The sequence below is a fragment of the Schistocerca nitens genome, chromosome 2 (genome assembly GCF_023898315.1).
Source record: "Schistocerca nitens isolate TAMUIC-IGC-003100 chromosome 2, iqSchNite1.1, whole genome shotgun sequence".
In the NCBI taxonomy this organism is placed as follows: Eukaryota; Metazoa; Arthropoda; class Insecta; order Orthoptera; family Acrididae; genus Schistocerca; species Schistocerca nitens.
The window spans coordinates 703778891-703850979 of record NC_064615.1 but is presented as its reverse complement, the minus strand read 5'-3'; the positions used below and the strand labels follow the sequence as shown (position 1 = coordinate 703850979).

At 43.7% G+C, this 72089-nt stretch overlaps 2 protein-coding genes and 1 pseudogene across 2 annotated transcripts; 1 reads left to right on the top strand and 2 right to left on the bottom strand.

Annotated features, from left to right (window-relative positions):
• Positions 1-8935: 8935 nt before the first annotated feature.
• On the bottom strand, positions 8936-18766 carry LOC126234573 (uncharacterized). Its single transcript, XM_049943277.1, has 3 exons — positions 18725-18766; positions 13354-13449; positions 8936-9329 (listed from the first exon to the last, which is right to left on the bottom strand). Exons 2-3 carry the CDS (start codon positions 13426-13428, stop codon positions 9120-9122), a joined length of 285 nt encoding a protein of 94 aa, XP_049799234.1. The 5' UTR covers positions 13429-13449; positions 18725-18766; the 3' UTR covers positions 8936-9119.
• A 21643-nt stretch (positions 18767-40409) lies between these two features.
• On the top strand, positions 40410-47044 carry LOC126234569 (uncharacterized). Its single transcript, XM_049943275.1, has 3 exons — positions 40410-40493; positions 42568-42680; positions 46591-47044. Exons 2-3 carry the CDS (start codon positions 42612-42614, stop codon positions 46867-46869), a joined length of 348 nt encoding a protein of 115 aa, XP_049799232.1. The 5' UTR covers positions 40410-40493; positions 42568-42611; the 3' UTR covers positions 46870-47044.
• A 307-nt stretch (positions 47045-47351) lies between these two features.
• On the bottom strand, positions 47352-47469 carry LOC126238665 (5S ribosomal RNA; annotated as a pseudogene).
• Positions 47470-72089: the final 24620 nt, after the last annotated feature.

Sequence of the window (72089 nt, the reverse complement as noted above, 5' to 3'; positions counted from 1 at the left end):
CTCACATGTTAAGTCCCATAGTGCATAGAGCCATTTGAACCATTTGTACTCGTCATAGTGGAGAGAAGAAATAAAGCTTGTTGCATTCCATTGCACGATTGTCGAGTTCGGACGAGAGAGGGTTGGACGAGTGGGGACTGAACATCATTCGTCACAAGACCAGTGCTAAATGCTATTTATTTCAAAATACAGATTCACTTAAAACCCACAAAGACATTAAATCAACATAATACTTTCCTTTTTGAGTAAAACAACAGCAAGTAAATTTATTAATACGCAAAAAGATTATAGGAGCTGCTAGTTAAATTTAAAATGAATAGTAAATCTCAAGAGTAGCAAAGGCTGAATAATAATTAGTTAATCTCGGGAAGAAGCAAAACTCATTATACAGGAATTAATAATAAAAACTTTGGAAAAGACATGATATTTCAAAAACAGTAAACGTCTTAAAACCGGGCGTTAAATTCCAAGAGCAACTCTTTAAGTGGCCGCAATTAACATCTGAGATCACAGCGAAGCGGAACGCGTAGTGATAGTCCACGCGAGCAACTCAGACTAATTGCCTCTAGAACACACATAAAATAGAATATTAATAAAGAGAGAAAATGTACACACAACCAAGCAACAGCGTAAGCCAATTCCAGTTCCCCGCGGGTTAAGAAAGAAGTGTCTCTTCCTACGATAATTCAAGCAATGGAAACAATATGTACACTAAATAACAACCACAAGTAGAAAGTTTCCGTACGTGAGACAAGTAGCGGCTCTTGGCAGTTACACAGTAAACATTACCCGCGCGGGCGGTCACAGGCAAGTAGTAAAACCCGAAAGCTAAGCACAAGGCCGTCAATAACGCTCATTTAGTTTATAAACCACCAAATACATTAATGAATACGTGTATCAAGATGAAGGCATTACATAAACAATAGTAAACACACCCGAAGGGCCTTCCTTATCCAAAACTGGACGACAGTTACAGTACCAATAGTGACAATTTCGCGCCGGCTGCGGTGGTCTAGCGGTTCTAGGCGCTCAGTCAGGAACTGCGCGACTGCTACGGTCACAGATTCGAATCCTGCCTCGGGCATGGATGTGTGTGATGTCCTTAGGTTAGTTAGGTTTAAGTAGTTCTAACTTCTAGGGGACTTATGACCACAGATGTTGAGTCCCATAGTGCTCAGAGCCATTTTTGAGTGACAATTTCGATCCAGAAAGTTCATTTGGCAAGTAACAGTTACTGGTAGCTACTCAGTAAACACTCCCCGCATAGGCGGTCACGAGAAAGTAGTCACATCCAAAAGCTAGGCGCAAGGGCCGCTAATAAGACTCATTCAATTTATAAAGCACCAAATGCATTAGTTCAAATGGCTCTGAGCACTATGGGACTCAACTGCTGTGGTCATAAGTCCCCCAGAAATTAGAACTACTTAAACCTAACTAAACTAAGGACATCACACACATCCATGCCCGATGCAGGATTCGAACCTGCGACCGTAGCGGTCGGGCGGTTCCAGACTGTAGCGCCTTTAACCGCTCGGCCACTCCGGCCGGCAAATGCATTAGTAAGTACATATATCAGTAAACAGTACGTATGTCAATAAACAACAACAAACACATCAGAAGCACTTTCCTCACGGGAGACAGGAGTTAACCGAAACGAGACGAAAGGTTACTGTCGAAATAGTTTGGCGTCACTTGGCAAACGTGATAAGCTAGCAAGCACGCTCTAGGCAAGCACACAGCCGGGACGCAGAGGCGGAATTGCATGACGTGCAAACAGCACTATGGAAGACACCGCAGAACAGCAGAGTTCTAGTAAAGCGTTCCGGAAAATGCTCACCCGATATCTGTAACGGAGACTTGTTAGGAGAATACTTCCGACCCCAAGACGGCAAGGTGCTGTGGCTCTGTGTTGTGTACATAGTTCCGCGTAGTCAGCGCGTACACAACTTTCCCAATAGAGCGCGCCCCGCTAAGCACAACAGCGCAGGCGCAGCGCTCGTCCGTCTCCGCACTACGAGATGGCGCTGTCTTAGAGACGGACCAAATTCTGCTTCCGCCGATCCGCATATTAATATGTAACGCAGCCAATGAGATTGATGCTAACGTAGAACCTTTTCTCCTCGCGGGTCACACTCGCGCAGTGATACATGAACGCGCGAGGAATTATAACGAGTGTACAGACCTCCGATTAGTCAGTCTGCACTTGTCTGCATTAGTCTGTACCAGTATATAGTCAAGTTTCAGTCTGCACCTAATAAGATTATCACATTCCTGTACATAGCCATGAAGATAAATGTATAGACACTTTGTCAAGTATCAGAGATGTGTGAGAATAAGATTAACGTACCAAGACCAAAGGAACTTCAGATTGTCAATTGTAAATAGCATCCAGAATCAAGTTAAGTAAGGTTTATGATTGTTATTATTTTAATAAATGTGTGTGAAAATTAATCAAGTTCTGTTTAAAGTTGGTCACCGTCAATCTGCTACTCTAAGCGTGCAAGTGGCATTTCTATCGTTTTACCTAATGGCAGAAGATAAACACGCCACGATATGACCACGAGACATATTGCTGACACCCGCCTACTTCGCTAGAGCGACAAGTCAAATAATCTGATGGTGTGTGTACTGAAGGTCTTACAGTACGCACACCACACGCTGAAACTGGAGGCCCACTGCAGAAACAACGGTCGTCTCCCGAGTCCGCGCGGTCACGCCGAACTGACCCTTCAACTCGCTTTCCTCCAACTCCCGCCAAAACACTACCTGCGTGCCCGACAGACCAGCATAGCAACGAACTCAGAATTCCGAGAACACGACCCCGCGCCACGTAGCAGCCACAGGGCACACCGAGCTGCTTGCTTCATGCTACCACCATATCACTCCTTGCAGTTCGACTTCCAGAGAGACAGAGAGAGAGAGAGAGAGAGAGAGAGAGAGAGAGGGCGAGAGAGTTCACCAGAGCCTCAGTTCAACCCTCCCGCGCATCCTCGCAAAAGATATGCCCACTCACAAGCCAGACGCGACGTATCGACTCGCGATACGGCTCAAAGCTTAAATAATTTTGATGTCGTTTGTACCACTTTGTTTACAATACTGTATATCTTAACCAAGTCAATGGACGTGCTTCACTGCTTTAATCTATTTAATTATGTTGAGTGGGAGAGCCAAAATTGAGCAAACGTGTATTTCAAGCTACATATTTTGGATTTTGGCTTCTTTGTATAAAGTGTTACCCAGGCCCAGCTTTCTAGACGGATGTTTGGAAAAGAACTGAAACAAAACGGTCGTCGTCTCCCGCGTATAAAACGCTTTTGTGCAGCCATGCCAAGTGGACGCAATGGACTTGCGGAGTTGTTACTCTATGACTGCACGTTACGCTGTGGTGCATCCCCTATAGATCAGGGATAACGGCGTAACGGCGTTTACGAAGCAGTGGTGGAGGAAAGTTTGGCTGCTCTGTTCCTGCAATCTGTAAAGGTTAGGATTCAAAACTTGAGTACAAGACTACGCCGAAACCGTCTCCGTGGGCTAGGAGAAAATACGTAATTTCCCGTCAAGAGTGTAACAACAAAACACACCCGAGTTACGAAGCGAGTGCTGATGCCACACTATTTACTGTCGTGGCAGTGCTAAATCTGTGGTTTGGCAGAAGATCTATGAAGATCTATCGTTTCCACAAAAACGTAATGAATTAGAAGTGTATACACAAGAGTTCTGGAAGAGGAGAGGGCCCAGTCCCCCCCCCCCCCCTCCTATGACGTCTCTTACGTCAAACACATCCAATAACATGTTTTAAACATTATAATCTTTATAAGCCCCTACAGTCTTCCCTCCGACTACTCTGTCTTGTGCCAAGTTAACTGTTCAAGTATTACATAGCACACGTTTCCTTATTCTGTGTAGAGTTCTTGGCAAACGCTTGTCCTCAGCTTCCATGATCGTTTACTAGGTATACTAAGTTTTGTTTAAGGACTTGTTTTAGACAGAAAGATTACATTCAACAGCTACTTTACTAACATCTGAAACTGATAACAACCTGCAAGCACTCAGGAATTTTTGAAATGTTATCATCCTCCACTAACGGTAATGTTGTGATGTCCACACAGTCATCGGCCAGAGAACGCAATATGCACATCGGCAGGCATCGGCAGGCAGAATGGCATTAGGTGACCCCATGAGCTTGAACCGTTTCTCTAAAATCGACTTACTTAATAAGCTAAGTAATATATCACGATAATGATAGGCGTAGGTATGAATTATCACTTAAACCAAAAACGATAATTGGGGGACGCCAACGGAGTGGGCAAAAATTTAATTCTTTTTCCCAAGAACCGTCTTATTCTTTAGCATGTATATCTTTGAGCAACTTTCTAAAATACAATAGTCATATTTGGGAGTGGGAATGGTAAAGAAAACAACTGGTGACTTGAGCGGTTGTTATATTTAGCGCTTCTGTTCCCACCCCTCCGCCTAAGAAGAACGGTGTTTTATGCAAAAGCAAAAGCTGAAGTCCGTAAAAAGTTATCAGAAAAGTGTAAACTGGTATTGTGAGACTCATTCGAAATACTGTTCTTCCATTATCATTTTCTTTTACGTAATTAAAATATTTTTCATGTGAAAAAGTGTGATAAATCAGGCATCAATGAATATCCTACAAAGTTGTTCGCACGCAAATGTAGAATTAGTGCCGCAGAGACTCGCTAGGATCTTTCTGGGATGCATGCATAGGTTACTTTATTTACTTTGATTTGAAATAGTTTCTTGTTACTGTCATTAGTCTCAATATATCTCACTATAAGTGTTACAGCGAAGTTACACAATTTTCTTGCAGTTTTTCTGTTTCAAAAGAAATGATAAATAAACGAATGTAAACAATGACGTTTAATTTCAAGGAAATCTCATCTTACTTCCTTGGATACTGCTGTGATTTATCACCGTTAATGGAGGTCGTAAATCATGTTAACTGGATGCTGCGTATGTTATTCTGTGATAGGTGGTTCCAACGCTGGTGATGGACGAAAATTTCGTTAAGAGAATTACAGCGTCAAATAGAGTGAGAATGGTAATGATGCATACTTATTGATAAACAGACTGTGTGTTATAGAGATAGTGTGTTAATTACGAATCTCGAATATATCACCGCCGGACTTCCACGTATTCGCCGTTCTCGTTCTTTTATATGTATTTTACCTTGTAACAACAGGAACACAATTCAACCCCGTGCAAGTGCTCGCGTTGGGTAGTGGACAGGAAATTTTGGGAATTTGTGGTTAAGTTCTATGGGACCATACTGCTGAGGTCATCGGTCCCTAGGCTTACACACTACTTAATCTAACTTAAACTAACTTACGATAAGGACAGCACTCACACCCATGCCCAAGGGAGGACTCGAACGTCCTACGGAGGGAGCCGCGCGAACCGTGGCAAGGCGTCCAAGACCGCACTTCTACCCCGCGGCTGTGGACAGGGAGTGGTGGCCCATTTACGTAACCTTTAACAGAGGGTTCTGCATGTCACTATGTAACAGGACGGTTTCCGCATTGTCATTATTGTGCAGGAACCACCTTAACTTCGTTCCTCCTAACAGGCACTCTGACGCCTGCACATACTTTTTGTACTAACAAGTAGATCTGCTTCCTCATGACGGTTCGCTGACAAAACACACGAAGTTCACAATCGCCATTAACAGCTGCTACAGTGATGAGAGCTCTCACGGCGAGCGAAAATAAAAACAGCGAACTACTGTAGATAAAATTCATGGTATGTCCTTTAGTTTGTCTCGGACCTTTCAGAAATGCTTCTTGCTCTAGGTATACCGGTAATATATAACTGTTAAATAATAACTCAGAGTGACATAATATCTGAACACGTGTCTGTGGTAACTAAATAAATTTTATTTATAAATAAATAATTCTCTTTTTGTGGCAGCCGAACGAAATGCAGACTAAGAGAGAATATAACACGGAAATAGACACACCAAGGTGTTGCTTGTGGATATTTCGAAACCGAACTAGACTATACAGGATGTCCCCGGTGAAATGGAAGAATCATTCGAAGCAAAAAAGTCAAATAAATAAGAGTTCCAATGTAAACCTCCGATCTATGAGAAACTTGTCCATTATAAATCTGAAGAGATGGGTGCCTCCGTTCACTGTATTCCCACAATTATTGGTTTAACGCTGCCAACGTAAGAGTATCCTGGATTTCGCATTCCCAACCCGACTCAGCGGACCCGGCAAAAGGAGCTTCTCAATCATTGCAGTTTCACTAATAAGGAGAGGTGCTTAAGTTCCCTCAGTTATTCGACCCTCATTCAGCATACATAGAGTTCATGACTGGGACTCAAGGTAAGCAAAAGAGTAATGCGCAATTCTGAGCCACTGTCGAGAAAATCGCATTCGAAATATGACTGTATAGCTCTTATACACTCGATAGTATGTCCTCGACACTGGAGCAGTAGAGGCTCAGCCGTAAACGCTTACACTCGTGCGGGCAAAGTCGGTGTCCTGAGTTCACATACTTGTATAGGCAGTTTTTTTTTTCAGTGTGCACTAATTTGAGCTAGAAAATTGTATGTATTGTCGTATTCCATTTTCCAGTCGTCTAGGGTTGAATCGATATGGTCACGAGCCCAGAGAGGCGCTGCTGACGACGTCGAGCTGTTAGCAAAGGCACTCGCGTCGGCTGTCTGCTGCCGTAAGTGAGGAACATCGGCCACTGCGTTGTCCGTGGTGAGAGGTAATGCCTGAAGTTTGGTACTCTCGGCACACTCTTTTTACTGTAGAGCTCGGAATATTGACTCCTCAGACAGTTTTCTAAATGGAATGTATCATGGGTCTAGCTCCAACTAACATTCAGCATTCAGTATCTGTTAATTCCCGTCTTGCGATCATCGGACACATTTTCACATGAATCGCCTGGTACAAATGACCTTTTACGTGCGATACAACCGGCTTCTTATATGTGAAAGTCGCTATCCAATACTTTTGCCATCACAGTGTATTATGTCTTATATTGCGATGTGAGAGTTTGTTGGTTGCTAGTTATCCCCTACATTATGTATTTTTTGTGACGTGACACCATTTATTGTTTCTTCAATAAAATTATGTGGATTTTTTGATGCTCACCTACTGTAGATTTGATTTAACAATCCCTCTCTGTTACTCAAATTTTGTGTATTAGTTTTTAACGTAATTTTTATATAATTTTTTACTACTTCGTTGTAGGACGCCTTTATCGTCTGATCCTTATTTGACGTCGGTTTGTCTATAATTTAAACCTATACAAACTTCTGAAGATGACAGAGTAATCAGTCTAGATCGGGAAGTTAATTTAATAAAATTTTTGTGCATCTGATGACTGAGTTTTATATTTGTTAAAATAGTAAGCACAACAGCTGCTGAACAACAGCTATTAACTAAATCACAGCTAGTTTATATTTGTTCTAAATTTACACTAATATTTTAGTTGCAACGTGAGTATAAACTGTTAAAACTAGTGGAGGGGACAATTATAATTAAGTATTAATTAAACAAAAAACCACCAAAGACGCGCCGCGTCACAGAGTTCTCGCCCTTTTAGCATTTGACAGCCGGTCAGCGGAAACCGTTACACATCCGGTCTGAACATCGTGATCCGCGATTCGTTGCAAAGCGTGTAAAACAGGATCCCTTTTCTCTTTCCCGTCAACGAATAACCGTTGTTACTGTGGCTCTAGCAAATGTGCCGGTGTAGCGCCCTTTAAACGTTTGTCGACTCAATCTGCCTGGTGAAGGTTACTTTAACTAATGACTGCTGCCGATAATTTACTTCCCGTTATCTAATTTCCAGATTTCATATGATGTAAGTACTTTTTGCATTATAATGTGTCAAAAATGTGTGAGTAATGCGTCTGAACCGCAGCATCTCAGTTCTTATTGTTGTCTTCGTTCACTCAAATTGTTATAAAAGGAATGAAGAAAAGAATGTGTCAATCAGGATGAGTTCAAAGCGCTGACAGATAAATAATTTGCGAAGCAGTCTGAAAATCCATTTTCGAGGTCGTAGATTACAGTGTTCCTCCTACCTTTTGTTTTGGATAATATCCAATAGGTAACCATGAGATTGGCCGTATGTTGTTAGCACTGTGTCTTGTCCCCTTATTCTGTGTACCAGATGAGAGAGGTTTGCATTTTATCGTAACGAACAGGTGATGCCAGATGCGAATTCTGTCAGTGATAAGACATGAGACGAGGCCGTTTTTTATGTTTATATTTATTTATTTATTTTTTTGCAAGGTCTTATTGGTCGTGAAATGGAAACCACAGAGAAAAACAGAAATGTAAGGTTCTTTTAAATTTAGCAACATCTTCCAGTTCCTTCTCTAGTCGCCGCTCTGACTTAGATTTTTGTTGCAGGGTTTACCACTTTTCAAGCACCTTCATCATAGAAGGCAGCAGCTTTCCGCGAATTCTGTACGCTGGTCTCCAGCTTGTTTTTTCGACCAAAATGCTGTCCTCACAGGTAACGGTTCATGCGAGCAAAGAGAGAAAAATCAGAGGAAACCACGTGTAGGTTGTAACGTGGGTGATCAAACACTTCCCGTCGAAAACGTAGCAGTGGGTTCCTGCTCCACTGCTGCACTTTGCTATCATGCGTGGCAGGTACGACATGTGGCCTGCATGAAGTCAGGCGGACACCCTCGGCAAGTGGCAGCACGCTCTTCACTCTCGGTGGGAGACTCTTTTGTTCTAGGCATCTTTACGTGCTCACTGCCCACTCAGAACTGAAAAGAGCCACATGACGCGATGACGGGCATACTAGACACACATCTGTGCAAAACTTCACCGAATTTTCACTGTGGTTTTAATATCGTGAAACATTAGAACATATAACAATTTAGTTTGGTGACACCCAGCACTGGGTGGAGCGTTACATAAAGAAAGGAAACAAAAAAGTTTTTATAATGTGTTATTTATTACCAATTAAAGATGTTGGTAACTAAATGTTGATGGTAAATAGTACAGGTACGAAAGTGGCACTCGTTTCTGAAGAAACGTTGCATGGCGAAGTACAGCAATTCCGGCGACAAGGTACTCTCCCTGAGGCTGTAGCGACAGGCAGGTAGTACAGGTCGGTTACCGCCACCTGTGGGAGAAGCGGATGCCGCCGGAGTAGTTGGGTTTGCCGGCACCAGGCCCGTGGTACACCCTCTGCCAGGAGCCTTCGGCGTCCACCCGGGTGTTGCCGTCGTCGCTCTTCCAGACGTTTCCGTGGCCCTGGGCGCCCACCACCGTGCCCACGCCCTTCTCTCTGTGCACGTCCACGTCCACTCCGCCACGGTCCTCCTGAGGAGCATTTGGAATATTGTTAAAATTACATCAAATGCAAAGTCACGTGATTTCTGCTGACCATAGTGTCCACTCCTGACTATGGCTATATTTGGGGGGGAGAGGGAGGGGGGCATGAGGTCAACACATCACTATTTGTCACCAAAAGTGAGACACTACATTTCGTTTAGTTAGTTCTTTTCAGGAGAGTAAGTAAACGACGATGGAATTGGAAGATATGACGACGGTCTCGCTGTGGTTGTTTCAAATACAAGAAAAAAGAGAACAAAACAGTGGTATATCAGACAAAGTTTAACAATAGGGATCATTAAACAAGCATTTGTAGCAAATAAAACTATGAAAGTTACTTACACGGAAATATACAGTAAGACAAAAGAATTACGCAACTCAAAGGAATTACACGAATGGGACGGAAATATGCATATGTGATGGATGTGTAGAGACAAACAAACGATTACTATTGCAGAAAAAAATGGATGACTTCTTCAAGAGAAACCGCTTCACAAATTGAGTACGTCAATAACGCGTTGGTCAATCTTTGGCCCTCATACTACCAGTTATTCGCCTTGGCATTGATTGATTTGATGGATGTCCTCGTGCCAATTTTTGTCCCACTGGCCCGTTAAATCGTCAAAATCCCGAGTTGGTTGGAGGACCCTGATCATAATGTTCCAGACGTACTCAACTGGGGAAAGATAGGTCTTGCTGGACAAGGCTGGGTTTGGCAAGCACGAAGACGGCCAGTAGAAACTCCCGACGTGCGTCAGCGAGCTCCATCTTGCTGGAATGTAAGCTCAAGATGGCTTGCCATGAAGGGCTAGATGTGGACCAACGCGTTACTGACCTGCTCTCGAATAAACCATCCAGTTTTTATGAAATTGTAGTGATTTATTTGTCGATACATGTTCATCACATCTACCAAGTTCCGTCCTATTCAGATAGTTCCATTTTAGTGTGTCGTTTTATTTCTTTTGTATATTCAAAAATCAGTAACATGAAATGTACTCTTGTCACAAATATAAGCTCCATTCACTAACGTAGCAAGCGTAACTATACAATAGCGATCACAGATATAGTACAAAAGAAGCCTCGTGACTTGTGGTAACTCAAACGTTTATGTAATACTGATAGCACGCGATCCCACGTAGCTATACAGGATATAAACGGTATAAAGTGCCAAAAAGCTCCTGTTAGCCGAACACAAGTAATTGATTTAAAACGTCTAGTAACATGTTGGTCCATTTCCTACGGCTGTCCCAGGAAGAAAGGTTCATCTCGCGATAATGTTTTCGGAAAGGACTCTGGACAGCACACACGGATTAGGCGTGACTTGTGGAAACATTATGCACAATAAACTGGGAGAATTCATTAAACAGGCTCAATACACTACGTGTTGCCTCGTCCACCCTCCCCTAACACAGGTACACTTTTATTAACGGACGGTTCGTGTTATTTACTAGACTAAGTAGTGTGTAAGCCTAGGGGACGATGACTTTAGCAGTTTGGTCCCATAGGAACTTACTTACTACAAATTTCTAACAATGCCCTGCTTGGTTGTGTCACTGTAATATGTCGATCGTCGGCAGTCGTCGAGTTATCTGTGCAGACGTTGCAACTCCGTTAAATGTTAGGAAGGAAGGGAGATTTACTATCACTGAACTAGGCGATATTAATTTAATTTATGGCGAGGCAAATGGTATTGCGATGGCAGCTCTGCGAATTTATCCAGAACACTTCCCACAACGAAGACTTCCTGCACGATCGACACTTTTCATTACTACCACGACCTTCGTTCTGGTAACGTAAAAGAGAAAACGTCTGGTTGTACTTAATTCATTGTTCACGTAAAACGAATTACACGTTCTTGACACCCCAATGACTGTTTAAATCTCTTGTTTCGGTAGTACCTAGCCGCCGCGCTGCGCTGTTGTACACGTCCAGTTTACATTGCTCTGATTCGCCCGTTACCTTTCTCCGACTGCCACGTCGCTGTCGATAATACACGAACAAAGTCGTGTGGCGACAGTTGACAAAGTAAACAGAGATGTGTCTACTATCAAAAATACAAATATCTGTGTTTTAGGAATACGAAAATAAAGAACGTGATACAATGGTATACCAACGGCCTTGCCGCAGTGGCGACATTTGTTCTCGTCAGATCACCGAAGTTAAGCGCTGTCGGACTTGGCTTGAATAGGTGACCATCCGGTCTACCGAGGATGCACTCAGCTCTCGTGAGGCAAATGGAAGAGCTACTCGATTGAGAAGTAGCGGCTGCCGTTACGAAAAGTTTCAATAGTCGCGACAGCGGCGTGATGGCCTCACGCCCCTCCATATCCGCATCCGGTGACACATATAGGCTGAGGGGTCTTCCGAGACCTACTCGGATGGTGTCTAGTTTTAGATCAATGATATTTCGTTAGACTTTTTTCGTCAAGCACACCGAGATGTACCTTTCCCTATAATATTAGCAGTTTATTCTGTTTACACCTTGTGTGGTATTACTGATGATGATATTTGCCAGGCGACTGCGGTAACGATATCACTTTATTTACGATTATTTCCTCTTTTTATCTTATTAATAAAGCTAACGTATTGTAATTTTACTATTTACGTAATTTGGTTTTGTATTAAATTGTTTCAAACTGCAGAGGTATAAGCTTAATAGATCATATGAATGGAAAATATGGAGAGCCTCTCCCAGTATACCTGTATAATTTTAAGTCTCTGTATGTCCATCTTTTCAAAGATGGTTCCGGGACTCGGCTGTTCGTTACAGGGTGTTAAATCAAACACCTTCCAGTCGTCTAATTTCTAAACTTATTTTATTTGGCGAATGTAGTCGAATTAAGTCGGGTGATGCTGAGGGAATTAGATTAGGAAATGAGACACTTAAAGTAGTAAAGGAGTTTTGCTATTTGGGGAGCAAAATAACTGATGATAGTCGAAGTAGAGAGGATATAAAATGTAGACTGGCAATGGCGAGGAAAGCGTTTCTGAAGAAGAGAAATTTGTTAACATCGAGTATAGATTTAAGTGTCAAGAAGTCATTTCTGAAAATATTTGTATGGAGTGTAGCAATGTATGGAAGTGAAACATGGACGATAAATAGTTTGGACAAGAAGAGAATAGAAGCTTTCGAAATGTGGTGCTACAGAAGAATGCTGAAGATTAGATGGGTAGATCACATAACTGGCTCAAAAATGGCTCAAAATGGTTCAAAATGGTTCAAATGGCTCTGAGCACTATGGGACTCAACTGCTGAGGTCATTAGTCCCCTAGAACTTAGAACTAGTTAAACCTAACTAACCTAAGGACATCACACACATCCATGCCCGAGGCAGGATTCGAACCTGCGACCGTAGCGGTCTCGCGGTTCCAGATTGCAGCGCCAGAACCGCGCGGCCACTTCGGCCGGGTCACATAACTAATGAGGAAGTATTGAACAGGATTGGGGAGAAGAGAAGTTTGTGGCATAACTTGACCAGAAGAAGGGATCGGTTGGTAGGACATGTTCTGAGGCATCAAGGGATCACCAATTTAGTATTGGAGGGCAGCGTGGAGGGTAAAAATCGTAGAGGGAGACCAAGGGATGAATACACTAAGCAGATTCAGAAGGATGTAGGTTGCAGTAGGTACTGGGAGATGGATAAGCTTGCACAGGATAGAGTAGCATGGAGAACTGCATCAAACCAGTCTCAGGACTGAAGACCACAACAGCAACACCAGTTTCGGCGATTATACGCCATCTTGAGGCCCCTGACCGACGTGTAGGAAGACTCCACCTCCTTTCTGGTCAAAACAGTACTTGTCTCTGTCGATTTCTGCTTGTTGCATCGATCACTTCAACCGTCAGCTGCTGACTGATGATAGATCGATTTCAGTGCCAGAAATTAGTCATTAACTCTTGTCTGATTTAATTATGAACCAATTCGCTTTCACGCCACATACTAAATCTCTGTGTTATTTGAGGACATAAAAAGTTTTTTTTTTACACTGCAAATAAATCAACATGCATTACCTTGTCCTCCGGAGACGGGAAGGCACAGCTGAGAACCACGGCGCTCAGGACGAGGAACAGCACGGCTGTCTTCATAGTGGTTGACTCTGCGTGACTCTGGAACAGAACAGTTGGTGGCTGTTACCTCCAAATGAAACGAACGACAATGATTAGGGAGTACCATAGGTTATGATCTTTGTATTAGCAGGAAAGCGAGTATCCAGCGGCTCCAAAGTACGAGATTGCGTACTGTAATTTAATGATTGGGGAAAGTATTTCACACTCTGAGTTCTTTTAACTGGCGATATTAGTGTGTGTCACAGCAAAGTAGTTTAACTGTAATTATACAAGACGGAATAACTACATGATAAACGTGTGGGGTGAGAAGAATTTTGTAAGTTCTGGTATGACCGACACATCTGGCAAACTAGTTCTACTCGGAAGCGATTCAGCTCGGGTTCGACTCTGAACTACGTACGGTTCTTCTGTGGCTACTGAAAGACCAGGTCCACAGCTACGAGGCAGATCTTGCCTGAAAATTCAATGCAGACTTTACACGCCTCTAGCATGTCCTATTTTGTCATCGCCCTGTTACCCACAATTTTATTTTACACTTCAACGCAGGAGATGTCCTCTCCACAGGATCTGTCCTATCTCTCCCAAGAGCTTCTCTTGTGTTTCGGCCGATATTTCTAATTTAGTTTTTGTAACTTTTAACTGGAGTCGGTACAAACAAATACTGCTACAACGTCTTTCATGCGACGACAAGCGTTGACAGGAAGCGTCAGTTTGTTTCTCGTTACTCAGAAAGTGATTTTTAGATCGGAATTTCAAGTGTTTAATGCGACAGTCGGTTTTAACGATATGTATTAACTGGGACAGTGAAACACGAAGAGTAACCAGTACTCCAGCATTCACTGCTGGAGTGTTGTGTTTCTTCCTGTTTTAATGTCCCTGTTAAAAAACATCGATAAAAACGACCATCGCACTAGACTAATTTATGACCGCTTTATCGAATGGGAGTGTACAACTACAGTTGTCATTATGTTTGTAATGAGAAACAAACCGACAATTGCTGTAGACACTCGGCGTCGCAAGAAAGACATGATAAGGAGTATTTCTTTGCGCTGACTTCAGATATCCAATGGGAAAAAACGAGCTTTCAAGTATCTGGCGAAACATCAGAGAAATGAAGATTCTTAGGAAAGATTAAATAATTCTCCCCGTCTTCTGATACATGCCATTGCCATGAATTACACAAGAGCGGCGTCTTACTAGAAAGAAAGTTATTTTTTGTACGAACGCCCATAGCTGAGGGTAGCTCACCGTTCTTCCCTGTGGTAGCCCGTAAAGCAAACTAACTGATCATTACCAGCACCTCACCAGATCGCACGAGATTCGAATATTGATGAAGAGATCTGTCACCGACGTACACACTTTATTCCAGTGTTAAGTATAGCAATCTTTACCATTCTTAACGAAAATGGAAATTCATTTCTTCGGAACGTATTGTTGACTCATCAGACATGCTTAAGAATTGGAAACAAAAGATTTCTTAAAATAACTGATAGTAAAGATACATTGTCTACACGTATTGTAGAAACATGAGAGGCAATGTGGAGATCAAACCGATTATTGTACACAAATAAACGTCAGTGGCGTCTTCTCTATTAAAAAATTATGTTACAATATAATTATGCAGTAAGTAATTCCGTATATCTTGCAGCTTGCACGATATAATTCAAACTAATTTCTCCTTCCTGAGATAACGTTCCTGTCACGGAGAGAACTTCTAACAATTAGATAATTGAAGAAATCTAGAAAACTAACTGTTTTAAAACATAGTTATGGCTTTGTTCCTTGATGGTGAATGGTTAGGCTGTTTTATAAAATGGTATGTATTGATCATTAATTTGGACCGATGATAACTATAATGTAATGTACATTACTGTCGAACGATATATACTAGTCATCCTGTATACGACTGGGGTCTAGAAACATGCGCATTGTTTTAAAATGAGGCCGAGTTCATTGTCAATACGTCCCAGAGATGGCAGCACCGTACGGCAGATGGAATTTTACCACCAGCGGCGAGAATGAGAACTGTTTTAAATACTTAAAATGGCGACGTTTTCCTTACTTGAACAGCGTGCAATCATTCGTTTTCTGAATTTGCATGGTGTGAAACCAATTGAAATTCATCGACAGTTGAAGGAGACACGTGGTGATGGAGTTATGGATGTGTCGAAAGTGCGTTCTTGGGTGCGACAGTTTAATGAAGGCAGAACATCGTGTGACAACAAACCGAAACAACCTCGGGCTCGCACAAGCCGGTCTGACGACATGATCGAGAAAGTGGAGAGAATTGTTTTGGGGGATCGCCGAATGACTGTTGAACAGATCGCCTCCAGAGTTGGCATTTCTGTGGGTTCTGTGCACACAATCCTGCATGACGACCTGAAAATGCGAGAAGTGTAATCCAGGTGGGTGCCACGAATGCTGACGGATGACCACATGGCTGCCCATGTGGCATGTTGCCAAGTAATGTTGACGCGCAACGACAGCATGAATGGGACTTTCTTTTCGTCGGTTGTGACAATGGATGAGACGTGGATGCCATTTTTCAATCCAGAAACAAAGCGCCAGTCAGCTCAATGGAAGCACACAGGTTCACTGCCACCAAAAAAATTTCGGGTAACCGCCAGTGCTGAAAAAAATGATGGTGTCCATGTTCTGGGACAGCGAAGGCGTAATCCTTACCCATTGCGTTCCAAAGGGCACTACGGTAACAGGTGCATCCTACGAAAATGTTTTGAAGAACAAATTCCTTCCTGCACTGCAACAAAAACGTCCGGGAAGGGCTGCGCGTGTGCTGTTTCACCAAGACAACGCACCCGCACATCGAGCTAACGTTACGCAACAGTTTCTTCGTGATAACAACTTCGAAGTGATTCCTCATGCTCCCTACTCACCTGACCTGGCTCCTAGTGACTTTTGGCTTTTTCCAACAATGAAAGACACTCTCCGTGGCCGCACATTCACCAGCCATGCTGCTGTTGCCTCAGCGATTTTCCATTGGTCAAACAGACTCCTAAAGAAGCCTTCGCCGCTGCCATGGAATCATGGCGTCAACGTTGTGAAAAATGTGTACGTCTGCAGGGCGATTACGTCGAGAAGTAACTCCAGTTTCATCGATTTCGGGTGAGTAGTTAATTAGAAAAAAAATCGGAGGCCTTAGAGCTTGAATGCACCTCGTATAAATAGTTCATAGTGGTCGTTGTCCATTCAAATGGTTCAAATGGCTCTGAGCACTATGGGACTTAACATCTGAGGTCATCAGCCCCCTAGAACTTAGAACTACTTAAAGCTAACTAACCTATGGACATCACACACATCGATGCCAGAGGCAGGATTCGAACCTGCGACTGTAGCGGTCGCGCGGTTCAGACTGAAGCGCCTAGAACCGCTCGGCCACCCCGGCCGGCTTGTTGTCCATATGTAGTCGTCATTCTGCACAAATTCTGAAAAAACACAAATATTTTCTTAGCAGCTGTTAGCTTTGTATTACCAGTAGCCCGCTCAAGATGAAACTTTATTTGCCGGCCGGGGTGGTCTAACGTTTCTAGGCGCTACAGTCTGGAACCGCGCGACCGCTACTGTCGCAGGTTCGAATCCTGTCTCGCGCATTGGCGTGTGTGATGTCCTTAGGTTAGTTAGGTTTAAGTAGTTCTAAGCTCTAGGGGACTGATGACCTCAGAAGTTAAGTCCCATAGTGCTCAGAGCCATTCCTTGAAACTTTATTTGAAATTAGTGATAATCATACAGACTATAGACCCTATTGTTAACGGATTAACGTGATGTGATGACAATGTCAAAATCTACTGTAATTTCTAATTTCGCCACAGTATGTTACTTATTGTGCTGCAGGTGAGGTTCAAGTGCACTAAACACGTAAAATGCGCCCTCTGACATAAATTCTGTACCCACGCAGAAAAGGAGAAAGAAGATCGTTAGTAACTGCGAACGTCAAGGCTCTCAGTAGCTTTGTGCGGTGTTAAACTAAATGTGCACCTCCTGTTGACTGCGTCTCGAACTGGTCAAGGGCAGTAAAGCATTTGTAGACTTAGAGAAAGCTTTTGACAATGTTGACTGGAATACTCTCTTTCAAATTCTAAAGGTGGCAGGGGTAAAATACAGGGAGCGAAAGGCCATTTACAATTTGTACAGAAACCAGATGGCAGTTATAAGAGTCGAGGGACATGAAAGGGAAGCAGTGGTTGGGAAGGGAGTAAGACAGGGTTGTAGCCTCTCCCCGATGTTATTCAATCTGTATATTGAGCAAGCAGTAAAGGAAACAAAAGAAAAATTCGGAGTAGGTATTAAAATCCATGGAGAAGAAATAAAAACTTTGAGGTTCGCCGATGACATTGTAATTCTGTCAGAGACAGCAAAGGACTTGGAAGAGCAGTTGAACGGATTGGATGGTGTCTTGAAGGGAGGACATAAGATGAACATCAACAAAAGCAAAACGAGGATAATGGAATGTAGTCGAATTAAGTCGGGTGATGTTGAGGGTATTAGATTAGGAAATGAGACACTTAAAGTAGTAAAGGAGTTTTGCTATTTGGGGAGCAAAATAACTGACGATGGTCGAAGTAGAGAGGATATTAAATGTAGACTGGCAATGGCAAGGAAAGCGTTTCTGAAGAAGAGAAATTTGTTAACATCGAGTATGGATTTAAGTGTCAGGAAGTCTTTTCTGAAAGTATTTGTATGGAGTGTAGCCATGTATGGAAGTGAAACATGGACGATAAATAGTTTGGACAAGAAGAGAATAGAAGCTTTCGAAATGTGGTGCTACAGAAGAATGCTGAAGATTAGATGGGTAGATCACATAACTAATGAGGAGGTACTGAATAGGATTGGGGAGAAGAGGAGTTTGTGGTACAACTTGACGAGAAGAGGGGTTCGGTTGGTAGGACATGTTCTGAGGCATCAAGGGATCACCAATTTTGTATTGGTGGGCAGCGTGGAGGGTAAAAATCGTAGAGGGAGACCAAGAGATGCATACACTAAGCAGATTCAGAAGGATGTAGGTTGCAGTAGGCACTGGGAGATGAAGAAGCTTGCACAGGATAGAGTAGCATGGAGAGCTGCATCAAACCAGTCTCAGGACTGAAGACCACAACAACAACACAACCAATTGACAAGACTAACAGTGAAAGTGCGAGTAAACTTGCCAATAACGGAAACAAAATTTAAATATTTTATGTGTCACTCTCACCTATCAGTAATCCAAATCAGAGTCTAACTTTACTAGAATCACATCCGTATTTCCTATGAAAGTTCGCAGCATCACATCAAAGACCAGTATGTTTGCCGGAAGACTTACTTGCTCTTTCGCGGCGGTCGGGTTGATGCTGCTGTTTCTCTGCCAGCCAGTGGATGCATCGAGCTCCCAGCTGGCAGTAGCCTTTATACCCCGGCGTCTGGGGTCGGTCTTCCCGTCGGTGCATCCCCACACTGCGCGCAGGCATTGTTTGCTCCCGGTTAGACCGCGAGGCGCGCCTGCGGAGGCCGTGACGTCAGCGCCTTCCTGGCAGAGTGCAGTAACCGCCGTGGACTCAAAGAACGGCCTCGGCCTTTCCTTAACGATGAATGGCGGTGGCAAGTGCTACAACTTCTCATTACAGTCTATTCGTCACGGTTAATGGATATTTCCAAGAACAATTTCATCTCAAGTAACTCTACTGCACGTTTCCTTTGAGCGAGCTTTTACATTAGTCTGCGTAGTTATAGCTATAGTCATCTTATTTCCCTTACTCACAAAAAGAGCCCTAGAAATAACACTGTCAGGTACAGTGACGGGAGCCGCTCCACGGTAAGAGGCTCCTGATTTATGCAGAACACGCAAACTTTTTCGAAATCATATATAGTACTATGATATGTTACTTAATGAAATTATAAAACCCAATGGCCTAAGAATATACTTTCGTCGATTCTTTTATATTTTTTCCATCCTTTGCATTTTCGTGGTTTTAATTTTTGAAGAGAAGCATTAATCAGACATGAAATTTTGACGTGCAAAAAAAGTAATTTTTGTTACAAAAATGTTTTAATTGCACCGTAAATGGACCTTAAACTAAAGTACTAAAATTTGAAGTGAAAGAACATTGACACGAATAGTCTTAGCTTCATAATACACTTGTTTAACAGAGTAGACGTTCAGTGACACATTTATGACAAGTGTACTGCTCAGCTCTTTACGGGCACAATTCTCATAGGCCCAACACCCGTAAATGTAGCACTGAACCCAGTCTTCTGAGAGATTTTTCGAATTAGTTCATGTGGAGAAGTGTGGCAAGCTGTATAGCTGCTATGACTTAATGATGCTCAGTTAAAACTTAAAGTGCCGGCCAGAGTGGCCAAGCGGTTCTAGACGCTTCAGTCTGGGACAGCGCGCCGGCTACGGTCGCAGGTTCGAATCCTGCCTCGGGCATGGATGTCTGTGATGTCCTTAGGTTAGTTAGGTTTAATTAGTTCTAAGTTCTAGGGGACTGATGACCTCAGGTGTTAAGTCCCATAGTGCTCAGAGCCAAAACTTAAAGTGCTGATTCAGTTATTTCCTTCTCGGTGAGATTAGTACCCGATTTCTCATTTGTTCAAATGGTTCAAATGGCTCTGAGCACTATGGGACTCAACTGCTGTGGTCATAAGTCCCCTAGAACTTAGAACTACTTAAACCTAACTAACCTAAGGACAGCACACAACACCCAGCCATCACGAGGCAGAGAAAATCCCTGACCCCGCCGGGAATCGAACCCGGGAACCCGGGCGTGGGAAGCGAGAACGCTACCGCACGACCACGAGATGTGGGCTTCTCATTTGTGTTCTTGGTTTTATTTGACTGCACACTCGCGAGTTGTGTGCTGAATAACATTTTTGAGTGCTGATGAAATCAAACCTCCTTTTGCACAACGCGAGTACGGTGAGCAAAATTTAATTTTGACACTCAGATCGGTTATATATAAATGCGTTTTATTCAGTTAACAAAGTTTCAGAACATTCAGGGCCAACATTTAACAAAGTCATTTTGTCACAGAGGCAGATAGCGGACGCAAATTTTGTTGGTAACGGATTTCTTTCTCGCACTCCAATTCTGTGCTCGACCGGCTACCCTGGAATTCACATCGTGTAACGTGAGATTCACAATTTCCATCTTAAACAAGCTTCAGATATTTTCCGTCAACATTTCTCGGTTACTCAACTTTGGATAGTTTACTATTTGACTTCGCAATTATAGGAGCCTTAAAACATTTTAAAGGATACTTTCACATATAACTTGTTGCCATTCTGAAACTCTTTGTTGTTTTGAATCAAAACATGAGAGGTATCGTTGTCCCATGTTCCAGACTTCAGTGGTGTTTCAAGCGCTCCCGTTAGACCCAGAGATGAGAAACTGCTGTGCGATACTGCTCGACTCTCCCCTATAAGCGTTAACGGTTATAAAAATTACAACAGCCAGAACGAACGGCTCAGTGAATCCAAAGTTTGGAGTGTGTATGGAACAGTGCATGAAAGAAAAAGCTATCAAAATATCAAAGAGACGGAGCATGCGTAGGTTTAACGCACTTATGTGATGAGGTACATCTCTTTTGGGGCAAGTGTAATCAGCGAAGAGGTGCCAAATCAAAGGCAAATGTGGAGGTAATACCTCGTCAATATGGAAGAGCATAATATCGATTTGTGAGTTGTAACAGAGCAGTTTGTCCTTCCCGTGGTCACCTCTAATTATTTCGCAACCATTATTTGCTAGTATTGCTCTCAGTACGACCGTGCGTCTCATACCGAAGAAAAATGTCTCATCACGTAACATGACGAGTCTGGATTCTCCGCCTACCCTGGTCTGCTACACATATCCCGCGAAAGAGTGCAAAAGGAGACTTGCTCATAGTGCCTTAAATGTTTCCAGTGGGTGGTAGATTGACTGAGCGATTCACTGAAATCTCTTTTTCCGTCTATCTCGTTTATATAAGATGGAGTACGGTTTAATGTTCCGTCGGCATCGAGGACATTGGATAGGGAGCCCGATCAAGGAATGCTTGAAGGACGGGGAAGGAAATCGGCCATACCCTTTCAAAGGAACCATCCCAGCATCTGCCCGGAGTGATCTGGCGAAATCCCGGGAAACCTAAATATGGACGGCCGGACGCAGTTTCGAACCGTTGTCCTCTCGAATGCGCGTCCAGTATGCTAACCACTTCGCCATCTCGCTCGGTACAAAAGGTCTAATTATATCAAATTATCATAAATCCTTCCCCCATGAACCATGGACCTTGCCGTTGGTGGGGAGGCTTGCGTGCCTCAGCGATACAGATGGCCGTACCGTAGGTGCAACCACAACGGAGGGGTATCTGTTGAGAGGCCAGACAAACATGTGGTTCCTGAAGAGGGGCAGCAGCCTATTCAGTAGTTGCAGGGGCAACAGTCTGGATGATTGACTGATCTGGCCTTGTAACATTAACCAAAACGGCCTTGCTGTGCTGGTACTGCGAACGGCTGAAAGCAAGGGGAAACTACAGCCGTAACTTTTCCCCAGGACATGCAGCTTTACTGTATGATTAAATGATGATGGCGTCCTCTTGGGTAAAATATTCCGGAGGTAAAATAGTCCCCCATTCGGATCTCCGGGCGGGGACTACTCAAGAGGACGTCGTTATCAGGAGAAAGAAAACTGGCATTCTACGGATCGGAGCGTGGAATGTCAGATCCCTTAATCGGGCAGGTAGGTTAGAAAATTTAAAAAGGGAAATGGATAGGTTAAAGTTAGATATAGTGGGAATTAGTGAAGTTCGGTGGCAGGAGGAACAAGACTTTTGGTCAGGTGATTACAGGGTTATAAATACAAAATCAAATAGGGGTAATGCAGGAGTAGGTTTAATAATGAATAAAAAAATAGGAGTGCGGGTTAGCTACTACAAGCAGCATAGTGAACGCATTATTGTGGCCAAGATAGACACAAAGCCCATACCTACTACAGTAGTACAAGTTTATATGCCAACTAGCTCTGCAGATGATGAAGAAATTGATGAAATGTATGACGAGATAAAAGAAATTATTCAGGTAGTGAAGGGAGACGAAAATTTAATAGTCATGGGTGACTGGAATTCGTCAGTAGGAAAAGGGAGAGGAGGAAACATAGTAGGTGAATATGGATTGGGGGGAAGAAATGAAAGAGGAAGCCGCCTTGTAGAATTTTGCACAGAGCATACCTTAATCATAGCTAACACTTGGTCAAGAATCATAAAAGAAGGTTGTATACCTGGAAGAATCCTGGAGATACTAATAGGTATCAGATAGATTATATAATGGTAAGACAGGGATTTAGGAACCAGGTTTTAAATTGTAAGACATTTCCAGGGACAGATGTGGATTCTGAGCACAATCTATTGGTTATGAACTGCAGATTGAAACTGAAGAAACTGCAAAAAGGTGGGAATTTAAGGAGATGGAACCTGGATAAACTGAAAGAACCAGAGGTTGTAGAGATTTTCAGGGAGAGCATAAGGGCGCAATTGACAGGAATGGGGGAAAGAAATACAGTAGAAGAAGAATGGGTAGCTCTGAGGGATGAAGTAGTGGAGGCAGCAGAGGATCAAGTAGGTAAAAAGACGAGGGCTAATAGAAATCCTTGGGTAACAGAAGAAATATTGAATTTAATTGATGAAAGGAGAAAATATAAAAATGCAGTAAATGAAGCAGGCAAAAGGGAATACAAACGTCTCAAAAATGAGATCGACAGAAAGTGCAAAATGGCTAAGCAGGGATGGCTAGAGGACAAATGTAAGGATGTAGAGGCTTGTCTCACTAGGGGTAAGAGAGATACTGCCTACAGGAAAATTAAAGAGACCTTTGGGGAGAAGAGAACCACTTGTATGAATATCAAGAGCTTAGATGGAAACCCAGTTCTAAGCAAAGAAGGGAAGGCAGAAAGGTGGAAGGAGTATATATAGGGTTTATACAAGGGCGATGTACTTGAGGACAATATTATGGAAATGGAAGAGGATGTAGATGAAGATGAAATGGGAGATAAGATACGGCGTGAAGAGTTTGACAGAGCACTGAAAGACCAGAGTCGAAAAAAGGCCCCGGGAATAGACAACATTCCATTAGAACTACTGATGCCCTTGGGAGAGCCAGTCATGACAAAACTCTACCATCTGGTGAGCAAGATGTATGAGACAGGCGAAATACCCTCAGACTTCAAGAAGAATATAATAATTCCAATACCAAAGAAAGCAGGTGCTGACAGATGTGAAAATTACCGAACTATCAGTTTAATAAGTCACAGCTGCAAAATACTAACGCGAATTCTTTACAGACGAATGGAAAAACTGGTAGAAGCGGACCTCGGGGAAGATCCGTAGAAATGTTGGAACACGTGAGGCAATACTAACCTTACGACTTATCTTAGAAGAAAGAGTAAGAAAAGGCAAACCTACGTTTCTAGCATTTGTAGACTTAGAGAAAGCTTTTGACAACGTTAACTGGAATACTCTCTTTCAAATTCTGAAGGTGGCAGGGGTAAAATACAGGGAGCGAAAGGCTATTTACAATTTGTACAGAAAGCGTATGGCAGTTATAAGAGTCGAGGGGCATGAAAGGGAAGCAGTGGTTGGGAAGGGAGTGAGACAGGGTTGTAGCCTCTCCCAGATGTTATTCAATCTGTATATTGAGCGAGCAGTAAAGGAAACAAAAGAAAAATTCGGAGTAGGTATTAAAATTCATGGAGAAGAAGTAAAATCTTTGAGGTTCGCCGATGACATTGTAATTCTGTCAGAGACAGCAAAGGACTTGGAAGAGCAGTTGAATGGAATGGAGAGTGTCTTGAAAGGAGGATATAAGATGAACATCAACAAAAGCAAAACGAGGATAATGGAATGTAGTCAAATTAAATCGGGTGATGCTGAGGGGATTGGATTAGGAAATGAGACACTTAAAGTAGTAAAGGAGTTTTGCTATTTAGGGAGTAAAATAACTGATGATGGTCGAAGTAGAGAGGATATAAAATGTAGACTGGCAATGGCAAGGAAAGCGTTTCTGAAGAAGAGAAATTTGTTAACATCGAGTATAGATTTAAGTGTCAGGAAGTCGTTTTTGAAAGTATTTGTATGGAGTGTAGCCATGTATGGAAGTGAAACATGGACGATAAATAGTTTAGACAAGAAGAGAATAGAAGCTTTCGAAATGTGGTGCTACAGAAGAATGCTGAAGATAAGGTGGGTAGATCACGTAACTAATGAGGAGGTATTGAATAGGACTGGGGAGAAGTTTGTGGCACAACTTGACTAGAAGAAGGGATCGGTTGGTAGGACATGTTTTGAGGCATCAAGGGATCACAAATTTAGCATTGGAGGGCAGCGTGGAGGGTAAAAATCGTAGAGGGAGACCAAGAGATGCATACACTAAGCAGATTCAGAAGTATGTAGGTTGCAGTAGGTACTGGGAGATGAAGAAGCTTTCACAGGATAGAGTAGCATGGAGAGCTGCATCAAACCAGTCTCAGGACTGAAGACGACAACAACAACAACAATATCATAAATCTCTGGTGTATGTAGTTTCAATCGCATTACATTTGTTATGACTGTTCTGTAGGATCATTTTGCTTTCATCAGTTAGTTTCGTAGACCTGACAATTTCGTTTAATGCTTTTACGTCTCTGTCCTAAATTTAGCGTCTCTGCCTTCATGTTACATGGCAATGTTTACCTGTGACTGTACTAGTGGATATGTTACTATGGTCACGGATTCAACAAGTGAGCAACGACAATTTGTCGTCGTGGGAGGTCTGTAAGGTACTACGTGACAGCAAATCGTCAAACTACTACAACCATAACAGACAGAGTGATAGCTCAGAACGATTTATCGGATGATCCATTTGCAAATGGGAAACAATTAAGAACATTTTGAACATTACATGTAATTCAGAAACTGGTCTTCAACATGAGATGTTCACAAAGCGTGATGATACTACTTATGGAGCACCCTTTATGCTCGCCAAATTCGGTACGAATAATTTGTGTTTATAATAAATCGAGATCTTTGACTAGGATGATGTTGTCGCATTTGATTCGTATTGATAATTATTTTTTTACTTCCGTGTCTGGATGAACACACATTAATGATAATTGTCAGCCGTCTGAAATCGATTCGAAATTCTCTGACTGCGAACACTTGGTTCAGCTGTGTTACGTATAGGTATACTACCTATCACTGACACATGGTTAGTCCCAGATAAGGACCCGAATGCAGACAGCCGAAGTGGTTAAGGCGACAGCTCGCGATAAGCGAGAAACCAGTGTTCGAGTCCCTTACCGGAACAAATTTTCACCCGATGCAAAGGTATTCGCAGTCAGCGAATTTATTTAGAATTAATTTCGGAGGCTGTCATCGTCATTAATGTCTACTCCCCCAGACATTCAAGTAATTAACATATGCTGAGACGGCCACAAGACGATAGTATAATTGGTCCCGGTTTCTCGTAGCCTCGTTCTCACTGGTGCAGAAATACAAAGTAAAGCTGCGAACATTACGTTATGAATGCAGGTGACTATGGAGTAGGGTGTAGACAGTATGATGTATGGAAGTTTGGGTCAGTACAGGAGGCGTACACGGATACCCGAGGAAGCTGAGGCGACGGCTAACGATCAGTGATAAATACGTGATCTAGAAGAGGTCTGACACAATCTGTCATGTGTCAATAATAGGTAGTGTGTGTATACCTAACATGGCTGGTGCCAAGATATTCTCTGTCAGCAAATTTATTTCGAATTAACAATTATTTATTATTTTCAACATAAAGCAATTCGTTTAAATAAAGAAGATAATGCTATTGAAGGAGTGATAGAATAGCACAGGCAAGTTTAAAGAGTTATTCCTTCCTTCAGATTTTACAGAAAACTCCTCGGATATATCTTTATTTGAGCTCGACACAGTATAAAATGGTTTATGGTACTGGGAATATCGGTGAAGAAATCTTTAGTCTACACTCCATTAAGATACGTGATCATTGTAAATGTTTGTTGTACACCGTGATACTGCTTGCCGCCGAAGATACCACTTTACAGACAATTTCAAAACTTCCGAAAATTCAGTAAATGCACTTTCCAGATGTTGAAAAAATCGTTCTGACGTATTGTTTCCGATAGTCCACGCCCGGTAAATCAATAAGATAGTCGAACCAATCGTTCAGTTGACGACTGGAGTACAATACTTATTTTTTACTTCAGCTTAAGAGACCTTACAAAAGGAAAAAGTGAAACCTTGCGGGAGGAAAGGGTCGAAAGGGGGGGGGGGGGGGGGCGAGTAGTGAAAGAAGGGTACAAAAACGTAACGGCTTCGCAAAAGTGATAGGTCTCTAGGTCTCTGATGGTGACTGTATTAAGTGAAGCATAAAAACTGCAAATAAATCTAACGTGGCTGGGAACCTAATTAGAATGTCCATCAGAATGCTTTCCCTGGAATCTGGGCTAGAAACAAGTGTTGAGTGCTTGGCTTCCTCCCATACAACATAGTAGTGAAAACATTCCATTAGAACTACTGACGGCCGTGGGAGAGCCAGTCCTGACAAAACTCTACCATCTGGTGAGCAAGATGTATGAGACAGGCGAAATACCCTCAGACTTCAAGAAGAATATAATAATTCCAATACCAAAGAAAGCAGGTGCTGACAGATGTGAAAATTACCGAACTATCAGTTTAATAAGTCACAGCTGCAAAATACTAACGCGAATTCTTTACAGACGAATGGAAAAACTGGTAGAAGCGGACCTCGGGGAAGATCCGTAGAAATGTTGGAACACGTGAGGCAATACTAACCTTACGACTTATCTTAGAAGAAAGAGTAAGAAAAGGCAAACCTACGTTTCTAGCATTTGTAGACTTAGAGAAAGCTTTTGACAACGTTAACTGGAATACTCTCTTTCAAATTCTGAAGGTGGCAGGGGTAAAATACAGGGAGCGAAAGGCTATTTACAATTTGTACAGAAAGCGTATGGCAGTTATAAGAGTCGAGGGGCATGAAAGGGAAGCAGTGGTTGGGAAGGGAGTGAGACAGGGTTGTAGCCTCTCCCAGATGTTATTCAATCTGTATATTGAGCGAGCAGTAAAGGAAACAAAAGAAAAATTCGGAGTAGGTATTAAAATTCATGGAGAAGAAGTAAAATCTTTGAGGTTCGCCGATGACATTGTAATTCTGTCAGAGACAGCAAAGGACTTGGAAGAGCAGTTGAATGGAATGGAGAGTGTCTTGAAAGGAGGATATAAGATGAACATCAACAAAAGCAAAACGAGGATAATGGAATGTAGTCAAATTAAATCGGGTGATGCTGAGGGGATTGGATTAGGAAATGAGACACTTAAAGTAGTAAAGGAGTTTTGCTATTTAGGGAGTAAAATAACTGATGATGGTCGAAGTAGAGAGGATATAAAATGTAGACTGGCAATGGCAAGGAAAGCGTTTCTGAAGAAGAGAAATTTGTTAACATCGAGTATAGATTTAAGTGTCAGGAAGTCGTTTTTGAAAGTATTTGTATGGAGTGTAGCCATGTATGGAAGTGAAACATGGACGATAAATAGTTTAGACAAGAAGAGAATAGAAGCTTTCGAAATGTGGTGCTACAGAAGAATGCTGAAGATTAGATGGGTAAATCACATAACTAATGAGGAGGTATTGAATAGAATTGGGGAGAAGAGGAGTTTGTGGCACAACTTGACAAGAAGAAGGGACCGGTTGGTAGGACATGCCCTGAGGCATCAAGGGATCACAAATTTAGCATTGGAGGGCAGTGTGGAGGGTAAAAATCGTAGAGGGAGACCAAGAGATGAATACACTGAGCAGATTCAGATGGACGTTGGTTGCAGCAAGTACTGGGAGATGAAGAAGCTTGCACAGGATAGGGTAGCATGGAGAGCTGCATCAAACCAGTCTCAGGACTGAAGACCACAACAACAACAGTGCAAACTTCCTCCGATAACGAATGTCACACCTCGAGAGAACGATGAATAGCAAAACTTTGTGTTTACTGATGAGACCAGATGCAGCCTTGGCGTCAGCATTCGTCAGCAGCTGCGTCTGCCAGAAGAGGCGGACTTGTAGGACCCATCCCAGCCATAATGGTATGGGGAGTCATAGCTTGCAGCAATCTTACAAGTCGGCGGGCGCTGAGATAAGATACATCGGTAACATCATCCAGCCTATTCTTCCAAGAGAACAACACCAGTACACACACTTTATAATGAAACAGTGTTAATGTCCATGTATGTAGGGTGGTGTCGAAATCTGACGTGTTTCTTCACTAAATTTTCTAAAGGTTTAATTACGATGATAAATGCAAAGTTAAATTATTATTTTAGAGTAAAGCAGAAAAAAATTTACGTACATTCAGAGCTTATCCTTCACTTGTTGTTAATTATTATTGCAAAAGAATAAAAACATGCAAAAGAAAGAAGTTAGCCACTAAGCTTGAGGGATTCATAGCTTTTGTCCTTCTCGTTTCCTTTTGGTGAACGCCTTTTCAACAGGGGAAAAGGCGGAGCATGCAGTCTTAGCGGACAGTGTTGACATAGAGGTAACAGGTGGTGGCCTTGTCACTTTACGTTTCGACAACACCTTTTACGTGGAAGACACCTTCCTGCACGCGGCTTGAGCACAGCAGAAGGAATCAGACAGCAGTGACTGTGGAAGTTCGCATTTTTTGATGTTTTCCGCAAGACTTTACTGTTTATGCTAATAGCTGTATAAACTAAGACTTTTGTTAATGCTTCTGTTCTAAAAAGTCGTCTCTGGTAATTATTAGCCGCGGCTGCAAGGCTTACCGGGCTCAATGATTGCGCAACTTTTCTTCATGCACGCTGGAAATGTGCAGCCTTGGCGACGCCACTGTCATATCGTTTTAACCAGAGGTGTGTGTGTGTGTGTGTGTGTGTGTGTGTGTGTGTGTGTATTTTTTTTTTTTTTGTGGCACATCTTCAGTTGCACTCTACACAACAAGGCAAGCTACGAAATACTTAATGGTCGTTTTGTAAAGGAGAGCGAGGCCTAATTCAAATCGTTTTGTGATCAAGTGTGTTTTGTTGGTATATTGTCATTTAGACTGCAGAGTGTTATTTTTTGATTTCGATATCCATTGCATTTTTCTAATCACACGTTCAGCTGTAACTATAATTGTAACAGCAGCAACGGTAGCTGCAGTGTTTCCTTAAATTTAAAGAGTCAGAGTATTACCCATTTACTGATGGGTCGCTTTGCTACATCACTTGAGGAAAATTCATTTCCATAACTATAGCCATATTATTTATTACTGATGACCGGTTTCAAAAATTAAGATTGTCATCTTCTGAACTGTAAAGTGTTGGATAATTTGCAATTATTTCTATTTGCCATTACAAATGACGAAATGGAAATTCTACCTTCAAATTTTCTTTTTATACTTCCTGTTTCATTATGACTATCACAAATGCTATCTTCACATTATAGTACATAGTTGTTACAATATATATACATAATCGCCATACATATCAGCATATCGTTTCTGTAAAGTCATTTTCTTAAAGTATGAAAAGTTCATTACCTTTACTCAAATGACAAGAATTAACTTTAAAATTCTGAAAAGAGTCAGAAAAGTGACTGAAATCAACTCAATAAATGTCTTGTCAGTTTCATTCTGGTACCCAACAGCAATTTTTTATTTCATTAAAAACTAACTCGAACACGTTCCAACTTGAATGAACAGATTTAACTTTCAAACTTCGTTCCTTCAAAATGTGATGCCCTATATAGCAAATAGTATCTTTCATTTTCAGCAGGAAGTCTCAAGGTGAGTACAGTCACAGTTCCAGTGACAGTTCCAGTCACAGTTCCTGTTCGAGTGGTGGATATAGTCACTATGTTAATGGAAAACAGAGATTAAGGTGCGTGAATGCTTGGTAAATACAACTCCGCAGTTGTTCGTCTACTGAACACTTCAAAAGAAGACCTATAGCCAAATTAAATCTTATTGAGGTAAGGACGAGATCAAGGTTAACCAAAGTGCTCATTATAGCTTAATATTGCAAATATTGTTGTTCAGGTTCGCTCTTACGCTTTTACACGCTATGCAAGACAGGCGCGGTCGTAGCGATGTTAGTCTGCTTCACGCACGCAACAACATTCTCGAAAAAATTTACGTAAAGAAGTATTTGAGTATAGGAAAAGAGGCGACAGTATCGTTGTAACTTCTCTCATTACTGAACACAGGCTCCACGATGTTCATCAAAACCCTTGGCCAGTATCATTCCCAGACCTGTACCCTCTTTAGCATCTGCGGGATCTGACGGGGCAGCGTCATCGCACGATGACAACCGACACTACTGACTGGACAGTACGAATTACACTACTCCGTTGCAACAGAAGCTTAGTGAAACTCCGCCCATATGGAGCCAACTCTGGTAACATCCCTTGAATTTATATCGACGAGGGATGAGTAACACGGAACACTATCTCAAGTTGACATCTGACGCCTCTAGGATGACAATCTCTGTACACGATCTGCGAGACTCCGTTTCAACTGCAGGATAACGAAATTGTTCTATAATACGCTATAGTGACCTAAACCTGCCCTTATTGGCTACAGCACTCGACATATTGCGTAAAGAGATGGAAATAACACAGAACACGATGTCCCAACATGAAAACTGATACCTTTAAGCCGACAGTCTTTATGCGTGAATGCACAGGACTCCACTGCAACTGAATGATGATAAAACTGCTCTCCAGTACAGTATTTCTACAGAGACCAACGTCACCTCAGTAAATACTCTGCCGGCCGCAGTGACCGAGCGGTTATAGGCGCTGCAGTCTGGAAGCGCGCCACCGCTACGGTCGCAGATTCGAATCCTTCCTCGGGCATGGATGTGTGTGTTGACCTTAGGTTAGTTAGGTTTGAGTAGTTCTAACTTCTAGTGGACTGATGACCTCAGATGTTAAGTCCCATAGTGCTCAGAGCCATTTGAACCGTTTGAGTAAATGCTCTGCTGGGGTCACCTGTGTAATATAAGAATGAAAATTTACTTCAGCTCATTGCTTCAGCCTATTATATTGTATTAATTTTCCGCTACTGGAGCTTATATACACTGCATACATCCTTCCATTTCATTGAACTGCTTTAACGTGTACTATGTTTTCTTAAGCAAAAGTGGTAATCGTCTTTTGATAGAGCTAATGCATATAAATAAGTAACTGTGTTGTGCTTAATTTAGTGAACACATGAATTATTTTTGGTGGAAGTGGTCAGATGAAGCTTAAAAATGTATTTTCCACGTTTTCATAGAAATTTTCTAACTAAAAATGCAGAATTTTGCAGTATGACACTCATTTCCGTCTTGTTTTCTTTGCTATTCGAACTCTAATTGTTAATTAAGTTATTTGATTTGTTTGAAATCTCGACTGTCCTCGATTCACGTTATTTCCCAGTGGGTGACAGCTAGTTGTTTACAGGACAGCTGCCATAGCAACAACCGGACAGAGCGCGAGTTTTGTCATACCTTCCGTCGTGAGCACAGTTATCATATCACTCTGCTACCTCAGGTGTCGGTTGCGTCAGCTGGAGACGGCAGTTGCGGTCAGTAACAAAACAGTTGTTATTTGTTCTCATATCCTTTGTTTCTCTGTGCAGTGTGTTAACCTGTCTGTGAAACAACTTTGGAAGTATTGCAAATACCTGACTTTGTCGGCTGGAGAGCGTTTAATGTATTCAGTGTCAATAAAGTTTCAGATTTGAAGTTTTTTATTGCCTTGATCGCGTTTAGTTACCCTGGATTACTAGTTTCGACAGGGCTAAGCTGCCATCTTCAGATCCACAGTGTACAGATTATGAAATCGTGCTGTGCGATAAAACGTCCGTTTGCTTCCGTACCGTCGTAACGGACTCATAATAAAACGAGAGTAGATATGGAAAATGTAACTGCGTTCTTATGGCAAGACAGAGCCATATAAGTGTGGCACATCAAGAAGCGCCCCATGTCTTCTGACTTGGCTGCGGCTACATACTGAAAATCTGTGCTACGTTTCTATGGGACCAAACTGCTGAGGTCATCGGAACCTAGGCTTACACACTACTTAATCTAGCTTCACACACACACACACACACACACACATACCCGAGGGAGGACTCGAACCTCTGACGATGAGAGCCGCGCGAACCGTGGCAAGGTGGCTATCCCGCGCAGCACTACATACTGATTGTATGTACATACTGATTGTATGTACATAAAATACAGCCGGCAGCCAATCCAGGCACATGGGCCGCTTCTTGATGTGCCACACTTGTACGACTCTGCCTTGTTTTGATGTCACAGTTACATTTTTAGTGTCCTACTCTCTCTTTATTTCGAAGATAAAGTCCCTTTTATCGCATAGCGTGAGTTCACAACCAGTACAGTGTGAATCCAAAGATGGCAGCTTAGTCCAATAGAAACTAGTAACCCAGAGTACCTACACGCGATCAAGGCAATAAAAAATTCCATATTAGAAACTTTCTTTAGATTGAACTTTGGAAGTGATAAGACCATTAGGATCTTGCTAAGCGAACTCAATACTGCTCAATACTGCATAGTAAAGATAAACGTACGAATGTACTCAGTTCGGAATTCCGAATATATATATATATATATATATATATATATATATATATATATATATATATATATATATATATATGCTCTTACACGTAACGCTGAATTGACAATGTCTCCACCCCCCCCCCCTCCCTCTTCCGTGCTCAACTTATAATCAATAATCGCTTTCTTATTACGGGTATAATTAGGAGCAGTTTGCCTTTAATTTCACATTTTCTGATATGATTCATCCATATTCTCTTTGAATTCAGCAAAGAACTTTCTTGGTACGCCTAGTATCCGACTACATATCTAGGTTATCTCCATTTTTTATAGTAGCAGGCGTATTACCTACTGCGACACACAGCAACTGTTAGAAAATTGTAACACATTATTCATTAAAGTCACAAAGTCACAGTTGCGATGTGTTATAGATGATTAAAGGCTTCGTTCGTTACCTTACCATAACAGTCAAACATGGTAATAATTTAATCACATCACAACTACACTTATAAACTCTCCATTTAATTTACTCTACGTGGATAAAATCTCAGTTTAATTTGAACAACGTAGACAATCTTGTACTCCACTCAGTTCCCTGATCCAGTCCTAACATTTGAATCGGTTTTGCGTTAAAAGCCACTGTCTCACTAGATGAAAGCAAACTAGCTTTAAAACTGCCTTTCCAGACGTAGTGAACGTAAAGGAAGACTTCATTCAGTTAACGAAAAACGTTCCAGGCTATTTTTACTGTCCTCTCTTTGCGTCTCATCATCGCCATCCAGTCTTTATCTTCGATTTTGCAAAACACAATAAGCGGCCAAATAATTCAGTGTTCATTTGTACCATATTCTTTTCGATGCGTCAATTGCACATTTCTTCAGGCTTATTATAAATTATTTTAAAGCTATATTTCATTACTTTCAAACTTGCAGAATTTTAAGTTTATCTGCACTGCAGGCAAACACAGTGTCACCGCTAACACCACGAAGGTCAGTTAAAACGTATTTCTTCTTACTTTCCGCTGAAAACTTTATTTAAGGCTACTGGGAAAAGCAGCTTATTTCTTCATTCAATTACGAGTTGTCCGCTAATTGGTGAACTGTAATGGAAGCTATATCACTGATGTGTTTAGGGTGAAGCAGTACCTTCTTCCTCAAGGCTTTTTGTATACGTTTCAGTCAAAAACAATGTTCTGTAGTTAGTTCACGACTCTCATTTGATACATTGACCTATACTCACGTATAAAATCTGATCGTCCGTTTAACTGTTTGAAATTAAATCTTTTTCTCGACGTGGCTGGTGATAATTGTAGAGAATGTCTTGTACGTTACGGAGAGGAGGCTGATATGTTTTCAGTTTTTTGTGTGTCTCTTTTCTTAAGAAGGAGAATAATAAAAGCAATGTTCTGGTGTTCAAATCAAATGGCTCTCAGCAATATGGCACTTAACAGCTGAGGTCATCAGTCCCCTAGACTTAGGACTACTTAAACCTAACTAACCTAAGGACATCACACACATCCATGCCCGAGGCAGGATTCGAGCCTTCGACCGTAGAAGCAGCACGGTTCCGGACTGAAGCGCCAAGAACCGCTCGGCCCCATCGGCCACCGTTCTGGTGTTAAGGTCTTCTTTTTCTCAGCAGCAGTACCGTGAAGGAGGAGAGGCATTTCACAGAACTGAACGAGAGCGAATCGAGGTGTCTATATAGAAAAGGTTGGAAGACAGTTGTCCACAAGGCAACATTCTGGAATGATATTATTTTCATCGTTAATCCTCTGCATTTGTGATGGAAATCTGACCTAGCATTTATTTAAAGAAACCTTTAAATACTTTTATCTTTTTCTCTCTATTGCTACAGACATTGATATCATAATTGATGGTATAGCCACAAAAAATTGTTGTATTCGTTTTTCTACACATATTTTCGGTTCAGTTAGAGAACAATGTTGTATTTAATACATATTTTTAAGAATCTTTGGGCACATCACGCAAGATTAGAATATTCAACGGACACTGGCATTGAATCTAGTAATGCGTCCCAGTGAAATACTTATAACTTCTTCCTGTTTTGTTATAACAGGAAGAAGAACCGAAGCTTTACAAGGATAACCTGTCTTCGCAGAGGAATCGTTAAGTGGGTAACACTCTACATGCTGAAGGTGACCAGCTAACTACAAATTTTCACACATAGAACTGAGAGTAACAGTCTTGTAAGTTGGTAGTCTGCCACACCGTCTCGTACCATAGTGCTCTGCACTACCTACTGCTTCAGTTTCACTTCAGCCGAATCTGCAGGCCTTCACAAAAAATTAAACCCAAAATTTCAACAAAAATTTGATTTTTGAGGAAAGTAGTACATTCTTGCCAGAACCACGATTTTAACCATTGACTGTATGCTGTTAACTATTTGCTACTTTTTTAATACACGCAAAATAACACTCTGACTAGCGAACAACGTTCACCGTAGACATTTAAGCATGTAAGACTGCTGCGCTGTTATGATTGATTCTAAATTGAATGTCGATAGCTCCTTGCTGAAGTCCAAACAATAGCCTACATGCTACAAGCACAGGCAGCACAGTTTGAGTGAATAATGTAATTTATTCATTAATCATATAGCTGCAAACAGCGCTCACCAAATAAATGTTATTTATCACACCAGGTTTACCTGCTACCTCTCTCTGTCACGAGGCAGGCGTAAAGTCTGTAGGGAAAATTGCAGATGGAGGGACTATCATCAACGTCATTCATCCGTGAAGATGGCAGGTAATATAGTTCTCAGCGAGTGAAGTGGCGCAGAGGTATTTGAGGGGCATGAAATCTCTCCGGATCACGTCTTACCTCGTTATCCAGCTCTGTCCAAATTGAACGTGTACCTTCTCCAATGACGTCTGTGTCGACAGGAGGTTTAATATAATATTCATTTTACATTTTCATACCAAACTACGACTAAATTTAGGAAGACTTTGGAATGGCTCACTGGTTGTTTACAAATGAGAAAAATCTAGTGTCCACTATACAAGTTAACATAAAAGAATGAAATTTTCACGTTGCAACGGCGTGTATGCTGATATCAAACATCCTCGTAGACTCCAACTCGAGGCCTGTGCCAATGTGGATAGGTGCTCTACAGACTTTTTTTCCGACTGAGCTACTCATACATAACTCACGACCTCTCCTCATAGCTCTACTTCTGCCGGTGTATCATCTCCAAAGGCAAGAGTCCCAAATTCGAGTCTCGGTCGATCGCTTAGTTTTTATCTAGCAGGAAGTTTAACATAAAAAGACATTCGTACTTAATAAGTTACGGTGCACTGTCATCACAGAAACACTGTGCCGCTCACTATACGATCTGTTCAAAACCCTGTATGTCTTATTGTGGTCTTGAGACCGAAAATGCAGCTCTCATGCTACTCTTTGGTGCGCAAGCCTTTTCATCTCCAAATAAGCACCCCAACCTGCATCCATTTGAACTTTCTCGCTGTAGTCAAGCCTTGCTCTTCCACAACAATTTTTGCCGTCCACAATTCCCTCCGTTGCCAACGTTCTCTCATCAGTTGTCCTTCGAAGCAATACCTTCCTTTAGCCACCTTGTGCATCAAATGCCTTTTCTCCACATCGCGGTTCTGTACTTCCTCATCAGTTGTCCGAGCTACAGATCTAAACTACAGCGGCCTTCTCTAACGCCACATTTCACAAGCTTCCGTTCTCTTCTTAAGTTCGGTACTTATCACTAACGTTTCACTCCCGTACAAGGCTACACTCCGAACAGCTTCAGAAAAGACATCCTAGCACTCTCTACTATGGCTGCTGTGTTATTTTTCTGCCAAAATAACGAAAGTCATCTAATATTTCCGTATTCTATTTCCAACGTAATTCCGTCAGCGTCTCATGATTTGATTCGATTATATTCCATTTCTCTCGTTTTGCTTTTAATAATGTTAACCTTGTAAGACACCATTCGCTTCGTTCGACTTCTCTTGCAAGTCATTTGCCATCTGTTACGGAGTTATAACGTCATCGGTAGGACGTCCAGGAGGTAAACTTGGAAAAGACCCGCAGATACAGAAAGATTTCCTTTGCGCTATGTCCGCAGCTCGTGGTCGTGCGGTAGCGTTCTCGCTTCCCACGCCCGGGTTCCCGAGTTCGATTCCCGGCGGGGTTAGGGATTTTCTCTGCCTCGTGATGACTGGGTGTTGTGTGCTGTCCTTAGCTTAGTTAGGTTTAAGTAGTTCTAAGTTCTATGGGACTGATGACCATAGATGTTAAGTCCCATAGTGCTCAGAGCCATTTGAACCTTTGCGCTACATCATGGTCAGGCATGGACTTCGAAATCAGTCAATGGATTCTAAGGTGTACCCAGTAACAGACATAGACTCAGATCACAATTTAGTAGTGATGAAGAGTAGCCTGAAGTTCAAGAGATTAGTCAGGAAGAATCAATAGATAAAGAAATGGGATACGGCAGTACCAAGGTATGAAGAAATACGCACGAAGGAATAAAGAAAAATCAAAACACCCTTCGGTGAAATTAAAAGCAGGGCTGTAACATTAAAAGTGCAATGGGAATTCCACTGTTAAATGCAGAGAATAGAACGGATAGGTGGAAAGAGTGCATTGGCAGCCTCTATGAGGGGGGAGACTTGTCTGATGACGTGATAGAAGAAACAGGAGTCGATGTAGAAGAGACAGAGGATCCAGTATTAGAATCATAATTTATAAGGACTTTGAATGAATTAAATAAGTCAGAAGGGATGAATATTATTTCATTGGAATTTCTGAAATCGTCGGGGAAGAGGCAGCAAAACGTCTATTCACGCTGGTGTGCTAAATGTATGAATGACGATATAGCATATGACTTTCGCAAAAATATCATCCACACAATTCCTACTGCAAGAGCTGACAAGTGCGAAAATTACCGCACATTCAGTTTAACAGCTCATGTGTCCAAGTTGCTGACAAGAATAATATGCAGAACAATGAAAAAGAAGATTGAGGATGTGTTAGATGACGATCAGTTTGGCTTTACGAAAAGTAAAGGCGTCAGAGAGACATTTCTGACGTTTCGGTTGATAGTGGAAGCACGACTAAAGAAAAATCAAGACACTTTCGCAGGATTTGTCGACTCGTAAGATGGTGCAATGTGTTCGAAATTCTGAGAAAAATAAAGGTAAGCTGTAGGGAGAGAGGGGTAATATACAACATGTAAAAGAACCAAGGCGGAATAATACGACTAGAAGACCAAGAACGAAGTGCTCGGTTTAAAAAGGGTTTAAAACAGGGATGTAGTCTTCACCCCTATTGTTCAATCTATCCCTAGAAGAAGCCATGAGGAAAATAAAAGAAAGGTTCAAGAGTGGAATTAAAATTCAAGATAAAAGGATATCGATGATAAGATTGGCTGATGACATTGCTATCCTCAGTGAAAGTGAAGAATTACAGGATCTGCTATATGCAATGGACAGTCTAATGACCGCAAAATCTGAATTGAAAGTAAATAGAAGAAAGACGAAAGTAATGAGAAGTAGCAGAAATGAGAAGAGCGAGTAACTTAACATTAGGACTGCTGATCGCAAAATAGAGGATGTTAAGGACATCTGCTACCTAGGCAGTAGAGCAACCCGTAAAGGACGGAGCAAGGAGCACATCAAAAGCAAACTAGCACTGGCAAAAAGGGCATTCCTGTCCAAGAGAAATCTACTGATATCAACAAGTAGGCCTCAATTTGAGGAAGAAATTTTTGAGAATGTGCGTTTGGAGCACAATACTGTATGGTAATTAAACGTGGACTGTGGGAATACCGGAAGAGAATCGAAGTATTTGAGATTTGATGGTACAGAAGAATGTTGAAAATTAGGTGGACTGGTCAGATGAGGTATGAGGTACTGCGCAGAATCGTCGAGGTAAGGAATATGTGGAAAACACTGACAAGGAGAAGAGGATATCTGTTAAGACATCACGGAATAACTTCCATCATACTAGAGGGTAAAAACTGTAGAGGGAATGCATCCAGCAAATAAGTGAGGGCGCGGGTTGCAAGTGCTGCTCTGAGATGAAGAGATTGGCACAGGAAAGGAATTCATGGAGGGCCATATAAAAACAGATGACTCAAAAATTACAGCCCCAAATCAATTGCAAATCTAATCATTTATTCTTACAACTGCGCACAGTAAGTAGAATTTAGTTATTTGCTATCCTTACTGGTCTTGCAAATTTTGATAGCCAGCAGTATTTTACCAAAAGAGTGCTGATACAAAAATAAGTTAACTCTCGGAAATCGTAGAATAGCACAAAGAAGATAGAAGACTAACACAACTGCTTACGTTAGTTCTGCCCTCAGTCTCGTAGTAGTTACAGTGGACTAAAAATCGATTATAGCGACGCCTGGTGTTGTTGCAAAAAATGGTTCAAATGGCTCTGAGCACTATGGGATTTAACATCTGTGGTCATCAGTCCCCTAGTACTTAGAACTACTTAAACCTAACTAACCTAAGGACATCACACACATTCATGCCCGAGGCAGGATTCGAACCTGCGACCGTAGCGGTCACGCGGTTCCAGACTGAAGCGTCTAGAACCGCACGGCCACAAGGGCCGGCTAGTGTTTTTGCGTTACACAAGAAAAGATCGTGTATTAGCTCTGAATCAGTAGACATGAGACTGTTTGCAGCAGATTTGTATGCCTACAAAATATTCATTTAATGGAGGTTCTTTACGAATTTGCACTTTTATTCTGCTAACACTGTAAACAACATTTCTACATAATGTTATACGAGACGCTGGACAGGTGCTCCGCAGGTGTTTTGGCATGAGAATGGAAAGGGCACGTCTGGAGAAAACTGCTCATGTGTGATACTGAACTACTCTGAAGAAATTTACTAGCCGTAAGCAGACAGTGCAAACACTACTGCGCCACGAATAACAGATGCCTTATAATACGAACAGTTCTGTTTGTGTTATGACAAACTCCGCACCAATATTCTTTTTGCTTTACATTACTTTCATATGTCATAATAAATTAAGTTAAAGTAATTAACACAACATTTCTCACATAGATAACTGAGTCTTTCTCCAGATTAATGTGTACTGTTTGACAAGGCAGGCCAACCACATATCAAAAATGCATTTGTTCTGATGGCGATGTTAGTTCTTCAGTGACAATAAGACGACGCACACTATCATCGGCCAACGACAGATCTCCAATTTGTGGAAACCACACTAACCACACTATGACAAGTTGCTTAACACTCGTTTCATTGGTGTGTGTAGATGCACAATTTCGTAACGAATGCCCGTCTCGAGAACCAGAGGACCCGACCGCTGCTCGGTTGATTACGCAATGTTCCGGGAGGTCTCTGGGCTGCAGCGTCACACAGAAAGCACCAGAGAGTAGGTGCCCGTGGAGGGGATGCACCTGCAGCCAGGCCGCAGCCGTTAAATAGCGGGCCAGCGGCCGTCGTCTGCGCTGTACCGCAGGCAAAACGGACGCACACACGCACTGTACGAGGTAAGTGCTCGCTCTGCGCAGACAGATCGCTTGTCCGTTTTTTTTAGTCATCAGTCTTCCGATCTGATTTGATGCGGCCCGCCACGAATTCCTCTTTTGTGCCAACCTCTTCATCCCAGAGTAGCACATGTAACTTACGTCCTCAATTAATTGCCCGATGTATTCCAGTCTCTGTCTTCCTCTACGGATTGTACCCTCTACAGCTCTCTCTAGTACCATTAATTTATTCCGTGATGTTTTAACAGATTTCCTACCTCCGAGTTGCTTCTTCTTGTCGGTGTTTTCCATATAGCTTTTCCTCGCCGATTCTGCGTAGAACCTCCTCATTGAACACCTTATCGACCCACCTAATTTTCAACATTGTTCTGCATAGCACCACAAATCCCCAAGCAAGTGATTGTCTAGGTCGCCACTGCGTAGAGAACCTGATGCGGAAGCTAGCCAATACATAGGCTCTTGTAAGACTCTGCTTGCCCATCGATCCTTTTCGCGCTGTCTCTGCAGTGGAGCGCAGGTTTAGACGAATCTTTCGTTGTGTAAGAGGCTTTACCGGAAGAGGTAATACTGTAGTGCCTGGAGAAATTAAAATGTCTTTTTAAAGATTTTATGCTGTAGAGAATAATTCTGTTACTTTACAAAGAACGTGGTTTCATTTTTCGGCGAGTAGGCGGAGAAGATGAAAGAAATTTTACTGGACATAGTAGTAAAAATGAAGTACTCCAAAAAAGGTTCGCATGTATTTAAGAAACACAATCGATGGATTATCTTCATAAAACATCCACTGCCACGGATGTAAAACTGCTGAAAGGTGAACTGACTGAGAATAAGTTGTTGCACTTGATTCTGAAGAACGTTGATGCTGTGGAAACTAGAAGGGAGTTGCCTACGGAAGAAATGGAATGTGCTATAAGTGAGTTGTCTAGGGAATGATTCAGAATAAAGTGAAGAAAAGTAAATGGAAAAAAGGAAATACTATTGATACTGAAGAAAGTCTCTATGTAGAAAAACGTTGATGCCGTGGAAACTAGAAGTGAGTCGTCTAGGGAAGGACTGGAACATCCTATAAGGGAGTTGTCTAGGGACGAATTGGAATATGGTACAAAAAAAGTACATTGTTACTTAATTCTACAAATGATGCAAGAGGAGGAAGGCTGGAAATGTCAGATGGAGAGTGGAAACCCCTTACTGGAGATTGATTGGCATGTGCTAAATAGATCAAGACAAGCGGGATGAAGAATGGAAGCGATGAAAGGAGTTCAGAATAAACAGGTCCAAAGAATGTGTACTACAAACACAGAAAGCGCTTTTAGACCTCAAGGTGATCAGCCAAAGTAATGGCTTCGGCTCATCTCTAGCTGAGCTCTGACAGCTGATAATAGTACGCTTGGAAAGTACTCTTATTCTGCTACCCAGAATAGACTCAGGGACTGCTTCCAGCGGACATCCATATATCAATTTTGTCATTTCTTTTTATCTACAATGATGTCAAAAATGTTTCTGAAATACATTTTTGTCTTATTTTCATAAATAAAAATGGAGTAGATTTATAAAGATTTCGAATGGTATACAAATATACAGTTTTACTGAACTTAAGGTAAGGCCTCGTGGTATTAGTGTATAAAAAGCACTAAACTATTTCGAACATTTACTACAGTCTTGACTTAGAGGGGGGGGGGGGAGAGGGGGGATTGACGTACAAAAGGGTCGTTAAGAATTTCGTTGCTTCTGTACTATTTAATGTTTAGGTGGGAGTAAACTTCCTTCTTGTAGAACTGTTCTTGTAAAAGTCACATCTGCAAATTTTTGCCATCAGACAGGAAGAACTTTATTTAATGGCAAAAGTCGTGAAAGAAATGAAGCTGATTGTGGTGGTATCTGCATGCAGCTTTATTATGACCAGTGTAAGTGATTTTTAAGCTATTGCTTGAAATGTGAGGAGAACGTGTCTGAGCATACATTAAATATTGATCTCGTCAATGATCACATATAAAGGTGTAGCACTTCCCCGTAGTGCCTGTCTTCACGTATTATGAAACTATGTAGCTCTTAATGCTCTCTGTCTCCTCTGTTCCAGACTGACAGCTGGACCAGTCGCAGCCCCACTAAACACACCACACAATGAGGACGACTTTGGCTCTTCTCCTCATCAGCGTCTTCACTGTCATCTGTTCCGCTCAAGTGGAAGAGGTATGTAGACGTCGGAACTTCGCAGATCTCCAGTGTGGACAATGCCGACGTATTTACCATTGAATGTTTCGCGAGGGTGCCTGCGTAGGCGAGTTTAGTAAATCTCTTTGGTATTGGAAGCAGATGGGTTGAATCTTAGTAGGAAGAGACAGACAGTTTGCGATGTATAGCCTGATCCTGATTTTTGAACTGACCACCAAACCTATGGAGAAATGCCAGACGTCTCTGAAAGGATTTTTAGGGTCAGCGTTGAAACATTTTCCGTTGTGATCTGTCAGATCAGAGAGCTCGTTTTGCCTAGAAGGCGTCACAAATTTTTTTAAAAGGAGGCGGCAAAGTGATAGAACCTATTTTCATTTTACCTGATCTTTCACCGTTCCGATAAACCTAGTAGCGAAGTTGGCACATGATACTTGATTCTCATACTAGCTATTTAATTATCAGCTTTCTGTCACTCAAACGATAGTAGCTAATGATTGTTCCTAGGCCTCTCCTACGTGTGTTTTGGTATTCGGCTTTCGGCCAAGAGGTCTACGTCGTCTATGAATCTTGAAACTGCTGTTCTTTAGCTACTTCGACCGTTCTGGGTAACGTTCTTGACCCTAAACTGAGTGGAATTGTACACTTAATTATACTGCTCTAACGGTAAAAGGAACGAAGTTATTTTTATTACGTTATCTTCTAGTCGGACGTATTACAGAAAATGTACATGTAATTTTAAATGTTTCATAACAGTAGCTCGTCTAAGGTCAGCCAGAAAAGTACGAATTCAGGCCGAGTGCTTCATTGGCCTGAAGAAATGGGAAGTAACACACAGAAAAAGCACTATCGAAAAGATATCATACCTCGTATTGAACAATCGCGTGGCGCCACATTCACTGAGACACAATCACCAGAGTACGAAAGGCCTTAAGCGCAGCACTGAAAGAAGCTTATGGGTTTCTCTCTCCTACTCAGTGGCCCTGGTCATACCACCGTTTGATATTCTGGTTATGCCTCATTTCCACTGAAACAAATTTTCACTGCTGATGAAGACTAAATTGCAAGATAATTCGGAGGAAACAAGAAAATAAGCAAAGTAACGCGGTTTCGCAACACCTGCAACTCGTCTGCGCTTTGTGGATCTTATTCGATGCTTCAGCAACCAGCTGCAAGCGATCCAGGCTGAGGAGCGTCCCAGCTTTCACATGCAGGCGAGATCAAAAATACGCCTCCATTACTGAACCATGGGGTGACTACCACGTCAAAGTAATTAGTGTACCTACACGATTATCGAAATTATTGCCACATAGATTGGAGGAGAAAACCCATTAGCACTGGCACACGCTTGTTTTAAAGACGTGTGAGAAGATGAATGGACTGAAAAACGGACTAGACTCCTTTCTACTACAGCAACGGTATGCGTTTTGCTTACATTTGAATTCCTAGTCAGATATCTTTCTTCACTTGCTTCATTACTCCTGCAACTTATGAGTTGAATATCAATTTCCATTACTTCCTCACCGACCTTGCATCCTTTGTTATCTACACTCCTGGAAATGGAAAAAAGAACACATTGACACCGGTGTGTCAGACCCACCATACTTACTCCGGACACTGCGAGAGGGCTGTACAAGCAATGATCACACGCACGGCACAGCGGACACACCAGGAACCGCGGTGTTGGCCGTCGAATGGCGCTAGCTGCGCAGCATTTGTGCACCGCCTCCGTCAGTGTCAGCCAGTTTGCCGTGGCATACGGAGCTCCATCGCAGTCTTTAACACTGGTAGCATGCCGCGACAGCGTGGACGTGAACCGTATGTGCAGTTGACGGACTTTGAGCGAGGGCGTATAGTGGGCATGCGGGAGGCCGGGTGGACGTACCGCCGAATTGCTCAACACGTGGGGCGTGAGGTCTCCACAGTACATCGATGTTGTCGCCAGTGGTCGGCGGAAGGTGCACGTGCCCGTCGACCTGGGTCCGGACCGCAGCGACGCACGGATGCACGCCAAGACCGTAGGATCCTACGCAGTGCCGTAGGGGACCGCACCGCCACTTCCCAGCAAATTAGGGACACTGTTGCTCCTGGGGTATCGGCGAGGACCATTCGCAACCGTCTCCATGAAGCTGGGATACGGTCCCGCACACCGTTAGGCCGTCTTCCGCTCACGCCCCAACATCGTGCAGCCCGCCTCCAGTGGTGTCGCGACAGGCGTCAATGGAGGGACGAATGGAGACGTGTCGTCTTCAGCGATGAGAGTCGCTTCTGCCTTGGTGCCAATGATGGTCGTATGCGTGTTTGGCGCCGTGCAGGTGAGCGCCACAATCAGGACTGCATACGACCGAGGCACACAGGGCCAACACCCGGCATCATGGTGTGGGGAGCGATCTCCTACACTGGCCGTACACCACTGGTGATCGTCGAGGGGACACTGAATAGTGCACGGTACATCCAAACCGTCATCGAACCCATCGTTCTACCATTCCTAGACCGGCAAGGGAACTTGCTGTTCCAACAGGACAATGCACGTCCGCATGTATCCCGTGCCACCCAACGTGCTCTAGAAGGTGTAAGTCAACTACCCTGGCCAGCAAGATCTCCGGATCTGTCCCCCATTGAGCATGTTTGGGACTGGATGAAGCGTCGTCTCACGCGGTCTGCACGTCCAGCACGAACGCTGGTCCAACTGAGGCGCCAGGTGGAAATGGCATGGCAAGCCGTTCCACAGGACTACATCCAGCATCTCTACGATCGTCTCCATGGGAGAATAGCAGCCTGCATTGCTGCGAAAGGTGGATATACACTGTACTAGTGGCGACATTGTGCATGCTCTGTTGCCTGTGTCTATGTGCCTGTGGTTCTGTCAGTGTGATCATGTGATGTATCTGACCCCAGGAATGTGTCAATAAAGTTTCCCCTTCCTGGGACAATGAATTCACGGTGTTCTTATTTCAATTTCCAGGAGTGTACATACTAGCTGCTGCCCCACAACTTCGCCAGTGTACATTTACGGCACCTGTACCTCCTACACGTATATTGCACACATATCCTCGTGCCCCCTCTCTCTACCCAGCTCATTCTCTTCCCCCTCGTGGACTGATGACCTCAGATGTTAAGTCCCATAGTGCTCAGAGCCATTTGAGTTTTCCCCACCTCTTCCTTTCTGTCTCATGTATCTGTTAATTTCCTCCTCCTCCATTTTTCTGTCCACCCCCACCTCCTCTCACCACCTGTCCAACCCCTCCTCCTACTCAGCTCCTCCTACCTCCACTCTCCTTGTCTGTGCATCTCTCTTTATGTCCATCACCTCCTGCCCCTCCCCCTCCCCCCTTGCTCTCCCTATCCTCACCATGTGTGCCCGTTTCTTCCACCCCAGTCTCGCTGTCCATCAGCTCCCCCACTATCTATGTCCTTCTCTCCACTTTCCTACGTACATTCCCTTCTTCCCCTCCCTCTGCTCATCTCATTCCATCTCCCCCATCTCTGCCCTTCTCCTTCTCCTCCTCTCTCTCTTTGTCCTTCTGCTCGTCCTCCTCCCTGCCCACCTCTTCCTCCTCTCCATTCTCTGTCCATCGCCTCCTTCCTTCCTCTCTCCACGTCCTCCTCTGTCCATGTCCTCCGCCATCCCTCTCCCTATATCCGTATCTCATACATCACCTTCGCGTCGTCTTCCTGTGCCTATCTCCCTGTGTCCCATCTCTCTATCTCCTACTGTTTCCTCTCCGTATCCATCACCTCCTCTACCCTCTCTCTCCTCTACTGCCCCGTCTCGATCTACACCTCCTCCTCCCCCTCTTTCTTTCTACCTCTCCTCCCCATCCTCCTGTATCTAGACGTCGGAATATAGATAGCTTCTTGGTCTCGTTCATTGCTGCAGGAGTCAGAGGAGACAATTGGGTGGCTTCTTAATTGTCTTCGTTATTTTCAGGACTCCGTGGTGCGGGAGCGGCGCTTCGTGTCGAGGGTGGAGAACCCTCCGAAGCGGCAGGAGAGCCACGTGTCGGGCAGCGTGGACGGCGGCATCAGCCGCGACCGCCGCATCGGCACCATGGTGCACGGCCGGGCGGACGGCGTGTGGACCAGCAAGGACGGCAACACCAGGGTGGGCGCCGGCGTCAGCTACGGCCGCGTGCACAACGGGCCGGCCGCCGGGCCCGCCTCCAAGGGCGGCTACATCAACGTCCAGCACAGCTTCCCGGGCAAGTGAGCGGACAAGGCAGCAGCTGCACAGCGTGCCACACACTGCCGGACTCTTGCTCTCTTAAAGCTCTATTTCATTTCTCTTACACCGATGTTGAGTATTTGAGTGTTATTTTGTTATTTATGTAAATAAGGATGTAAATAAATATGTATTTTTGATAAATAAATTAGTAAGACCAAGACTGTGTCAGCCTTAGCTTTCCATTTACAGCATGGTGTATGGCGGAGCGTATCTTGTACCATTACAAATCTTTTCTTTCATGTTCCGTTAGCAAATAAAAAACTAAAAACTCCTTCCGAACAGGCCCTGAAGACCCAACGGTACTGACCGCCCGCCAATCTCATCCTCAGATCATAGGCGTCACTGGATGCGGATACGTGGTCAGCATACCGCTCTCCCGGCCGTATGTCAGTTTCCGAGACCGGAGCCGCTACTTTTCAATCAAGTAGCTCCTCAGTTTGCCTCACAAGGGCTGAGTGCACCCCGCTTGCCAACAGCGCTCGGCAGACTGGATGGTCACCCATCCAAGTGCTAGCCCAGCCCGACAGCGCTTAACTTCGGTGATCTGACGGGAACCGGTGTTACCAATGCGGCAAAGCCGTTGGCTCCGTTAGCAAACGGGCGAGGGTAAAAACAACCATCTATATGCCTCTGACGAGCCCTAATTTTTCTTGTCTTCAGGGTCCTTATGCGAAACGTACGCTGGCGGCGTTCGAATCGTTCTGCAGTCAGTTGCAAACGCCTATTTTCTAAATTTTTTCAGTAATGTTTCGGAATAGAACTTCGTCTCCCATCCAGGGATTCCGAATCAAGTTGACGAAGGATCTCTTTAAGACTCGTGTGTTGATTGAACCGTCATGGCGGTAATGTATCTAGCAGCACACCTCTGAACTGCTTCAGTGTCCTCCTTTAATCCGGCCCGGCGGCAATTCCCAACAGACGAGCATTTCTTAAAAATATGTCACCTTCACCAGCTACACTTATCTAAAATTCTATATATAAACCGTAGTCGACCATTCACCTTCCGTATTATCGCCCTTCCATGCTCGTTTCATTTAGTGTCGCTTTACATCGTTCGGCCTTCATGTCTATTCGACGTGTGTGTCTCAAGCAACAAGTGATACCTGTTTAAAAATTATCATACTACTTCAGTCTCTTTTTCTTAGCACGCAGACTATACATCAAAGCAAAAACCGTAAAGTAAACTCCAGAGAGCGAAGATTAATTCCACGGAATGAATTTTCCACTCTGCAGTGTGTGTAGATATGAGACTTCCCGTCAGATTAAAACAGGGCTCCAAACAAAAATTTGCAGAAATACCTTCCTCAAATTAAAGCATTTGTTTGAAAATAGCAGATTTCTTTTACCGAGGAATACCCTCTTTCGTTGCTTTACCCGTAATGCGTTTGTTAGACTTCCTTCTCATCATATGCCATGTGATAACTAATGTTGTCATTAAATTTGTTGCTTATTCACTTCTAATACTTCCCATTGCGTTATATTTTTGGTGCTTTGTGCTCATTAAACTTCTCTTTTCAATCAGTAAGTTCTATAATTTTTGCTCATATTCACTGAGGAATGTATTAACATCAAATCTTATAGCTGAATTACTTCCGCCGGAACCTCGTCTCCTAACTTCCAAACTTCACAGAAAAACTTCTGCGAAACTTTCAGGACTACCATCCCTGGAAAAAGGATACCGTGGAGGCATGGCTTACCCGCAACCAGGGACTGTGGGCAGACATGAAACTTACTGGCAAATTAAAACTGTCTGCCGGATCGAAATTCTAACTCGGAAAATTCTGTAAACATGTGAGGACGAGTCGTTGAGTCGTGTTTGGGTGGCTCAGTCGGCAGAGCACTTGCCTACGAAAGGCAAAAGTTCTGATTTCTCGTCTCGATCTTGCGTTGCCCCACATAACCAGCAAAGTCCCTTACAAGGAGCATGTCTCGATACCAATATTCCCCAGACGTCAACTGTTGTTGTACTGCACTGCTTCCCTTTTGTGTGCCCTAGATAGCGACCTTAACCCTGCGCCTGTTGTTCTTGATGATTTCCGGGCTAATCTCGTTGGGCAGGAGGTCCTGGATCGATCAGATGTTGGACAAGGGCGAATTGAGGGAATATCCGAACATGAGGGTTGCCGGTTGTAACAACAACAACGCTGTACTGTTGTACATATAAATAATATTTTTTCTTCTGATTTTTCTATAAACTTATGTAATTGATGTTCTGATTTCATTTCTTTTTTGTTTCATGCCATTGTGTTAAGAAAACTGTAAACAAGTTTCAATGTGAATATTAATGTTTATGTCAATTGTCAAGTAATATTGTGATAGAATTGAAATGTAACAAATTTTGGAACTGTTGTAAGATGTTTAAAATTGTAACTGTGCGTCTCGCCCATACGTAGGCAATGTGTTAGGATATCTAGAATGCAAAACCTCGGGTGAATACCCGGTCTGTCAGGGAGCGGTAAAAGGTGGGTGGCAGGCGAGCGCGGGAAAATGCGCGCGGGCACTGCACGGCACAACGGGCTCAGTAGTAGTTGGAGTTTGGCACTGGTTTGAGCAACACCTTCTGGAGCGAGGAGGCTCTCCTGGAAGACGTAGCTTCACTGAGCCTCGGGTATGCCGTTCCAACGCCACACAGCATGGCAAAATTACATAGGCACTAAAGGGAAAAGTATTGCGACGCTAAGAAGAATTAAAGTGCCGATACGTCAAGAACCATAGCTGTGGTTGTATGTGTGCTCTGTGCCTCGCCGTCTTGCCGCTCGCCAACCGCCGCATCGATACAAGCAGGTTGAAACTTTTAGTACTGTATTCGTATGGACCAGAGAGTGAACTGTGCAATAATAACCTAAATTTTACGGGAACGTTCCCATCATTTAATTGTCCTCACAACTAACCTAGATAGGGTTCTTCCCAAATGTTGTGCATTCCGAGTGTTCCGAAATGAAAATTTAAAATTTGTGTTAATAATAATTATTTGCAGACCTAGCTATGTTAGAATGGTGTTTAAAGAAATGTTTTGTTTTGTTTTGTTTTGTTTTGGTTTGGTTTTAGGGCGCAAAACCGCTATGGTCATTAGCGCCCGGTCCGTGACTTAGGAAACAGTAAAAACCGAAAATGGAAACCAGCAGCAATGGGAACGAAACTCAAAAAATTGGGGAAACTAAAAGCAGAAGGAAGGCTTAAAAATCCACTACAGAAAGGGGTTGGTTGTCCCCAAAAAAAGCTTCAAATGACTGACGTCATTTCCCTGGCACTAATAAACTCGAGAACGCGATCGGCCGAGCGGGTGTCATCTGCTAAAATTGACGATATATCAGGCGACAGCTGTAGACGGGCGCGTAACGGAGTAAAATAGGGGCACTCAATTAAAAGGTATCTTACCGTCCACAGCTGAGAGCAGTGGGGACAGAGTGGGGGAGGATCACCGCTTAAAAGATGTCGATGGCTAAAAAGACAGTGCCCTATCCGGAGTCTAGTTAAAATTACCTCCTCCCGACGACGCGTTCGGGAGGAAGAGGTCAAAGCACAAGGAAGAGCTTTCACGTCCCGCAATTTATTATGGGGAAGTGTCGACCAATGTGCGTGCCATAAAAGAACAACACGACGACATAAAACGCCCCGTAGATCGGCGAAGGGAATCGATTGAAATTGCTGGTCGAAGAAGAGAGACTGCAGCCTCGGCTGCTACATCGGCCGCCTCATTTCCACAGATACCAAAGTGTCTCGGGAGCCAGAGGAACGCCACCGAGACGCCCCCCAGGTGGAGCAAGCGCAGACAGTCTTGAATCCGGTGGACCAGAGGGTGGACAGGGTAAAGAGCTTTGAGGAGAGAGCTGAGAGAATCGGAGCAGATAACATACTGTATCCGCTGATGGCGGCGGATGTAGTGGACAGCCTGGAGAACAGCGAAAAGCTCCGCAGTATAAACCGAACACTGGTCGGGAAGCCGAAATTGATTTTGGGGTGTCGCCAACAATATAGGCACTCCCTACACCTAACGATGTTTTCGAGCCATCAGTGTAAATAAATGTGGCTTCCTTCATTTGTGCACATAGAGCAGCAAATGCCCGACGATAAACAAATGAAGGGGTACCATCCTTGGGAAATTGACAAGGTTACGGAGCAGGCAGATCCGGGGACGGAGCCAAGGCGGTGCTGTACCCCAAGTTGTCAAGAAGGTTTTAGGAAAGTGAAAGGAAAGAGAATGGAGCAGTTGACGGAAGCGGACTCCCGGTGGTAGTAGGGAGGAGGGGCGGCCTGCATACCCTACATCAAAGGAGGCGTCGAAAAAAATGTCATGGGCTGGATTAGCAGGCATGGAAGACAGATGGCTAGCATAACGACTCAGAAGGACTGCTCGCCGATTGGACAGCGGAGGTTCAGCAGTCTCAGCATAAAGGCTTTCCACAGGGCTGGTGTAAAAAGCTCCAGACACTAAACGTAATCCACGGTGGTGGATAGAGTCGAGACGACGAAGAATAGACGGCCGAGCAGAGGAGTAAACTATGCTTCCATAGTCCAATTTCGAGCGCACTAAGGCGCGATAGAGGCGGAGAAGGACCACTCGGTCCGCTCCCCAGGAGGTACCATTCAGGACACGGAGGGTGTTGAGGGATCGCAGACAGCGAGCCGAAAGATAAGAAACGTGGGAGGACCAGCACAGTTTTCTGTCAAACATAAGACCCAAGAATTTAGCGACGTCTGAAAACGGAAGGTTGACAGGTCCTATATGTAAGGAGGGTGGAAGAAACTCCTTACGTCGCCAAAAATTAACACAAACGGTCTTACTCGGAGAAAAACGGAAGCCGGTTTCGATGCTCCAAGAGTGGAGGCGATCGAGACATCCTTGAAGACGTCGTTCAAGAAGGCTGGTCCGTTGAGAGCTGTAGTAGATCGCAAAATCGTCCACAAAGAGGGAGCCCGAGACATCAGGAAGGAGACAATCCATAATTGGATTTATGGCAATGGCAAACACTACAGCACTTAGCACGGAGCCCTGGGGTACCCCGTTTTCTTGGGAGAAAGTACGGGAGAGAGTAGTGTTCACCTGCACTCTAAATGTGCGCTCTGCCATTAATTAGCGAAGAAAAATGGGCAGCCGACCTCGAAAGCCCCAAGAGAACAGTGTGCGGAGGATGCCTGTCCTCCAACAGGTATCGTATGCTCTCTCCAGATCAAAAAATATTGCTACTGTTTGGCGTTCCCGGAGAAAATTGTTCATGATATAAGTGGAGAGAGCAACAAGATGGTCAACTGCAGAACGATGCTTTCGGAAACCGCATTGGGCAGGTGTTAAAAAACTGCGGGATTCCAGCCACCAAGCTAAACGGCAATTCACCATACGCTCCTAAACCTTACATACACTACTCGTGAGAGAAATGGGGCGATAGTTAGAGGGGAGATGTTTGTCCTTTCCAGTTTTCGGAACAGGAACGACGATAGCTTCCCGCCATCGTCTGGGAAAAGTACTGTCGGTCCAAATTCGATTATAAAGGCGAAGTAGGTAACGCAGACTATGGGTTGATAAATGCAGCAACATTTGGACGTGAATACCATCCGGTCCCGGGGCGGAGGAGCGAGAAGAAGAGAGTGCATGTTGGAGTTCCCGCATGGAGAAAACAGTATTATAGCTTTCGCGATTTTGAGAGAAGAAAGCAAGAGGTTGCACTTCCGCTGCACGTTTCTTCGGGAGAAACGCTGGCGGGTAATTTGAAGAGCTCGAAATCTCAGCAAAGTGTTGACCCAATGAGTTAGAAATTGCGACGGGGTCCACTAATCTATCATGCGCGACAGTGAGCCCAGAGACTGGGGAGAAACTAGGCGCGCCTGATAACCGTCGAATCCAACTTCAAACTTCCGAGGACGGCATCGCGCACGGAACTGCTTATAGCGGATACAGTTGGCCAAAGTAGGATGGTGGCGGAAAACACGAAGAGCACGTCGCCGCTCACGTATTGCGTCACGGCATGCCTCGTTCCGCCAAGGAACTGGGGGGCGCCGGGGCAATTCGGAGATGCGTGGTACTGAACGTTCCGCAGCTGTAAGAATAACGTCTGTAATATGTGTGACCTCATCGTCGACGCTAGGAAAGTGACGGTCATCGAATGTCGCTAGAGACGAAAAAAGTGTCCAATCGGCTTGGGCAAACTTCCAGCGTCGCGGGCGCATATATGGCAGTTGAGGCTGCAGTCTAAGGACACATGGAAAGTGGTCACTCGAGTGTGTATCATCAAGGGCGAACCATTCGAAGCGCCGAGCTAGCGGAACAGTACCGACCGAAAGGTCCAAATGAGAGAAATTTGTCGTGGAGGCAGACAAAAATGTAGGGACCCCAGTGTTGAGGCAAACTAGATCCGCTTGGTGAAAGACGTCTAACAATAGTGAGCCACGAGGACAAGGATGTGGAGATCCCCAAAGCGTGTGGTGGGCATTGAAGTCCCCAACCACCAAATAGGGGGGTGGAAGCTGACCAAGAAGATGAAGGAGATCAGCTCGTGCCATTGGTGTGGACGATGGAATGTATACAGTACAAAGAGAAAAGGTATATCCAGAGAGGGAAAGACGGACAGCGACAGCTTGGAAGGAAGTGTTTAAGGGGATTGGGTGATAATGGAGAGTATCATGGAGAAGAATCATGAGTCCTCCATGGGCTGGAGTGCCTTCAACAGAGGGGAGATCAAATCGAACGGACTGTAAATGGGGGAGAACAAAGCGGTCATGGGGACACAGCTTTGTTTCTTGAAGACAGAAGATGACCGGCGAGTAGGATCGTAAGAGGATCGACAATTCATCCCGATTGGCTCGAATGCCGCGGATATTCCAGTGGATAATGGACATAGGGTGAACAGAAAATGGAGGAATGTGACCAAGGTTGTCGTCAACTCAACGACTGCTCAGAGTTTGCGACCGACAACATGGAATGGCATTCAGCCGAAGGCAGAAGACCCTGATCCATAGGTTGTTCAGGAGCAGCTCCTGCCACCAGCGATCGGCCTGTTGATCGGCCGCCAGCAGTGCGCCTCGGCGACACAGAAGAAGGCCGAGGGCGATTTCCGCCAGGTGGTGCTGTAGATGAGACACGTCTTGGCCGAGAAGGAGATGAACTGGGTTTCTTATTAGCCTTCTCGGAAACATGATGTTTAGATGAAGGAGGAACCGATTGTTGTGAAGTTGGGGTACGTAAAAAATCTTCACGAGTATGCTCTTTTTTTCGAAGTCTTGATGTCTGACGTTTGGGCTCGAGATTTAGCAGAACCCGATGAAGGATGAGCCATAGAGTGGGCAGGCGAAAGTGGTGAGGTTGAACGGGCGATCTTTGCGCTGGCCGATCTGACGACCGTGGCACTAAAGGTGAGGTCGCAAGTCTGCGTGGCCGCCTCCTTTGTTGGCCGAGGAGAAGCAAGGACAGTGCAGTATTTTCCTGTCGGAGGCACGGTGGGCTTTCGACTGGCGAATAATTTTCGAGCAGCAAAGGTCGACACCTTTTCCTTCACTCTAATTTCCTGGATGAGCTTTTCGTCCTTAAAAACGGGGCAATCTCGAGAGGAAGCAGCGTGGTCACCCATACAGCTGATGCAGCGAGGGGATGGAGGTGGACAAGCACCCTCATGGGCATCCTTGCCACACGTAACACATTTGGCCGGATTGGAACAGGACTGGCTGGTGTGATTGAACCGCTGACACCGATAGCAACGCGTAGGGTTTGGGACGTAAGGGCGAACCGAAATTATCTCATAGCCTGCTTTGATTTTCGATGGGAGTTGAACTTTGTCAAATGTCAAGAAGACAGTGCGGGTTGGAATGATGTTCGTGTCAACCCTTTTCATAACCCTATGAACAGCCGTTACGCCCTGGTCAGACAGGTAGTGCTGAATTTCTTCGTCAGACAATCCATCGAGGGAGCGTGTATAAACGACTCCACGCGAGGAATTTAAAGTACGGTGCGGTTCCACCCGGACAGGGAAGGTGTGTAGTAGTGAGGTACACAGCAATTTTTGTGCCTGGAGGGCACTGACTGTTTCTAACAACAGGGTGCCATTCCGTAATCTGGAACAAGACTTTACAGGACCTGCAATTGCGTCGACACCTTTCTGAATAATGAAATGGTTGACCGTGGAGAAGTCGTGACCTTCGTCAGACCGAGAAACAACAAGGAACTGTGGTAATGATGGAAGAACTGTCTGTGGCTGAGATTCAGTGAACTTACGCTTGTGAGCAGACATAGTGGAAGATGAGGAAACCATTGCGGAAGAATCCCCCATGATTACCGGCGTCTCCGATGGCGCGCTCCTCCCTTGTGGGGGCCCTCTCTGAGGGCACTCCCGCCTTAGGTGATTGTTCACACCTCAGGTCAGACCTCCCGACAAACGGACGGAGGGACCAATCGGCACTTTCGGAAGGTATCAGTTCGGGTAATCACCCTCCCTGGGCCTGGCCGTTACCAGGGGGTACGTACGTGTCCTACCTGTCTACCCAGGGCGGGGAATTACGCGTTACCCCGTCACCGGCTATGCACGAAGATGCGTAGGTCGGCCTTCAGACACGCACAGGGAGGAAGAAAGAGAAAGGGAACAACAAAGAAAGAGAAAGGAAAGAAAAGAGGTCTCAAACGCCGCAGCGGAGAAAAGGGCAAAGAGAAGAGGTAAGGAAAAGAGAAGGACAAAGGAAGGATGAAGACATAAAAGCAGAGAAGGCGAACAATGCGTAACATTTATGAGCGTCCGTCTCCGGACGTAGGCACAAACCATACTCCCAGAGGGGGAGAAAGGGAAGGAAAGAGCCAGAGGTGAGGGGAGGAGGGCCGAAGATGGGGGATAGCGAAGGATGCGGAAAAGGAAGGTATGCAGCCCGGAAAGGAAAGAGGGCCACATTAGCTCGGGGTCCCGTGTTCGCTACGCAGGTATCCACAAAAGAGTTGTGGACCCCCTGGGGCTGAAATGTTTTGTTAATGAACCAGTAAATGAATAATGAAGGTCTAACGAAGTTGAAAGATAACTTTAGTATTGATATAGTAATGAAGTTTATTAGTTCAAGACAGATATAAAGGTATTTAAATGAGCAGTAAATAAGATGAAAAGAGTAGTAACTTATATACTGGAAATCTAGAACACATAATAAATTCGGTAATCATTTTTTTAATTCAGTGATCATAACAGTTTAAGGGTCCCCTCCCTTTTTTTATTCATTTGAATTCTGAAGTGTTCTAAATTGGTTTGACGAGCAAAAGTTAAAGCTTACATAAAAGTCAAAATTTATCAGTGTTTTATCTTTATCAAGATTGACATTTTGTGTGTGGCACGAAAGTGATATTTCTAGGGTAACCTATGCCCGATTTTAATCAGATTGATAGACATTATAAAGTTTTGTAGTATACATTATAGTGTAGTGGTATGTACTCATGGTTTTTCCATATCACTACAGAACGTGAAACTATCAGTTCAATAGATTTTCTGATTCTAAAATTTTACTATATTATGCACTGTTACTACTTGTTGTTTTGTATGAATATCTACCAACTTGTACAGGGAAGAAACTCAGTTAATGCCTAATTAGGCTGGCGACCGTATTATTATCAAATTGGTAGCATCTTCAGTGTTGCTTTTGGTCCATCCTGACGTGTAATTACATTTCGAACTTGCTTGACGGATCATTGTCATTACAGAGTGGGTGTAAGTTTGATTTGTCACCATTCAGGTCCACGCGGTCGATATCTATACAAAAATCCTTTCTCATAAGGTTAACCCCGCTCACTTACCATAGTACAGGCTTTAACGAGTACTGTGGCATGCGGAGGTTACACGGTGACGCCTTATTGGCCTCGTGTTTCGCGTTATTAAAGGCTAAGTGTAGCCAGGGCGACGAATGGTGCCATTAAATTTCAGCCTCAGCGTGAAATATAATCCAATTAACCTGTTTGGCAAAGGAGTGTTGGGGGTAGTAACGTGCTGTGGTGATGCATTTCACTCCTGACAGGAAACAGGACTTTCAGAACAATACAAACGCTGAGGCATTACCACAAACGATAACTCTCGGGGGCAAGAACAAGGTAAAAAGATTCTGGTCAGATATCTGAAGCTTTGCCATAACCCCCAATGGGTACCAACCAGCTAAACACAGAAACCTGTTCACTACCACAAAATAACGGCTGCCCACCTTGGGTACAAGGCAGAGGACCTGTGTAAACGAAGAGATTATCCATCAGCCTCATCACCAAGGTTAAACAATCCCCTGCAGACATCAGATGTCAATTTGGCCACCTTACACTCGTAATACTGATTTACCATTTTCCGTACACCAAGATGCAGCGTTGGCCAGGTCAGGGATTCCCAGCTCTTATGGACAGTCTTATATATACCGAACTGTCTGTGGCTGAGATTCAGTGAACTTACGCTTGTGAGCAGACATAGTGGAAGATGAGGAAACCATTGCGGAAGAATCCCCCATGATTACCGGCGTCTCCGATGGCGCGCTCCTCCCTTGTGGGGGCCCTCTCTGAGGGCAGCCGAACTGTGATAGTATTTAGAGACCGCTGGTACCAGCATCACAGGCAGAGGTTTTCCAACAGATTTCCAGTGAGCATGACATTCACCATCTCTCCCGCCTCCCTGAGGCCATCCATAAGACGGCACTCTTCCTCTTCCTTGAACATCCTGCTCAGGTTATATATATATATCCACGGCGTTATATTGCCCAATTACGTGTATCTCGGAGAACTGGGAGACGTTTGTGTCCACGGCCCAAAGCATAATGCGCCTAGTGTAGCTGAGAGTCTGATTATCCATCTCTAGCGTAAAGTCACGAGGTTTGAGATAGTATTTGAATTTCTCAGTGTCGAATACTAGAGCAGAGCTTCAAATTCGTAGGTCGCACGTAGGATAACGTTCTACGAGTCCGGGCGTGGAATTTCAGAAACTTGAATGTGGTATGTAAGCTAAAAATTCTGAAAATGAAAATGCAAAGGCTCAATCTAGATATAGTAGGGGTCAGTGAAGTTAAATGGAAAGAAGACAAGGATTTATGGTCAGACAAGTATAGGATAATACTAACAGCAGCAGAATATGGTATAACGTGTGTGGGATTCGTAATGTATAGGAAAGTAGAGCAAAGAGTGTGTTACAGTGAACCGTTCAGTGATGGGGTTGTTCTTGTTAGAATCGACAGCAAACCAACACCGACAACGATAGCTCAGGTATACACGCTCACGTTACTAGCTGAACATGAAGTGTTAGGAAAAGATTATGAAGATATTGGAAGGGTAATACAGTACATAAAGGGAGATGAAAAATCTAATAGTCATGGGGGACTGGAATGAAGTTGTACAGCAAGAAGTCGAAGAGAAGGTTACAGGAGAACGTGGGCTTGGAGAGGAGAAAGACAAACTGCGATCTGAAAAACTTCAGCAAGTAATAGCGAGACTCTGTTCAGGAATCGCAAGAGGTGGAGGTATACTTGGAAAAGGCGTGGTGATACGGGAAGATTACATCATAGTCAGAGAGAGATTCCGAAATCAGATATTGGATTGTAAGGCGTACCCAGGAGCAGATATAGACTCAGATCACAATGTAGTAGTGATAAAAAGTAGGCTGAATTTTAAGAGATCAGTCAGGAAGAATCAATAGGCAAAGAAGTTGGAAACGGAAGCACTAAGGAATGACGAGATAGGCTTGAAGTTCTCTAAGGCTGTAGATATTGCAGTAAGGAATAGCTCAGTAGGCAGTACAGTTGAAGAGGTTGGTTCAAATGGCTCTAAGCACTATGGGACTTAACATCTGAGGTCATCAGTCCGCTAGACTTAGAACTACGTAAACCTAACTAATCTAAGGACATCACACACATTCATGCCCAAGTCAGGATTCGAACCTGCGACAGTAGTAGCAACGCGGTTCCGGACTGAAGCGCCTAGAACTGCTCGGCTACAACGACCGGCAGTTGAAGAGGAATGGACATCTTTTAAAAGGGAAATCACAGAAGTAGGAAAGAAAAACATGGGTACAAAGAAGTTAACTGCGAAGAAATAATGGGTAACAGAAGAAATACTTCAGTTGCTCGATGAAAGAAGGAAGTAAAAAAATGTTTAGGGAAATTCAGGAATACAGAAATACAAGTCTCTGAGGAAGTAAATAAATAGGAACTGCAGGGAAGCTAAGACGAAATGTTTGTATGAAAAATATGAAGAAATCGAAAAAGAAATGATTTTCGGAAGGACTGACTCAGCATACAGACAAGTCAAAACAACCTTGGGTGACACAAATAGCAAGGCTTGTAACATTAAGAGTGGAACTTGAATTCCACTATTAAATGCAGAGGAGAGAGCGGATAGATGGAAACAGTACACTGAAGGCCTTTATGAGCGGGAAGACTTGTCAGATGTGATAGAAGAAGAAAGAGGATTCGTTTTAGAAGAGACAGGGGAGCCAGTATGAGAATCAGAATTTAAGAGGGTTTTGGAAGACTTAAAATCAAATAAGGTCCTAGGGATGGACTACATTCCATCAGAATTTCTAAAGCCATTGGAAGAAGTGGGCCCAAAACGACTATTCGACTATTCACGTTGTGTGTAGAATGTATGAGTCTAGCGACGTACCATCTTACTTTTGGAAAAATATCATCCACACAATTCCGAAGACAGCAAAAGCTGACAAATGCGAGAATTATCGCACAATCAGCTTAACAGTTCATGCATCCAAGTTGCTGACAAGAAAAATATACAGAAGAATGGAAAAGAAAATTGAGGATGTGCTAGATGACGATCAGTTTGGCTTTAGGAAAGATAAAGGCACCAGAGAGGCAGTTCTGACGTTGCGGTTTATAATGGAAGCAAGACTAAAGAAAAATCAAAACACGTTCATAGGATTTGTCGACCTGGAAAAAGCGTTCGATAATGGAAAATGGTGCAAGATGTTCAAAATTATGAGCAAAATAGGAGTAGACTGTAGTGGAGACAAAATGTGCAAGGGCCAATAATGGTAATGGATGGCTAAGAACGAAGTGCTCGGATTGAAAACGTTGTAAAACAGGGATGCAGTTTCTTTCTCCTCCCCCCTCCCCCCCCCCCCCTGTTTGATCAGTACATCGAAGAAACAATGATGGAAATAAACTAAAGGTTCAAGAGTGGAATTAAAATTCAAGGTGAAAAGTTACCTATGATACGATTCGCTGATGACATTGCTACTCTGAGTGGAACTGAAGAAAAATTATATGATATGCTGAATGGAGTGAACAATCTAATGAGTACAGAATATGGACTGAGAGAAGACGAAAGGAATGGGAAGTAGCAGAAATGAGAACAGCGAGAAAGCATCAGGATTGATGGTCACGAAGTAGATGGACTTACGGGATTCTGCTAGGTGGGCAACAAAATAATGTGATGGACGGAGCAAGAAGGATATCGAAAGCAGATTAACCCTGGCAAAAAGGGAATTTCTTGCCAAGAGAAATCTATTAGTATCAAACATAGGCCTTAATTTGAGGAAGAGATTTATGAGAATGTACGTCTGGAGCACAGCATTGAATGGTAGTGAAACATGGACAAGGGGAAGGGACAGGATGATAGAACATCTGTTAAGACAACAGGGAATGTCTTCCATGGTGCTAGAAGGAGCTGTAGAGGGCAAAACCTATAGAGGAATACAGAGACTGGAATACATACTGCATATAACTGAGGAAGTAGGTTGCAAGGGCTACTCTTAGATGAAGAGGTTGGCACGGGAGAGGAATTCGTGGTGGGCCGCATCAAACCTGTCTGAAGACTGATGAGCTCACTTCCCCCAATCCCAAAAAGAAGGTCGAACATTTCTTTTCTCCTGGAGACAGAGACCTCAGTGTGTACGCTAAGGGTCTGTGCTCGCTAATCTGCTCCTTAAGCAACAGGGCGACCACACCCAAGTTGGAGGCGTCCACCAGCACTACGAGTGGTTGACTGAAATCGTTTGCCGCGAACTCGGGGACGTTACTCAAGGTGGTCTTTACTGCGTCAAAAGCTGCCTGTTGGCTCTCGTTCCACACAAGTGGCTCCCATTTTTTGTGCAGCTGATCTGAAGACGCTGCCGCCTCAGTAAACATGGGCACGGACATACGAAAAAAAATTCGTCATGCCGATTAATCGGGCTTGGGTGGGCGAAAACTGTAATTGGCTGAGTTCTAGACTGGTCCATCCTGACTCCCTCAGCGTCCCAAAGCTCAAAAAGGAGATTAACGATGCGCTAAAGTAACAGTAGATAGCTTTGCGCTTAAACATGACTCCCGCAGACGCACTGTATGTCACGTCACCCACGTAATTATAGACGATCTTAGATCACCGATTCGAGCAACCTGGAGAGCGCAGCCGGTCCGATAGGAAGACTAAAAGACACCCGAATGAACTCATATAAGGTCCAGTCGGTAGCAAAATTGTGGTCCCCTTCGATTCTTCAGTCGGAGGGATCTGGCAGTGTGTAAGCACAGAGAAGTAGCGGGTCCCAGGAAGAACAGGCATGCAAATCAGGAAGGGGAATGGACTTCTTATGACTGACTGCTCAGCGAGAAGATCTTGTGAGGTGTCAGCTGAAGAATAAGCCCCAGTATTGTCCGAAGCTTGGGCAGTGCAGCAAACGGCTTCTTCTCAATTGCTCCCCTCAGAGTGAGCCCGCGTCGATTTGCTCAGTTACCTTCTCCACGTTCTTCTCGAAACAGGCCCAACGTGTTTAGGAGACAAGTCGGCAACGAACCATAGGTTCTGCATCACGGTGTTCCACGCCCACCACGCACGCCGAATTCAAACTGGCTCCTCCCATGCTCCTTACCGCGATCTCTGTCCTCGCCACCGCTCACGTCGGCCGTCCGATACCAAGTTCCCGCCTCATGCCACATTGTCCGCACACAGAAGATAAGCTTGTCTGGGGCGTGGCGCGACCTATCGATTTGCGCAATGTCTCAATAACTATTCCTCGAAGGCGATGACGTCTTCCAACGGGAGATCAGTCCGTGCTACAACAAGGCCATGATCGTGCAACAGTGGCTTTCCGAACATGACTGCGAACTCACGTTGATGAAGTGCCCACTATATTCGCTGATCTGAACCCGATGGAACACGTCTGGAACGCTATCCGGCACTAGCTCCTTGCGCACACTTGTGTACAGAGAAGCGAGTGTTCGAACAATATGATAATGATAAACAAGTGTGCGAAAAACTGGAGATGCTGAATACGTAAACTGCATGCTAGAGTGGTCAGTTCTATACGAGCACCGTCATTGAGCACTAAGAGCCCATGAGCGGGAGCACCAGGTGTCTACAGACATCACATCTGGTGTATGTGTTCGTGGGCTCTTGGTACTTAGTAATGATACTCATGCATAACTGACCACGCTAGAGCGTGGTTTACGAATTCAGCGTCTCCAATTATTCACACATTGGTTTCAAAATCTCGTTCCTCCATATTCAAATTGCAAACTGTGGGAGACCTACCGAGGTGTCTTGTCCTTCTTGCGTATGGTCCCATGACCTGTAGCCGCTGGAATAACATGCTGGACATTTTTTCAGACGGAATGGGTTGTTGAGGATTTCGTACATTATGCGTGCCTGTCAGTTAATACCAACGACTAAACCATACGAGTAAACCGTGTCTGCCATTTCTCAAGAATAATAGCACTCCATTTGATTGTTTACTTTGTTAACATTCCATAGAATCCATCTGATATTAGTACAATTTAAATATTATAAGTACGGAACGACTGATGCAAGAGACAGTTGTCAATGTTGCGTCTGACCACAGCATATACAGGGTGTTACAAAAAGGTCCGGCCAAACTTTCAGGAAACATTCCTCACACACAAATGAAGAAAAGATGTTATGTGGGCATGTGTCCGGAAACGTTTACTTTCCATGTTAGAGCTCATTTTAGTTTCGTCCACCCACGCTCAATGGGGCACGTTATCATGATTTCATACGGGGTACTCTACCTGTGCTGCTAGAACATGTGACTTTACAAGTACGACATAACATGTGGTTCATGCACGATGGAGCTCCTGCACATTTCAGTCGAAGTGTTCATTCGCTTCTCAACAACAGATTTGGTGACCGATGGATTGGTAGAGGCGGACCAATTCCATGGCCTCCACGCTCTGCTGACCTCAACCCTCTTGACTTTCATTTATGGGGGCATTTGAAAGCTCTTGTCTACGCAACCCCGGTACCAAATGTAGAGACTCTTCGTGCTCGTATTGTGGACGGCTGTGATACAATACGCCATTCTCCAGGGCTGCATCAGCGCATCAGGGATTCCATGCGACGGAGGGTGGATGCATGTATCCTCGCTAACGGAGGACATTTTGAACATTTCCTGTAACAAAGTCACACTCGTACGTTCTGTTGCTGTGTGTTTCCATTCCATGATTAATGTGATTTGAAGAGAAGTAATAAAATGAGCTTCAACATGGAAAGTAAGCGTTTCATAACACATGTCCACATAACATATTTTCTTTCTTTGTGTGTGAGGAATGTTTCCTGAAAGTTTGGCCGTACCTTTTAGTAACACCCTGTATAGTGTGTGCAGTGACTGATAGTGAGATATGAGTGAACAGTGTGGCATTACATTATTTAATAAGTTATTTCTAAGAAACGTATTGTATACCAGGAGTAAATCTAATGATTGTCTATAACTAGAAATCTGTAAAATATATGTGTATACGAATTAGCTTATTTTAAATTGATCTAAACTTGTAAATACTTTGACATGTCCTATATCCTTTTAAAAAGAGATATGTGAATACATAAAGGTACTACTACTACTACTACTACTACTACTAGCATCACAGCCTGAGGTCTAAGTACAGATTAAGAAATGAATAATTAACGTCACATCACATCACTGAGTAGCGACCGTTCTCACATAAATGAAACAACCCACATCTCAACAACTATTTCTTTACACTATACTTTTACATCATTAATTTTTCTAGTTTTCACCAGCACTGTCTCCCATAAGAACCCATTCCTTAAAATTGTTGCGAGCTAGAGAGCCTGGGTCGCGTTGTGAACAAGAGGGTGGACACAGAGAGTGGGTGAACGCTCGAGTTTACACCCGGAGGCGTCAGTGACACAGTGGTGCTGCAATAACATTTAACTTGCTTTTCGTGTTGAATTTAGAGACTCATAAAGTGTCTTCAGGTTGGCGGTCGGCCTCCGAGCATAAGCAAGCGGCGCAAATAAGTGCTGATGACTCTTCAGCGATACATGACATCGCGGTGCAGATCAGTTCACCAAGGCCACTTGTTGTGTTGGCAGCAATGGGGGGACAGGAAGGCGACGCCCACCTACAGGTTCTACTATCAGCGTGTCTCCCACCTAGAAGTCAGCCTGTCGCATGCTCAGATCAGGACAGCCAACTGTAGTCGAGGACGTCGGCTGTCGCGAAGACTGGGGCTTGGTTAACCACCATGGATCGACCAAGACTGCAACAGATGTTAACGAGACAGCGCGGGGGCTGCGAGAACTCGCCACACCTGGTAGGTGTGGAGGCGACAGCTCCCAGTTCATCCGCGTAACGGAGGAGGGCTGGCGGCACACCACTCTTCTCCTCATGCGTCATGCCCAACTACACAAAAATGGTAGACCACGGCTGCGATATGCATCAGGCTGTTGCTTCGTGGTGTTGAAGTCAGCGAGCAGGTAGCAGAGCAGACAATCATCGACCAGCTTGTCGCAGTTTGACTGAATCTCTACAGATCGCATTCTCTCTGGTTCCAGCGACGCAGACAGAATGGCATCATGAGTGAATATGTCTTTGTCTCCGAAAGAATCGTTAGTTAAATGGCCGACCATGTGCTTATGACTCTTTGGCTCTGGATGTATGAAAACATTTGCCCTCGTTTATTGGTCCCGTTAGCGCTCTTTGCCTCCCTCTGGTTGGCTCTGAGCACTATGGGACTCAACTGCTGAGGTCATTAGTCCCCTAGAACTTAGAACTAGTTAAACCTAACTAACCTAAGGACATCACAAACATCCATGCCCGAGGCAGGATTCGAACCTGCGACCGTAGCGGTCTTGCGGTTCCAGACTGCAGCGCCTCCCTCTGGTATTTCGGTAATTATTCTGGGTCGCCGAGTTCGTGTCTTTCTGCCTACGTCTGACTTTGCAGCGGCGCTCAGGAGCTGCAGTGACGAAGTCTTATGTGGGTTGATTCTTACATAGAAAATAGCAGCGGCCAGACAGTTTTTTACAATGCTATTTAGTTATTTAAATAGCGCCGTTACCGCTTTCGAACCGACAGGTTCATCTTCAGACGGATAGTTCACGTTTTACCTTATCTTTCGCATTTTGTTTCCGCAACTGACGAAAATTCCTTGGGGTGTTGGTGCTCTACAGCCAAAACATGATGTCTTTTATAACTCACAACGGTTTTAAGTGATGTAAACAAATTGTTAAAGAGAAGATGTTTCGGTTACTGGTTGTGGGGCACCACTAGCCCAAGAAAATTTCATCAGCTGGGAAAACAAAAGGCGAAAGCCAATGTAAAACGTGAACTAGCCGTCTGAATGTGAACCTGTTGGTTCGAAACCGGTAACGGCGCTATTTAAATAAATAAATACCACTGTAAAAAGTGGCTGGTTGGTATTCTATGTAATAATCAACCTCTATATTGTACACAGCCATGGACTCAAAATGTCAGTTTTTGACGAAATAGCATTACGAAGTGTTACATTACACTGCCTTCTTGTGTAGCACGGCGACGTTTGCGGTTCTGCTCTCTTCATTCGGACGGTATGTGGCAATGCTCGCCTGGTGTCCTGACGTCTTTTTCATCGTCGATACGTCTTGCTGACATTCCGATTGGCACAACGGCCCCGAAAAAAGACTCCTCGGTAGTGAGTTCGCCTTGTAAAACTTTAAGAAAACTAAATATGTGCAATAAAATTATTCTGCTGCGCAACTAAAGATACTGCATAAGTCAGTAGCTGAAGGAGAAGTTAGCAGTCCTAAATAATGCAGATAAAAATCATTTCCCAGAAGACAAAGTACAAGCAGGTATTCACAATACCAGAGATAGCCAGCGAAAAACAATGCCGAACAGTTTACAACGCTCTACTTATAAGCAAAGAGCTGTTCGAAGGTAAATGCAGTTCCTCAGGAATTTGGTAACCAATTTGGGTAGTAGCTATTCACGAAGTTTGTAGAGCAATTATGTGTAGAAAATTTCTCACGCATTTCCTAACGTGTTACGAATCGTTCACATATGTTTCTTTCACCATGTTCTGGTGTTACCTTGGAATATTATAGCAGACTACAGAGTTCGCGTATTTTCGTGTACTTAAGTTATAGTGAACCAAACCAATCTTTGATTTTGATTTGTTTCGTCATAGTATACACAGTAAAGCTATGCACAACCTGTGTACTTCGGTATAATATTCCTTGGTGAAGACTGGAAGATGTTGACACGTCAATGGAAAATTGTGTTGACAACAACCCGCTTGCGTAGCTGAAGCATTCTTCTCTCCTCATAGTAATTATTGCAGTCGTGAGACATCATATCGTCACATAGAACCATCAACAAAAAGTAATGAGAGTTGTGTGTCCTAAGAGAAAGAAACAAAAAGAATACAAAAACAAGGCCTTACTATAACAATTACGTGATATAAGAGGACATCCTTACAGAAGGAAACCGTGCTCAGGAAAAAAAAATGTTGCGTGTCATAAAGAAAAGTTTTATCTTTCATGTGATAATGTATGTACTAATTATTCTTCAGCCATACGACCATTCTTCATCATTAACATATCACGAATGCTAAAACTTGCCACTTAATCTGAAGGGTTAGGCATAAGCTGGTATGAATATCGTGAGACGACAGCTTTCCAGGGTCAGCTCTATCTCATTCAGATGGTAGCAAGAAAAATCCTCAATGCAGTAATGTAAAAACATAAATGTCATATAGCATTGTTGGATGGGACATCCCATGACTGGTGTCTGCTGCCTGTCGGAAAGGCTGGTTCTCTTTCGCGCACATCGGACCCTTTCCTTATAGATAAGTGTGCGGTGAGACGCATGTGTCTTTGTAGAGAGTAGGTCAGAGTGATGAATGTAATGTATAGTGCAGTGTTACATGATGATCAGAAGATGACCAGAAGAAGGTGAAATCCGATGCCGACACATAGCCTGCTCCTCTCGAATAATACCAAGGCAGCAGCCGAGTTTAACGTCTCCGTCCGATGATCGGGTCACCATCAACGGTGTTACATTCCCTCACTACACGACACACGGCGAGGACGTTTGGAATTTCAGGCTGGACTTTGACTTAGGCACTCGTGATCAGAAGCTTGACGCCACCATTCCTCCTCCTCTTGCCGGCCAAATACTGTCATCGCCGCCAGGATTCGAACCGGCTTACCTTAGAGTCAAGCGTCACTGCACAAACGCGCATCAGCGGCATGCTCACGGAGGCATAGTTTTCAACTACGTACATGGGGCACTATCACGAATAGCATCAAGTGAAACATTGGACTTCAGCCCTGACGTTGTGCAACTCATGCATTTAAGAGTAGTTTAGCAAAAGCTATTGAATTTAGGTGTGATTCATTTCCTTAGGCTGCACCGCGAATTGACGAGAAAAATTCAGTCATAAAGGCAGTTGTAATTGCTGCGGACAAAAAGGTAGACTTCCTTGACACACACACACGGTGAACAACCAAGGTATTCCGCTCAAGGCCTAACACAGTCTGAAAATACCTCCCTTCCAGATACCAAAGTCCTCTGTCAAAACTCACGAACCACGTTCACTAGACAGCAGTGGAGAGCCGTCTGGTATGCCTCACAACCGGCGATATGATTAAGTAGGCACACGGTAACCAACAATTATGAAGAGACTGAAGCCAATTCACTCTTTCTAATGTGACATGGCAATAGAAGTCTTGGAATGAGATTTTTTAAGGAACAAAAATTAATCAAATTTTGTCTATCTTTATGAATAACTCTCAATAACTCGCCCAGTTTCAAGAAACCAAATCACTCATTGTAACTTGGAGGGGCGTTAAGGCACTGATAGTCTAACAGTGGATTTCCCGCAAATTCAACAGCAGCAAATAACTAGAGTGTTCGCTGCAGTTGGCGAAATCCGCGAACTTACTATCAAACTCGCACTTCTCAGAAACAAACACGCCCCTTGCGTCCAACTGCAGTGAGGAAAGCTCCCGCTGTATGGCTCACAGCTCAGCTACACCGAACGATGAAAAACAGGGACGCTACTCACAAGCATTTTAAATCAAATCTGAATTCAACGAAGGTATATAAAACTGTGAAGAAGGTGGAGCAACATGTTCATAGTGCCAACATCCGATTCGACGATTCGGTGGAACAGTCTTCATAGTCAGAGTACTGAAAAGATTTATTTATTTATTTATTTTGGCACTAGACAATCTAAACAACGCAGTAAACTTGCGCCCGCCAGAGCCACTAGACCAAGTATCTACGAAGGAAAATCAGAAAGTCTTTGATTCTATCGGTTTTTTAGCCAAATTACGGCTGTAAATACGAAGTCAACATAACCATTCTTAGCGTTGGATGTCTCTTGGGTCTTGCCGATCTTATCTGCCGGCAGTTCCGTGGCACAGCGCTGCTGTCAGATTTTGAAGAAGGCGGTTGTGCTTCACGCGCCATCCGATTTGCGTCACATGTCTTGACCACAGGTTCCTGTGTCGTTTGCACATCGTCGATGGGTTGGGCATATACCAGTGCCTTTGGATGTCCCCATAGCCATAAATCCAACGGATTCGCTTCCGGTGAATGGGGAGAGCATGCTACCGGATTTCTCGAAGAATCGATTGCAGTGAGTTGCTCTCGCAGAGTCGCTAAAATACGAGGTAGTGGACTATCGTGTATAAACGACAGTAGTTTCTGTCTGCAAGGGTAACGTTCTCCAACAGCACTGGTAACACATCGCACAATAAACAGCAAGACGATCTTTACCAGAGAATAGTATATTTTAATCACCACAAGTAAAACGGACCAACCTCAGCAGGTATTGGTTTCCGGAAATACAGGTATAATTGTAGGCACTTTTCTTTCAGTTCTATGACACATTTTTTGAACATCCTGCATTAAATTCGGTTGTGGAAGGAGGTGGGGGGGGGGGGGGAAGTAAAAATTGAAGGTGAAGACCAGGACCACGCTAAAGTAAGCAGATTCAGATGGATACGGATTCCAATAGTTACGCAGAGATCACGAGACTCTTACGAGATAGACAATCGTGAAGGGCCGCATGAAAGTTTTCCGACTGAAGACCATGACAACGAAACCTTTTGTGTTTTGGGTCACCAAATACAGTTTCATGTATGAAAGACTAAATAAAGTAAATTAGTTTGTGTGTGTCGTGAGAAAAGATATTCGACAACATTCTGATGTTAAAGGCAGTTTATTTCGATAGTAGGTCGCTTAGACCGAGTGGATCATGGGGTTCCCAAGTCAGGCGAAGAGAAAGACCCACAATTTCCCCAATAAGACAGTGCCTAGTAAGTTTACACTGCCTTTGACTCACAGCTCTACTTTCTGCATCTATACCCGTTCTCTGCAAACGGCTGTGAAATGTATGGTGAACGGTACAATACATTGTACAACATGTTAGGGTTTCTTCCCGTACCGTTCGCTTATGGAATACGAGAAGGATGACTATTTAAATGGCTGAGTGACGGGTAAACGGTTTGAATTCGTCTACGCGGCCCTTCAGAGAGCTGTACAGCGGGGGCTGTCGTATACTCCTAGATTCTTCATTTAGTACTGGTCCTTGGAACATTGTAAGAAGACTTTTGAGGGACATTTTTTTAAGTCTCTCCCAGTTCTGGTTTCTGACTGTCTCCTGAGTCGTTGTGCCGCTCTTATTATACGTTGAATGTAACATATCAGTCCTATTGGAGTTGGGCCCAACGCACTTAATCAGTATTCTATGACGTGAAGCTCGAAGGTTTTGTAATCATTTGCAGACTGACTGCATTTCTCTAGTGTCCTGACAATAGACAGAAGCCAGCCACATGCTTTGCCTCGTATTAAGGCAATCTAATCATTTCGTTTAATATCCACACAAATTGTTGTACACAGCTTTTTTATGAGTTGATTACAACTGGTATTGATATTTTAGTCATAGAACACTGATTTTCTATATTTCGTGAAGGATAAAGTTTCTGAAGATTTAAAGTACGTCTGCATTTTTATATATTCTTTATTCCATCATCACTTCTTCTGACCAGTTAGCAAACGTGACCTACTACGTGGACGTGCTGAAACGTAATGGCACCGAAGTCGACTTTTCAGCTTTCGATGACGCGGGTTGCAACCGTCGGCTCCTAGAGGGCTCCGAAATTGTAACGTGTAATATGGCGGTGTGTAACGTAACTATGTCGTTGTACTGCGAAATCCTCAGAAAAATGAAAGCACGAGTTCTAAGAGTTGGTCCACACACGGAGCACCCTCTCCTTCAGCATGACAATGGCGTAACCCACACGAGCGCTGCGACGTCTGCAGCAAGCCGACGACTTTGGTTCACTGTCATGGATCACGCTCCATACACTTCCAATTTGGCCCCATCCAATTTTCATCTGTTTGCAAAACTTAAAAGCCGCTATCGAAGGCGACACTTTGATAGTGATCAATAGCTGCGCGCGGAGGTGAAGTTGTGGCTCCGTTAACAATGTCAAACACTCTACAGTGACGATATCAGCGAACTTGTTTCTCACCTGGAGAATGTGTTAGTCGCCAGGGTGACTGCGTTGGAAAATAAATACAGGGTGACATTTATTGAACTATGTGAAATAAAATCGTCATACCTTCTGAACGGTTAGCTTTAGGACATTCAAACTAAACGGTTGGCGGTGGGGCACGATGAGAATTAGTACGGTTTGTTTTAGTGACAAAGCACACTTTTATATGGATGGGTTCGTCAATAAGCAAAACTGGCGCATTTGGGGGGTCTGAGAATCCGCTTTTCGCGATAGAGAAATCGCTTCACCCTCAGTGGGTGATTGTGGTCTGCAGTGTCCAGTCCGCCTGGGGTGGCCGAGCGGTTCTAGGCGCTACAGTCTGGAACTGCGCGACCGCTATGGTCGCAGATTCGAATCCTGCCTCGGGCATGGATGTGTGTGATGTCCTTAGGTTAGTTAGATTTGAGTAGTTCTAAGTTCCAGGGGACTGATGACCTTAGACGTGCTCAGAGCCATTTGAACCATTTGCAGTGTCCAGTAACGGAATAATCGGTCCGATGCTCCTTGATGGGACGGTGACTACCGAAAGATACGTGAAGGTTTTGGAAGACGATAGCATCCCCATTATGCAAAGTGACCCTGATGTCGGCAAGATGTGATTCATATAAGAAGGAGCTGGTCTCCATCGAAGCAGGAGAGTGTTTGATGTTCTGGAGGAGCACTTTGGGGACCACTTTCTGGCTCTGGGATACCCAGAGGCCCCTGCCCTGGGCCTCAATTGGCCGCCGTATTGTCCGGTTCTGAACACATGCAACTTCTTTTTGGGGAACAATTTTAAAGACAAGGCGTACAGCAATAACCCCAAAACCATTTACTGAGCTGATAACAGCCATTCAGGAGGTCATCGACAGCATCGATGTTCCGACACTTTAGCGGGTCACGCAAAATTTTGGTATTCGTCTGCGCCACGTCATCGCCAATGATGGCAGTCATATCGAACATTTCGTAACCTAAATCCGAATATGTGTTGTGACGTTTACATGTTGAATAAAGTGTGTGCACGCCGTAGTTTCTAACTAGTTTACTTTTTCTTTCATATAGGTCAATAATAGGCATCCTGTATGTAGGCTTAAAGAATAAAGATGTGGAATGTTAAAAATATTTATTTTATTTCAAATACTTTTAGTGCTTTCACGTAAAAAACGCGGAAGCATAACTTTTCAGCACGCTCTCGTACTTTTAATGACCCGTTTCCTAATCTAGATGCTCAAGCACATCTGATTATTAAGTGAGGTGCACTACACTACATGAAGCCGTTCGTAAAAGCCGAATAATGACGAAAAGTGAAAGTGCAGTCAGTAAGGTTTCGAACATACGCCTGTGAGGCACCTCGGAAATTACTTCAGCAACTGTTGAACAGCTTGACTTCATTACGCTGGATGCTTACAAGCAAGGAAGAGAAACAAAATGAAGATTTTTGGTAAATGCTGTTTATTGAATAATGTCTCAGATGTAAGGAAATGCAACTGCAAAGGAAATGGTGGCGTGAAAC

Coding starts and splice junctions, on each gene's coding strand:
- LOC126234573 (XM_049943277.1), bottom strand. CDS start 13,428: ATGAAGACAGCCGTGCTGTTCCTCGTCCTGAGCGCCGTGGTTCTCAGC. Junction 9,330..13,353: donor TCCCGTCTCCGGAGGACAAG/GTAATGCATGTT, acceptor AATGCTCCTCAG/GAGGACCGTGGCGGAGTGGA.
- LOC126234569 (XM_049943275.1), top strand. CDS start 42,612: ATGAGGACGACTTTGGCTCTTCTCCTCATCAGCGTCTTCACTGTCATC. Junction 42,681..46,590: donor GTTCCGCTCAAGTGGAAGAG/GTATGTAGACGT, acceptor CGTTATTTTCAG/GACTCCGTGGTGCGGGAGCG.